The 72089-nt window shown below is 36.6% G+C and overlaps 4 protein-coding genes across 10 annotated transcripts in view; 1 reads left to right on the forward strand and 3 right to left on the reverse strand.

Annotated features, from left to right (window-relative positions):
* Positions 1 to 4242, reverse strand: part of eva1ab (eva-1 homolog A, regulator of programmed cell death b) — a 17223-nt gene extending 12981 nt beyond the window's left edge. Inside the window, exon 1 of one of the 2 annotated variants that reach the window (XM_081393939.1) lies at positions 3871 to 4242. The gene's annotated coding sequence lies outside the window, so the exon portion shown is untranslated. The remainder of the gene's footprint in view (positions 1 to 3870) is intronic. The other variant, XM_081393938.1, reaches the window with a different exon arrangement.
* An 8423-nt stretch (positions 4243 to 12665) lies between these two features.
* On the reverse strand, positions 12666 to 23542 carry gcfc2 (GC-rich sequence DNA-binding factor 2). Of its 5 annotated transcripts, none has more exons than XM_081394467.1 (18): positions 23185 to 23542; positions 23011 to 23103; positions 22754 to 22846; positions 21802 to 22032; positions 21620 to 21717; positions 21386 to 21519; positions 20582 to 20765; positions 19748 to 19871; positions 19517 to 19577; positions 19233 to 19315; positions 18721 to 18920; positions 16591 to 16735; positions 15510 to 15631; positions 15330 to 15406; positions 15143 to 15209; positions 13192 to 13338; positions 12971 to 13110; positions 12666 to 12876 (listed from the first exon to the last, which is right to left on the reverse strand). In XM_081394467.1, exons 1-18 carry the CDS (start codon positions 23441 to 23443, stop codon positions 12765 to 12767), a joined length of 2370 nt encoding a protein of 789 aa, XP_081250593.1. In that variant the 5' UTR covers positions 23444 to 23542; the 3' UTR covers positions 12666 to 12764. The 5 variants fall into 5 exon arrangements, with proteins under 5 accessions (XP_081250593.1, XP_081250591.1, XP_081250592.1 ...); XM_081394465.1 differs by having other exon boundaries at positions 21386 to 21489; positions 22754 to 22909; positions 23185 to 23541; XM_081394466.1 differs by having other exon boundaries at positions 21386 to 21486; positions 22754 to 22909; positions 23185 to 23512.
* A 1356-nt stretch (positions 23543 to 24898) lies between these two features.
* Positions 24899 to 35878, reverse strand: ywhaqb (tyrosine 3-monooxygenase/tryptophan 5-monooxygenase activation protein, theta polypeptide b). Its single transcript, XM_081347219.1, has 6 exons — positions 35740 to 35878; positions 34030 to 34421; positions 28228 to 28351; positions 27073 to 27236; positions 26888 to 26983; positions 24899 to 26299 (listed from the first exon to the last, which is right to left on the reverse strand). The coding sequence occupies exons 2-6, from the start codon at positions 34321 to 34323 to the stop codon at positions 26240 to 26242; spliced, it is 738 nt and encodes a 245-aa protein (XP_081203345.1). The 5' UTR covers positions 34324 to 34421; positions 35740 to 35878; the 3' UTR covers positions 24899 to 26239.
* Positions 35879 to 66933: 31055 nt separating this feature from the next.
* grhl1 (grainyhead-like transcription factor 1) overlaps positions 66934 to 72089 on the forward strand; it is a 20194-nt gene continuing 15038 nt past the window's right edge. The window contains exons 1-4 of one of the 2 annotated variants that reach the window (XM_081347477.1): positions 66934 to 67075; positions 69594 to 69780; positions 70942 to 71015; positions 71736 to 72078. In XM_081347477.1, the coding sequence (XP_081203603.1) occupies positions 67056 to 67075; positions 69594 to 69780; positions 70942 to 71015; positions 71736 to 72078 (624 nt within the window). In that variant the 5' untranslated portion in view covers positions 66934 to 67055. Of the gene's footprint in view, positions 67076 to 68161; positions 68278 to 69593; positions 69781 to 70941; positions 71016 to 71735; positions 72079 to 72089 lie in introns of those variants that run through there. The other variant, XM_081347476.1, reaches the window with a different exon arrangement.

A 72089-nucleotide genomic window follows, 5' to 3' on the forward strand; every position in this document is an offset into this window, starting at 1 on the left:
TCTGCAGTATAATAGTTTATTTGAGAAAGAAAGAGACCGTCTGTGTGGACAGATGCTAATTATTCCCATATTTATGCGAGATCAAGCTTCTAATGCAGATTAGAATTTATGACTGCCACAGAACTGTTAAAAGTATTTTGGGCTTATTATGCTGAACTTGTTCACCACACCAGCTCATGAAAGGCATATAAAGGTTTAGTTAATCCAAAAATTCTTTCATTTACTCACACTTATGTTGTTCCAAACCTGTAAACATTTCTTTCTTCCATGGAACATAGAACTATCAAATGGCTTCAGAAGACTTGTAATATATTTGCATATAAGCACCGCGTCATGTTGTGTTGTGTTAAAAACTGTCTGATGTCCACACTAGATGCATCACTTTATCATGCATTGAGTAGCTAACAGTAAATGGATGCTCCTTTCTATTTGTGAGGTATTCCCTGTGTTTGTGCCAATTCTGGCAACAGGACAAATTGATTTGGAATGTTTGCTGTAATGCATCCAGTGTTGTTGTTTTGTGGTGTACTAGTTATAGTCCCTTTGTGTCCTTTTTGAGATGCAGGGCAGTGGAATAAAAAAAAAAAAAAGCAAGGTCTCCATTGTTTTTTTTAAAGGAACCTCTTTTAAAGGGATAGTTCATCCAAAAATGAAAATTACCCCATGATTTATTCACCCTCAAGCCATTCTATCTGTACATGACTTTCTTCTTTCAGACTAATACAATCAGAATTATATTAAAAAAAGTTCCTGGCTCTTCCAAGCTTTATAATGGCAGTGAATGGAATATGAGATTTTGAAGCCCTAAAAAAGTGCATCCATCCACCATAAACGTACTCCACACGGCTACAGGGGGTTAATAAAGGCCTTCTGAAGCGAAGCGATGCTTTTGAGTAAGAAAAATATCCATATTTAACACTTCCGACAGACGGCCTTTATTAACCCCCCGGAGCAGTGTGGATTATTTGGAGTGTATGCACTTTTTTGGGCTTAAAATCTCATCCTCCATTCATTGCCATTATAAAGCTTGGAAGAGCCAGGACATTTTTTGATATATCTCAGATTGTGTTCGTCTAAAATATTAAAGTCACGTACACCTAGGATGGCTTGAAGATGAGTAAAACATGTGGTAATTTTCATTTTTTGAGTGAACTATCCCTTTAACATGACTCTACATTCTAAATATGACATGAGATGTGCAACTACATCCATCTAGAGTGTTTTGCATTAAAAAAAAACAATGGAAAAGCAGTGCAGTAGAATGCAAAAACTTGTTTTTAGTTTAAAAATGCAAGATGAAGGGCAGTGGAATTGAAAAAACTGCGAGGTTCAAAAAAAGTTCATGTTTACAATGCAAAAACGAATGCAAAACGTGTTCTGTGTGAATGGCCGCTTATTACCATTATAGAGTATGACTTTAAATTTGAAAATTGTAAATATTGCAGTTTTGTGGCAGGCTTGCTTTAAAATGACATAACCCTAAAACAGACAACACAACGGCCCATTGTTTTTAGTTTGTTTCCTTGCGTTTTTCTTTTTAACCATAGCCACTTGTTCTCTTTTTAATTGCTTAACTGCACCCCATTGGCAGTGCTGATATATGCTGAATCATGAAAGCATGTGATAGGCTGGCCGTAATGCTGCACAAAACACATATCTCATACAAAACATAGGCAAATCCCAGAGTATAATGGCACAGGGGCTCATAAAATACCACATGCTCCCTGCCAGGGTCCTGTGTATTTTTGAGCTTGATTCATACTGACAGAAGGCTTTTTTCCACTTTGTGGAATTACATTATAACAGTGCATTGTGACTTCAACCAGCCAAACCAACTGGGAAAATATTAAATTAAGTTTGGAGAACAACTGGAGAAAAAAAAACGAAGAAAAAAAAAAAAAACGTGAGGGAGCATAATGAACAACAGCAGGGTCATCAGATTTCAGGAAATATGTAAATACATGTGCTGATGATAAAATGTTATCATTAGTTATTGTATGCTTCCAATGAGTGGAAAAAAGCAACGAGAACATTCTTCTAAATATCTGCTTTTTGTGTTGTGTGTCCACAGGAGAAAGAAAACTCATACAGGTTTGGAACAACATGGCCATTCAGTTTGAAGTCTCTGGCCACTACACTTACTTCAACTAAGACCTGTTTGAATCCTGTGTGTTCAGCCTGTCTCACTGAACAATGCCGCCCTGTGTGTGTTCAGGGCCATCGGCCCCACCGTTACTGCTCTAGGAGCGGGAACCGGGACAGGAGCTGACACAAAGCAGCTGTCGAAGACCACTAGAGTTGCAGGAAGTCCTGCCAACATCTGGTCCTTCTATTAGAGACCTTCGAGAACCAGAGCAGGCGACAGCAGGCTCTAAAAGTGAGACAGACTCTAAAGGTGAGGGAAAGTATTGTTTCTAGTCATGAGGTCTATGGCCACAAGGATATCACACTCTAACAATTGGCTAGGTAGCTATTAGCTAATAGTTCAATTATGGTCTAGACATTGAGGTCTTTGTGTATTTGAGGGTGGACGTATAAAATAAGAGGTATGACTAAAGGGCACTTCCTCCTCACTCAGCACAGAGAAACTCCTGTTAATGATGCTATTAGATAAGAATATAATGCTAAGAAACCTGATTGAGGTATCTGGGGCCTGAAATTGTGCGTGCACTACTAAGTAACAAAAAGTGTTAACACTTTACAGCTGGGTTCAGTATGTCAAGTTTAGTTACTGCATTAGCTAACATGAAATTGCAATAACTTTACAGCATTTAATCTAGCTTAATGTTAATTTTTACATATACTAATAAATCCTTAACATTTGAAGTTGTGTAAATCAACATTGGTTAATATATTATGAACAATCATGAATTACAATGAACAATATTTTATTTGTATATTGACCTGGATTAATAAGAAATAAAAAAATTGTTTATTGTTAATGCATGATACCTAATGCATTAACTGATAACAAACCGAACCTTATTGTTAATCTTAAACTTGCTGCAAACAGCCATAATCAACATTTAGGTTTAGTTTCTGGGCTCAGCGGGTGTCTGGTTGTGCTTGAGGGATGATGTTGACCCTGTTTGGCCCTCCTGAGCAGAGAAAAGACATCAATCTAATGTGAAGTGTTAAAGGAAATCCTGCGAGGGTGCTGTTGTTCAAACAGAGTCCAGAACCCCTGCGAGTCATTCAACAGCTTTTATTTAACACAGAGAGCAAAGGTGTTCCCTTTTTTTTTTGGAAGGGGTGGATAAACTAGTTGCATAGTCATAGTCATTTCAATTGCAATGACGCGTCGTGTTATTATGTCTTCCTTAAAGTGAGCTCTGAACCACATTATGCAAACCTTCATAATTCATAGCTTTAGCAGAGTATATTAATTCAGCAGATAAAAGGATATAGATCATATCTGTATATATGGCCATAGACATGGGAAATATGACCTCAGTTTATATATCCATGTTACAGTTATAGTCAATAGTTGACATTTCACTTAAAACATTAAATAAAAACATTCAAGTAAAAGGGCAGTGAAACCTATAAATAAGCCCATATTACATTATCTGATATAATAAAATATATTATTTACTTTAATTGTAAAACATTATAAAATAGAAAATATTTTATATTTAATATCTTAAATATAATATTAATTGTAAAACTAAAAAAATAATAATTGAATATATTAAATAAGTATATGTATTATTTTTTATTATTAAATCAAATTATTAAATACTTAAATTATTATGAATTATTTAACTATTTAATAAGCATTAAATAAGTGTGACATTTAATTTAGTTTAAACAGTAACTGCCAAACCCACAATTGCAACATGATCATCATACAGTTCCACTCAAACTCACCCATTGTATTCAGTCCATGCACACATCTCCGCTGAAGCCGTAAAAGACTGTTTCATTTGAGTATTCCACTGTGCATAAGTGAGCTTTCTGTATAAATGAGAATCCATACAAGTCCAAAAGGTCTCAAAAAGTGGGAAGGTAAACTCTCCTGGAGAGTCTGTTTGCCTATTCAAAACAATTCAAAAACTTCACTGGTGGCAAAAGGTGGTCATAGCGCCGAGTGCAGATGCATACTAGAGCTGTGCTTCTCTTTATAACCCATGTCAGGAGGACGCTGTGCCCTAGAAGCTGGAATGTGACACGGAGAAGGCAGGAGGCAGAAATATTCACCACTGACAGACACAGACCAGTCAGAATGAAACTCTGGAGAGCAGTGAGTATGAAAGAAAGGGGAAGAGGGAGGTCTGGGAGACTGAGTGAGTGAGAGAGAGAGAGAGAGAGAGAAAGAGAGTGAGAGAGAGAGAGAGAGAGAGTCTGGAAAAGAAGGAGAAGGAGGGGGATGGTTGGACGACTAGTAGAGAACAGGACATGACATGGGAATTTCATTCAGCCTGTACTTGGAATTTGCCTGTTAACTTTTGCTGGGAATTCTGCTGCGAGGCTCTCTGGGGGGGGAAAAGCATTTTTGTACACGTGTGTGTGTGTGCACAGGAGTGAAATTCATAAAAAATGCATGTTCTTTAAAATGCATGACCATCAAACAGCCTTGACAAATAGTGGTCAGAGAATATATTTGGTAACGCAAGTCACTTAATAATGTATACATTTCTTTGCAATATATATGTAACAAAATATAATACAAAGTGCCCTTTATTTTAAAGACGGACAGCACACGCATACACTTCTGAAGCAAAACATTTTACAAAAACTGGTTTTAATAACAAACCAATAGATATACTTTTCAAAACTCGAAATATTCTGACATTTTCCGGTAGTCAGATGTTAGTGGATCATGTTCATAGGTAATGTGCTAAACTAAATATGTAGTTACCTGTAGGACATCTGTGTGAAAAGGAACAGTTTTCAACATTGATAATAATAAGAAATGTTTCTTGATGTTAGTATGATTTCTGAAGGATCATGTGACACTGAAGACTGGAGTAATGATGCTGAATATTCAGCTTTGCCATCACAGGAATGAATGACGTTTCAAAATATATAAAAAAACAACAAAAAAAAACAGTTATTTTAAATAGTAACAATATTTCATAATATTACTGTTTCTCCTGTATTTTTGATCAAATAAATGCAGCCTTGCTGAGCATAACAGACTTTAGAACCAGAAAAAAAGCAGTAAAAGGTGAAGTTAGTTCTAGCATGAAATATTGTTATGGAACGCAATGAAATTCATACATTTTAAGTGCGGCTTAATGCTTTTGGCTTGTATTTGACAAAAGATCCAAAAAACAACAACGAAAAAAAAAACCCAGGTTTAATGCGTTTAACCTTAGTTTGTCCATATAAACAACGAGCATTCCCATGACCTTTGTGCACACTCATTAAGCTGAGTTTCTGTGGCTTTTATAGACCATAAAAGCCTTAGATAGTCTTTGACCTGCCCACCCAATGTGGCCATCTTCCTCTAATCTGATAGGAACCACTATAGCTGTCTGTCTGTGACTGAGACCTGAGCTTTTGATCGCTCAGCCTGATCTTCTAACAACTCCATCATCACCATCCATGAAATGATCAAAGTTAGTTAAATGTGACCGGAAGGAACTGTGGTTAAAAATCAAGCAAATCGCTAACGAACAGTGTTTTAATATATGAAATCTGATCTAAATCAATGAAAAGATAAGGAATGGACTAAAAAGTGGGTTAGATTTGCTGCAGCTTACATTATTTTCATTCTAAACAATGAAGTGCCATATTAGTAGTTGCACAAATAGTCCATATTGCATGAGAGTGCATGATCAAAGAGTAGCCGAGCGTTGACATGCCTCATGTAACCTTACTAGATAATGGCTGGTAATAAAAGCTGTTTGAGCAGAGACAGCCCGCGATAAACAAACAGTGGAAAACAATGAGCTCTGTACATTTGCCGTCTTGTCTGTCTTCTATTTTCAATTCTCAAATGGCTGAAAAACACTGTCACTAACCAGATAAACGTAATGGGGCTGTCATGATTAAGAAAACCTCTTTTCCCAGGGAAGGTAATTAAGCATTTAATGGGCATGTTAATAGTTCACCAAAAGCACACGAGACCACATGAGCGAATACAAGCAGAGAGACAGAGCCGTGCTCTGCCAGATGAGATCCACAGATTCTGAAGGCACATTATGTAGCAGATTGCAGAGCTACTGAAGTCCAAACTCACTCATGGAGATGATTAGATTAGCGTGATTGTTCAAAAGCTTTACGTAACGTCGGAGCATCTCTGGGGAAAAAAATAATGAGGAAATCTTTTCCTGGCCAAAGATTACATCTACAGCAAAAACCATATTGATGATGCACACAAAGTGAACAACAATGCATTCAACTAAACTATGTATTAACAGGTACAACATTAAGGCCTGGTTTCACAGACAGGGCTTAGATTAAACCAGGATTAGGCTTAAGTTCAAATAGGACATTTAATAGCTGTTAAAGAAAAAAAGAAAAACTCTACCGGGGTGCATCTTGAGACAAAACAATCATATTAAGATACGTCAGTGCAAGTTGCTTACAGTTGAAACTTACCAGCTTTGCGATTCAAAATGTTACTGCTTTAATTTTGATAATCTGGATCCAGAACTTTTCAATGGATATAAGCATAAACCACATCCTTAACAACACCCCGTCCCTCATTTGTGTTCCTGTTGAACAGGCATAAGGGTCTGCTGAAACAGCACAATTCAGCATCAGCCTTTCAGCTGCCCCATGTGCTGGCCTTTACTGCCCTGCTGCCCAGAGTCAACACATTTCACACAGAGCCCCTGATGGGTCAGCACTGGAAAAATGACGGTATGAAACTATATCAAAAACATTGACACATCGCATACACTTTAGGACATTCAACAGTATTCAGTTCAAAGTGTGTGGATTATTTTAATTCTTCCGAGATTTTGTCTATTTGATGCAAAACAAACATAAATGATGTTACATTCTTATATTTCAAGTATAAAATACACTCTTGGGCAAAAAAACAAAAAAAAAGAGCCCAAAATGGCTATAATATGTAAGGGTTAATGCCCAACGAGGTGTCCATTGTCAGGTATTAATGGACGACGGCAAGGCGTGAACCGTCCGACACACAGCGAAGTTTGCTGCGACTTCGTTGCCTCCGCTGACGTCCATTAATACCTGACAATGGACACCTCGAAGGGCATTAACCCGCTTATACCATGGTCACTTGCCAAATAACACATTTTTAAAACAATAGTTTATATTTTAATTAGTTTTACAATCGAAATCTAAAGTTTTTACAAACAATAACTTGGTTTCCCTAGTTACGCCTGATGGTTTATTTAGCAACCAGAGATATTTATAGTCCGCTCGATTTATAGTCCGTATAGATGCTTTGACTGCCTGTTGCTATGGTTACTCACAGCTGATGTAGCCAGCGCATTTATTTATTAATTTCGAACAGTAAACAGTCAGTTTCACCAGAACTCCTTTACTAGGTGTCCTCTATCACTTTTTAATGGACACCCTGCACCCAATCAGAATTGAGTGTTCACCCAGACCATGGTATAATGATTTAAAAACTATTGTATTGCTTCCGCTAAAGAAAATAGTCCGTTCCGTCTCTACAGTTAGAATCCTACGTCCATAGCAACGCTCTGTTTTTCATGGCAACGGTGTGTTATACTTAGCAGCGGTCTGTTATCAAGAAATAACAGACCGCATTCTACATTAGAATTCCATCAAGCCATGTAATAAATATATATATATTATAGCCATTTTAGGCTCTTTTTTTCTTGCCCAAATTAATTTTGTCAAATTATTGATTAATTTGGTAGGTAGCCATGTAATAACCCTTCAGGCTGATTTGAGGTTGTATTCGCTGTAACAACCGCCTCGCTCTACATTATCCCTTACATATATAATATTATATTTATATAATATTATATAAACACAACTTTTATTTTAGAATCAATTAATCGATTTGACAGCAGTGGCACTAATTATTAATAATAACAAATATCAGTATTCAGTACCAATACTGATTAATAATAATAATAATCATAAATAAAATAATTATAATAATAAATTACAAAAAAATGCTGCTAACGGAGTACATGGAGATGATGCTATTCTGGTCTCCTGACAAGCTGTCTGAACAATGCCCACCCAAGCATTTATATGCCCTAGTTCCTACTTATCCTGCTGGCTATGTCTGCTTTCACATGAAATGTTTTGATAACGGTCGTCTTTTATGATATTACATTAGCTGAACATCTTAAAAAATAAATCTCTCACTTTTAGAGACCACAGAATAAATTCTTAATGAGGAATAAAAATGTGTAAGTGTACATGTATTTTATTGAAATGTATTTTATCACATTTTATTGAAATCTGTGAATACAAATAAAAGATGGATTAGCATCATTTACTTGAAATAAAACAATATATTTATATTTATATATATATAGCTAATCAAAACCAACAGATTAGAAATCAGAACATGGCCGCAGCATTAGACGTGGTTAAATCTAGAGTTACTTTAACAGTGCTTGACATTTGGAGTCCTGCTCTTGTTGCCTCCAGATAGTGTGTGTTAGCCTGGATTTGACAGTACAGTTAGAGTGCATTAGACCTGAGTGCCCTTAACTCTCTCGTGTCTAACAGCCTCCCTACGAGACACAATTAATCATGTCCTTTTGTGCCTGACACAAAAATATGGACTCCGTGAAGCTAGCAGACAAATATTACCTCAGTGTACAGTGGAGTTCAGAAGACACACTGAAGAGCTGGGATTCAGAATCTATTTTAAACCTGCAAATAAACAGAACGTTGAAGGGTTTTAAATATTGAAAACAAAAGAAGTGTTATGATGCTCTTTGGAACATAGTAAATGCTTTAATTAAACGGTTTACTCCTAATAAAAATGCTAAATCATTTTTATGTGTGTACTAAAATATCTTTGTTGATTCGTTTTACTCGTAAATGTCCTGTTTATTGTGACATGCTTATTGGATTCTTTGTGAGTCATCTTCAGAACTGACGCAAAAGGCTCTCGCTGTGTGCGTAGAAACTGTAGAAAGGGGGCTGACGATATAATTCTACCTTGTGACTCTTAAGATGGAGAAATCTGATAGGAAAGCAAAAGTTCAGGATGAGGCAAAATAAATGTATTCAGCAACTCCCATTCAAATGTTCGGCCTTTGTTTTCACAGAAGTTGAACGGTGTCTGTTTAAGTCATTTAGAAGGATTACCACCCCCTCCTGACCGAGACCGGAGAAATTGAATCCTCATCAAACTCTACCCCTGGGATAACCTCTGTAGGTATTTTGTGTAACCAAAAAGACATGAATGAATCAAGAAAGACACAACAAGGATTGAATGCCTCTGCCTGAGGGAAGGCAAAAGGAAAAGAATATTGTAGTTTTATGAGACCCCCATCTAACAGAATACTTAATTCAATCTGAGAATGCAAGCCAAATCCTTTGCCCCAAATCTGCTTTTCATGAGATTTTTAGACCATTTGACCATTTAGACTTGTACTTGTAGTGTATCCATAGTTGGCATATAACATTCATGCCACTGCAAATCCTGGATCAGAGCTTTTGCCAACCTAAACTTCAGAGAAAAGATCTTTGAGGCAAGTACAATTCAGGGCCATTTTAGGTGAGTTCATTTACAGAGAAACTTTAGATTCTACAAGATTTCTTGATGAGCAGTTTTCTTTTCTGTCTTCATGTACTTCCTATTGAGCATTGTAAATTCTTTAGAAAAAATAAAATAAAAAAAATTACTCATCCAAAACCTTTGAATGGTAGTGTGTATAATAACAAATAGCTTGCTATTGCTAGTTCAAGGAGTGTGGTTTTGGGGGGCGGGATATTTTCACTCTAGAGAGAATTTGATTGGACAAAATGAGCAGTGCAGGATGAGTCATCAATATATTTTTTAATGTGAACTAAAAGCTGCATAACTCAAAATGTGAAGTTGCAGTCTACAAGTATAGTTGATTTGATATCGGAGCATATAGTGAGATCTGAGACCATCAGATGAACTCCAGGGGCATCATTTATAAAATGTTGCGTATAAACCGCCATTTGACCTTACTATCATTTGCGTACTTTTGATTCAGAGAATGAATGTACGCACAGAAAACGTGCGTACAACTCTTCCTGATGTGAAATTTATAAATTACAAATGATCTTGAAATTGTGCGCAGCTGAATGTTGTCAGATCTCGGCTTTGTAAACGCCCCCTAATTAATATCATTAAGTCAAGTCAAGTCAAGTCAAGTTTATTTATATAGCGCTTTTCACAACACAGGTTGTATCAAAGCAGCTTCACAGTAATAAATTAGAACAATACATCAATGTTTGTTTCTAGTGGAACGTCTACGTTTGGTAATGCTGATCAATAGTATCGTTGATTGATTAATTCAATTAAATATCCCCAAATATCCCCAACTGAGCAAGCCAAAGGCAACAGTGGCAAGGAACCGAAAAACTCCATCAGGTGACCTAATGGAGAAAAAAAAACCTTGGGAGAACCCGGGCTCAGTCGGGGGCCAGTTCTCCTCTGGCGTTTATGAACTAGAGGTCGGATTTAACTGTAGGATTAAAAGTATTATATGAATGCCTGGCTGAAGAGATGCGTCTTTAATCTAGTTTTAAACTTTTATTTTATATTAAATTATATTAACATATAAAAGAGCACCAGTCAGCGTCTAAATGCTTTACTTGAGAACGGCGAGTGGAAATAATCGCTTTGATTTCCAAATACCTGCTTTACTCCGACTCTGCCACAAGGAAAAGTGCGTACGTCTGCTTAGATCCTGACGTGGCGTTAAACACTTTTCCACGTCAAAGACAATTTTTTATAAAAGTGAACGTTGGCATGGATATTAGTGTGTGCACACTCGAAGTTAAAATCTGTGCATACACGTTTTATAAATAAGGCCCCAGAATTTCAACTGATAAGGTTAAGATAGAAGACAACAAACAAAACCCCTGTCTATCTGTATAAAACAATTGAGATCTCATCTGTCATGTGGCTGGTGTATAGAGCTCACGTGATGTGAACCTCATACAGCATGATGACACACTTCCATTTATCTAGAACTCCTGATCATATTGATTCTGCAATATTAAATGTGAATCAGCACTTCAAAGATTTGAAATTAAAAACTTCTGATATATCGCATGACTCTGATCACTTTGAACAGACAACTCAGAGCACTATTAAATAAAACAAATTATTTTAGCCTTTTGTCACACACCAATTCCACTGTTTCCCAGGCCCATGGAACACATCCATCCTGACAGCAAAACCTGATTATAATGATATCCAGCCTGATTTGAAAATGTTACAAAGAGCATCTTGTGTTGTTACTGAATGCTTGGTTTTGTTGTACCTTTTGTTTATTTCCAGGGCTAAATGAAACTTTAAATTCCCAGATTTTCAGTGAGGATTTCTTATCCCTACTGTAGTTCTGTTCCTACATCTATTCCTCCTTTAGCAGTGCTTTCCTGCAAGGTTTTTAATCCTATTGTTAAGTTTGCAAAGCCCCACTTCAGGGGTCAAAGGATAGAACAGTAAATATTTCACAGCATAACAAATCCTCGGACAAAATACACTTTCTCAAGAGGCTTCTGGTTGACATAGCAACAATAATGAAACCATTTCACGAAATATCTCAACATAGAAGAATCAAAGAGAAATAGCTAAATTAAAACAAACCTCAACGCAATGACGGACTCGTCAAGAGAATGTTCTGTGACAAATGCTGAAGATCTCAATCACGACACATAAACGATTTAAGGGGCAGCTACGTTCTTGTCATGTGCGTCTACTTCAACTGGTCTGATAGAAAGGCATTCTGGAAATGCAAGTTGTCTCTGAGGATCCATTCAATAAAATGCCATTGTTTGGTTTAGCGGTAATGATGTCATCCTCATAAATCGAAACATGCACAGGGGAAAACAAGCCACAACAAAACAATAAACCTATTTATTGAGTCTCTTCAGTCTCTACTGAGACATAAAAAAAACCCCTATAAAATATAACCAGGCTTATATATTTTCTGGATGCTTGCCCTTGCAAAACTCGCAGCATCAATGCCAGTGTGTTATCAATTTGTTAAAAGTCGGTATGAAATGGAAGACGCTACCTCATCGTCTTCCATTTAGGGAGTGGCGATAGTCTTTTCTTCCCTATTGTGACCGAGTCAAACGGCTTCCCCAACAAGAAAAATGTAAAAATGATATAGCACCACTAATAATTACATCACTGAAACATGGATCTTTGTACAGATGCAAATAAAGTGGTGGAAAAAAAGGTTTGCAATTGGGGAAACATCAGTTGGATAGCTTCTCAGATTCAAACATCTGCAAGATTATTTTCTTGGAAGGCTGAGTTACTTCACAACAGGAAATCTTCTAAAAAGAATCATATTCATGGAACCTAAATCACCGTTCATGGTGACTCTGAATGGTACGTCTTTGACTAAGCCAGTAATGTTAGATCCAACACTACTTAAAGTCCAGGAAAAAGCTCTTTTGGGATATACATGTACAATGAGTATCATATATCATTTCATAAAAATATATTGTGGAATAGTAAAAACTAAAATATTTCAGTATTTTGACAGAAGTAAATGACAGTTCCAACCAAGGTAAGGAAAATCAAACCCATGTGGACCAAAATAAAACATTTTATTCACTATACATACACATATCAAACTGACTTTTCAAATTAAAAACATATAAAACCTTCTGCAGACACAAGATGGCTGCTACTGGAGAGCTTTTAACAGATCCTCACAATGATATTTTTCTGTTATTGTCCTAATACTGTCATGTGCCTTTATGTTCTTAAGGACAAACAGCACATCAGATAAAAGTGCTCTGGAAAAAAAAAGAAAAAGAAAAATAGAATTAGATCTATTATATAATATAAATAATAGACTGCAGTGCACACACACTACTGTACAATACATACCGCGTGTTGCTGGAGTCATTGTTGTCCCTGAATATCGCATGAGCGGTCTGAAGAAGATGTTTGCTGAAGTTCTGCAGCTGAGGAAGTGACGATCCAGCGTTCACATCAATAAACCATGAGTTTGGAAAAACATCTGCAATCTTTTTAGAAAGATAAAAGTTAGTTTTATAACTACCCTAGTAGTAACCATGAGATTAGATTGACACTGTAAATGTATGCACCTTTTTGCATTTCTGGATGGTGTGTTTCGGATCAGATATGTTAAGAATGGTTATCATCAAGTAACGGCCAAGAAGTTTATCCAACATTAGCTCTTTAAGAACATGTTCAGGAATCAAACCATCCCATAACGCCATGTTACCAAGCAACTGAAAAAAATAAAAATAAAAAAGATTTAATCTACAAACAAACAGCATGTCACAAAGAAACAATTTACTCTAAATATTAGTTTAATTAACATGAACAGATACTCTACCATTCAAAAGTTTGGGGTCAATAAGAAAAAAGAAAGAAAGAAATTAATATTCAGCAAGGACACATTCAAGATCAAAAGTGATGTATAGCAGTTTGCTCTAGTTTAGGGCTGCACGATTATTCGAAAAAATAAAAAAAATCACGATCTCGATTCAAACATAAATGCGATCTTTTTTCTTAATAATGGCGATTCACTTCCGTGTATTTCCCTGCATTCAGATCATGCTGCATTCACGCGTTATTGGCCACACTCACACAATAACAAAATATATGATAATAATAATAATATTCGTGTTCAGTGCTGTTCGCGAGTGTCACGAGTCACCACAGCAATCCACTAACCAATACGTTTCTGTAGTAAGTTGCAACCTACAGCTCCTGCACTGGATTCAAGCAGCTTGTTTAAGGTAATGGCGAAAACCATTTTAGAACAGCAGCGAAAATGTAAAAGTGGGCTATATAAACTTTAATATATCCTTTTATTGAAACGGGTGCTTTGCTGTCCTTTTACTTACACTTTTGCGCAGAGACAATTTTATGTCCTATACATAGGCTATGTGTCGTATTTTTGACAATCCGCGCATATTTCAGTTGACGATTATGTTTAAAGTTATTAATAACAAACATGAATGAGAAAGAAAAGAGCAGGATGTGCTTTATATTGAAAAGAAATATTAAAAGCGTGATAAGTCGCGAATGAGAACTGAATTATGCTGACAGGATGCTGTGCACGCGCTCCGAGCGAAACACGGACAAGCAGAGTAGTTTTTGTCTTCGGTTGTGCACCTAAACGGCCAAATACACACAGAAATATTTCAAAATGCCAAGTCGAGTATTCCCGTAAACACAGTAGATGTAAGTACTATGTACATGCTGTGCCAATTGGAGCAAAAAGCACAGGTTCTATTTAGTTATTTTTATGTATTATTGTATGTTAATGTTCTCTTATGTTCAACAACATAAAGCTTTAAAATTATTCACTTTAAGGGGTCTAAAATAAAGAAAAGAGACCATTTTTGTTACTCCTGCACTTTATTATACTGAATGTCCTTTGTTTTGTTTTTGTTTTGTTTTTTTGTACTTGAGCAATAAATTTTGGTTGAAAAAATGAGAATCGTGTAAGAGAATCGTGATCTCAATTCCCATGGAGAAAAATAGTGATTCACATTTTAGCAAGAATCGTGCAGCCCTACTCTAGTTTTCAAACTTTTAAGTATTGTTCTAACAGACATAACTATAAATACATTCAGTAAATACACTGAATTAGTTATACAGTTTTTAATTTAAATAGATCCTGTTCTTTTATCAAAGGATCCTTAAAAATGTCATATGTTTACATGCAGCTCAACTATTTTCAGCATTATTGACAATAAGAAATGTTTCTTGAGCACCAAATCATCATATTAGAATGATTTCTGAAGGAGTAATGTTGCTGAAAATCATCTTTGCCATAATAGAAATAAATTTCATTTTAAAATTGAAATAGAAAACAGTTATTTTAAATTGCAATATTTTTCACAATATTACTGTTTTGATGTATTTTTGATTTTAAAAAATGTCGGCTTGGTGAGCATAAGAGACTTCTTCCAAAAACATTTAAAAAAAATCTTACCTGCCCCAAACATTTGAACGGTAGTGTACATTAATGTACAGAAAGATATGAACAGTCACAACATGACCAGAAGTGAAATGTCACACCTTCACTGCTGACCAAAACTGTTTGTTCTGAAACTGGAACTGTGGTGACCTCTTATCCTCTAAAAACCTTACACAAAAACACAATGTCTTTCACACACAAACATAATGTAATCTTACAAAACACATCAACCTTTTAAATTATGATCAAATAAAATATTCAAAACAAATAAATCAAGATAAAACTTACTTTTTTGGGTACAGTGGGACAAAGACGTCATTATCAACTGAACTCCTTAACCTCTGAATAACTGCTTCAACAAAGGACTGCAGGATGAAATCACAGGTTCATTATACTTACTGACATTATATCCATAAAGTTACATTTGTTTTGATCCACACAGAGTTTTAATGCATCATAGGTCAATACCTTGACAGGTTTGCTTTGTTCACCATCAAATACAGAATAATCATCCTGTATTCTCTTGCACAGTGTTGTGAGGGTTTGAGACTGCTGCGTAGACAGAGGGTCCCAGACCAGCTCCACGAAACCTGCCCAAAACAACAAGCAACAGTTTAATTAATTAGATAATTAATTCTGATCTTCTGAACGAATCCTACAGTGAAAGCAAGACATTCTAATCTACTTAAAGTGCAACTTCATGTTTATTTGTCAGCAAGCCTGCCGTACGCAGGACTTTCATGAAAACTACAGATTATACTTTCGCATTTTTGTATCCCCGCCACGGACAGTCGGATAGACAGAGCATTATTAACAGAACAGTTAATCTAAGGGTAGGTTTATCATTAAAAAAAAAATGATATCATTCTATGTCTACTCTTTAAACAGCATTATAGTAAAAATGGAAAACTAAGGCAACAGCTTGCTTTCTTGTACGTAACAGCGTTTTGCTTTTACAACACTGTTCATGTAGTCATTTGAAATGTTGACTACAAAAATTTAGTTTTTTGTTTTTTCCAGATTTTCTGTTGCAGCATTCTCTTTGCAGCATTTAGCCACTGCTTACAACACTGGATCCTTCACTGGAAACCGAAAGTAACTCACTCCCGCTAAACGTTTACTCTTTGAATTCTTGACCCGGGAACAATACAAGATGACACCATGACTAAATGTTTGCTAAGAAGCGTTTCCTACTAAAGCAAGGTAGTATTTGATTCTGGTAAGCGCATCCATAGCAGACTAGTGGGACAACATGCCCAGTGCATTATGGGTGTTTAAGTTTTCCAATCTATATGGCAAAAATAAAGGCAACAGCCTTTTTTCTGATTTCTCTAGTCGGGTAGCAACGATTTAAATTTTTCCCAGCCTTTCTACTGTATTGGCAGCCAAGTTTTTGCCAGTGGTGAAGTACCCCTTTAATTGTAAATTACAACCAAAAGCGTGATATTAAAATATTCTCTGAAATATTCTGTTCCCAAACTCAATGTAAATTGTAGCAGACTGCTGGGCATTATAAAAATGTTGGCGTAAATATGTGCAAATGACTCACCTTGAACTTTAGAGAGGATCGTCTTCTCAATTATGGTGGGCAGTGTCGTCTTATCCATGTTCTCAGATTCCTCAAAACCCAGACCGTGACAGAATTTCTCAACAGCAGAATACCACGGCAATGCCTCAAAGTCATCACCTTCTGCCTACATTACAAAAATAAATAAATAAATAATTTAATATAATATAATATTATATATATATATATATATATGTTAGTAAATCCATTACGTATAACATGAGTGGCAAGACGTCGATGACAGACAGATATAAAAATAGTGAACATTTAAAGGTCATTAAAAGGAAACGGACTGATGCTGGTGCAATACCACCATCTGCTATATTGGATTGTCAGTGTGGTAGATTTCTTTTAAACGTACCTGACCTAAGTCTACCTCGGTCTCGTCTACAATCGACGTCCCCGAACGTCTACAGTTGACGTTAGTTTCTCTGGGTCCCCGAACGTCTACAGTCGAGGTTAGTTTCTCTGGGTCCCCGAACGTCTAAAGTCGACGTTAGTTTCTCTGGGTCCCCGAACGTCAAAGTCGACGTTAGTTTCTCTGGGTCCCCGAACGTCAAAGTCGACGTTAGTTTCTCTGGGTCCCCGAACGTCAAAGTCGACGTTAGTTTCTCTGGGTCCCCGAACGTCTAAAGTCGACGTTAGTTTCTCTGGGTCCCCGAACGTCTACAGTCGAGGTTAGTTTCTCTGGGTCCCCGAACGTCTACAGTCGACGTTAGTTTCTCTGGGTCCCCGAACGTCTACAGTCGACGTTAGTTTCTCTGGGTCCCCGAACGTCTACAGTCGACGTTAGTTTCTCTGGGTCCCCGAACGTCTACAGTCGAGGTTAGTTTCTCTGGGTCCCCGAACGTCTACAGTTGACGTTAGTTTCTCTGGGTCCCCGAACGTCTAAAGTCGACGTTAGTTTCTCTGGGTCCCCGAACGTCTAAAGTCGACGTTAGTTTCTCTGGGTCCCCGAACGTCTAAAGTCGACGTTAGTTTCTCTGGGTCCCCGAACGTCTACAGTTGACGTTAGTTTCTCTGGGTCCCCGAACGTCTACAGTCGACGTTAGTTTATCTGGGTCTCGTCTACAATCAACGTCCCCGTTCAATAATATTTATACTCTAGCGTGTCTCCTCATTGACATCGGCCGAGTCCCCTGACCATAATTTGCTGCGCAGCAATAATTGAGCATGGCGAAAATTACATGAGACATTACATAATTTCCCAACAATTTGATTGGTTCTTCATAGGCAAACCCTTCTGTTACTAGTTTCTTCTGTTACTCAAACTCTGTTTTCTTGATTACTTCATTGTTAGTCACAAGTTTTCAAACCTAGACATCTGTCCAGTTTAATTTCCCCTATTTGTTATTTATACACTCACACACTCAAAGTCACGAGTTTTAAACCAAAGGTTTTGGAAACATTTAAGATTCAAAAGCATATGAATGTTGTTCCTGCAAGAAAAATAAATGTTAGTTATGATTAATTAAAAAATCCATCACATCAGTTAGTTACTAGTGCTGGATTATTTACAATATTATTGTATATGTACAGTAGTATTAACACAATATCAGTACTTCTTTTTTTACTATCATGGTTATCGTCAATACCAGTATAATTGGTGACTCAGCTTTTAGTGTTGACACTGCACAGCACTGCAGTTCTAATTATCTGTAATGTAATTATGTTTGCTAACATAATAAACTAGTAATTTAGTGAAGAAATATGTAGGTTCTTTTGTAGAAAATATAGAACAAAATCAGTTTAAATTTTATTCAGTACAGTAATTTAATTTGTCTGACGCATAAGTTGCTGAATACACACCTTCAAATCTACAATGCAGTCTGAGAAATCTGGCTTTTAAAATAACTAAAGATACGCAGCAGACGTGTGTGATATGCGCTGTACTTAAGCTGTAAAAATGCAATATTTGTGATATTTGACAATAAGGTTACTTAATTACTACTCATAATTACTGTCAAATGCTGAGTTTGTCCTGATCCACAGATCCTTATGGATGGAAAACGGGGTGTTTCAGGTCCAAACACAGCACATTTTGGTCATTTCCAGCTGATTTGAATATAGTACAAAATAATCAGATGGAACATCCAAATAACCATAGATCACCTGAAGAGGATTCCAGCCAATGAGCTGGTGTCGGATCAGGGGTGCCAGGAGCTTAGGGAGGCACAGGCCAATGTAGGCATTACTGTAAGACTCTTGGAAGGAGACACGCCACTCATTAAATCTGGAAAGGATTTTCTTCACGTCCCAGAACTCTGTCTGAACATCTGCAAACACTTCCTGTGCCTTTTTCAGTAGATCATCTGAAATTGAATCCAAGTTATAGATGCTGTACATATTCCACATGGACTTTAAACAAGTGTTGGATGCAATGTTTGTATTCTCAAAGTATTTATAGGCTCTGACGCCACTGTTTAAAGTCAGCATGAAATGGATAGTCTTTACTCCTGTGTTGGGGGGAGTAGGTGGGGTGAATTAGCTATTTTGAAAAAAGATTACAAGTGCATGGATATATCATTTATAATAAATACTGCAATATAAAAAAATAATAATCCATTCTCATTTCATAGTGACTAAAAATTATTTTTTTTGTGCTTCAATAAAGCTTCTCCCACCTCTTTTACTTTGTAGCTCCGCCTCCTGCTCTACTGTTGGTTCCCAGTCACAAGGTACGCACCCAATGTCTTCATAGGACAAGCTTAGACATGAAAACACATAGAGAACAGAAAACCCAATGATAAATGACTTTGCCAACTGTAATTTAAAGATTATAAGCATCTCAGAAAGCCTCCAAAGGCTGTAATCTATAAAGACTCAAAATGTCAGGCTAAGTGTATCCAGTATTTACAGCAATAACATTCAGTAATGGTGAAAGTGCATACATTATAATCCATCTCACCTCTGCCGAGTTGGGCTAGAGCCTCCGGTTGCGTCACCATTGCTGTGTGAATCAGTGTTATCTACGAGACATCCACAATACACAATATTATATGAATGAATGTGCATTCAGTCCTGTGATTGATGGAAGTTATGATTATTATAATCATATGTGAGGGCATAAGATGTGAGGCCTCCTCTACAAAATAATTTTGCAATGAAACTAAAAGGCAGTACATAGTTGTAGTCTTACAGGTTAATTTTTGAATCTGTGAGGATTCCTCCAGTAGTGCTTCTCTTCTCTGACTCAACAGCGCCTCAGCCTGGTCAATATAGAGACTGTGCATGTCCAGCTCAACAGAGTTTATTAAAGCCATCTGAAAAATAAAACAATCTACTTAAAGGCTGTGACACACCAAGTCGTCGTCAAAGAACTAGAGGTGACGAAAGCCAATTGTGTTGTCGCCTTGCGTTGGCTGCGTCTGGGCCAAAAAGCTGTGCTTTTACACACCTCAAAGACTACAGCTGACTGCCAACTAGCATGTGCGTTCTTGCGCCTGTGTGTAAGAAAATAACTCTATATTTTAGCAGGTATTCGTCATTCAAAAAGGGAAACCGAAACTAGGATTGCAGCTATACAAACCATAAATAAAGCATTTGTTTACCACTTTGAATATCAATCATGCAGATCACTTTATTCATTCCAGGTGGCTCATGTTAATATGAAAATATTCATGTATTCAGGTAATGCTCAGGTAGGATGACGTAAAATTAGAACAGCTTTCTTTGACTTCTTTGCTTGCTTTCACCATTTTTGCTTTTATTCTCGTGCACACCCGCTCCCTAAACTAACCAGCCAATCAGAGTTCTCTCTCTCACCGACAGCCCTGACGCAGAGTCAATACGTTGAATTGGGCGAACTCCCGCCGACGTGAGCCCGACTACAACCGTCGTGTGGAACACACCGCAAAAACTAGCCCGACAGACGCTCATCAATGGCCCAACGTTGGCCGAACGTCGTCTAAATCGTATATAATTATTCTGTATTACCTGCATACTTCATTTAGTAAAGATTAACTTTGCCTACCTTCTCAGACAGGCATTCCAGTAGGTTCTGTGAGAACGCGTTCATGGTACGGTAGAATCGGAGCTGCTCATCTGCGGGGTGGTTTTCAAGGCTCTCTAAAGAGCTCTTGGCCATTTCCACGTCCAGCTGCATCCTCCTCAGCTCTGCCTCCCGTGCCCTGTGCACCTGTTTCAGCGAATCCAACCTGGAGTGAGATTTTTTTAAATATAAATTATATACACTGCCATTCAAGTTAGTAAGATTAGTATTATTATTTTTTTTTATGTTCTAGAGGCTGCATTTAATCAATTAAAAATACTGAAACAAATTAATATTGTGAAATTGTCTTACAATAAAAAAAAAACTTTTCTATTTAAAAATATTTTATAATGTAATTTATTCCTGTGATGGCAAAGCTGAATTTTCAGCATCATTCCTCCAGGCTTCAGTGTCACATGATACTTCAGAAATCATTCTAATATGCTGATTTGCTACTCAAGAAACATTTCTTAGTATAAATCAATGTTAAAAATAGTTGTACTGCTTAATTTCTTCTGGAAACCATGATACATTTTTTCCCCCTAAGATTTTACAAAAGCATTTATTTGAAATATAAATTTTTGCAACATTACAAATGTCTTTACTCTCACTTTTGATCAGTGCGTCCTTGCTCAAAAGTATTAATTTATTCTTCAAAAATAAATAAATCTTACTGACCCAAACAGTAGTGTATATATAGCCTAGTTAATATTCATATTTTGATTACATTTTATTTATTTAATATCCATTAAAATCATCCAAAACGAATGCATAACAGCAGCTTACTTTCCAATGATTCTCTTCTTAATGGCATCAATTCTGACTGGTGGTAGCGTTTCGGGGATGTCCATTTTCTTCTGTCGGGCTGGTCTAGGAGCCTGCCAATCCTTCTGAGAATACAAGGAAAGGTCCTTGAAACACTATGGAAGCAGTGTGTAATATAAAGCAAGTTAATGTTTAGTTAAATATTATCCGAAAAGGCTCATGGAGATTAAAATCTGTCACAGTGGTGAGTCTCACTTGGTGTCTTTTGACTCCTTTTCCAATCTGTTGCTCTTCCCACATCTGCTGGTCTTCCTCCTCCTGGCTATCAGAAAAACTCTCGTCACTATCACTTCCTACAGAACACAAACACAGAACATTCGATCTCTCTCCCAACTACTTTAGTGATTTAATATACACAAGTAACACAAGTTTCTCACCCATCTTCTCAGCCATTCGCTCTCTCACAGTCTTGGGTTTGGGTGCAAACTCAATTCTGCGCTCATGATCATCCAGATCATTGTCGCTGTCTTGTTCTTCAGTGCTCGGATCTTCCTCCTGTAGGCTTCCAGGAGTGTGGGGTGAATCCAGTGAGATGTAATCTTGCTGGGCTCTGGCATTTCTCCTTTTCTCTTTGGCAGCACGAATATTTCTAGCATCAGGAATGATGACTGCAGCAATTGACAAATAATGACATTAACAAATCGCACTTAAGTGTTAAAGCAATAGTTCATAAACAACATGATAGTGAGTAAACAATGACAGAATTTCGATCCATTGCTTCAAACCTCTGGTGGTCTTTGGTAATTTTAGACAGAACAATTTAATGTTTTAAAGTCCCCCTGTAGTCCAGTTGCAATAGTATCTTCTTCCCTATTGTAGGCTATATTCGATTGAAACGGCTTCTCAAACAAGAAGAAAAAAAAAAAAAAAAACGTAGGGGGGGGACTTGATTTTGTCGATCAGGAGTTGATTAAACAGTTGTGGTGTCATATGAGTGACAGGTTATCCCGGCCTCAAGCCAGTAAACGAAGAGAAGAGACTCATTTTTGATTTTAAATTTTGTATTTCAGTTGGATTTTGAATGGTATGAAACTTGGTGACTTTTCTGACACTTGCTATATAAACACAGTGGATTTTTCTTTAGACTAACTGACCCTAAAAAAAAGGCCACCATAGGAAGTAAATGGGGAAAATATTATTTCCAATTAATACCGTGTTTTATTTATACAGAAATAAATAGTGCCTAATTCAGAGGTACCATGAGGTCCCCTCAAAATACAAAATATTAATGAAATAATATGGCCTAGTACTTAAGTGTATTTAATCTGTTTTGTTCAGAGGGTTAATGGTTAACGTTACTTAGGCAAATGATTTAGTTGAAGACAGAACCTCTTTGTGGTTTTGAAGAACCAGATGAGCTTGACATGGTAGAAGAGCTTTCATCATCATCTTCATGATCATCATCACTGTCAGGAGGTATTTCTTCAACAGAAGAATCAGCAGCATCACTGTCAGATTGCAAACTGACATCCTTACTCTTCTTAACTGAAAACAGATGAAGTGTTATGGACCATAACATTCACTGTCAGATGAAAAGCATGTCTCTGCAGATCAAACTATGTAGTTTTTCAGTTACTGTAACTTACCTTGTAACGGTACAGGAGAATCCTCTTTATTCCGTGCCTGGAACACAACTTCTCTATTGACTGACCGTTTTACTTTAAAACTTCCCTCAATGGCTGTAAGAGTAAGGTTTCTTCGTTAAAACGAATCTATTAGCCATTAGAAGTGCATATGACTGGTTATAGTAAAATGCTTACCGTCTTTATCGTCAAAGAAGCTGAGCGTTTTGCTCTTCGACTGGTGTTTTATGTCTCTGGACTGGAGTCCAGTCTCCTCTTCATCACTGGAGTCACACTCGCGAGCCTTTGAACTCCCTCCTCGCGGCAAATCTGCTTTTGAATCTGCTTTCTCCGTTTCCTTTCCACCGTCAACACCGCCGAGCTTTTCATTCTCATCTTCATCACTGGATTCGTTTTTCCTTTGCCTGAAATTTCTGCGCGGCTTTTTATTAAACATTTTAAAAACAATCTAATGTGAACGTGAAATCAACGTTTTGTAGTGACGTATTTTGTACTTCCTGGTCGTGGTTTAAAAACATTACATAATAAAAGTCCTGCATCTGTGTAAAGAAAGGCATATTTAATTTGTTGTAAAAATTGGTAAATACATGCTAAATGTCTCCGAACTGAGTCTTGATTGTTTCTAATTGAAACAGAATTTTTAAAGGCTGTTTCCTTCAGCCTATAAGCTGAAGCTCTAGGAAGTATCACAGTACTATACTAGATAACTTTTTACTTTATATTTTGTTATTGTTTTAATATAGCCTAAGCCTCTGCTCAACTAAAACTGGGAATCCTATCTTTAATGTTTGCTGTCTTATTTGGGATTTAAAAAAAAAACTAATTACTAGTTACTTTTACAACCAACTGAGGGTGCTTTGGGTAATACTGTGAATTGCTGTATTAAAACCAACTAGTCTTTTCTATTTTTAGTTTGGTAGGTAGGTAGCTTTATTGATCCCACGTGAGAAATTTAAGTGTTTTAGCAGGACAACAGATTATAATATAAACCCAATAAAAATATATACCCTATAAAAATAAAAACCACATACTGTACACATGCAATACATTAACAAATTTAACCCACATTTAGAAATGAATCAAGTAGTTATATAAATTAAAAATATATATTATTGCATATTGTAATTATGCTAAGACCCTATAAAACAGTGCCAATAAACAGTAATTATTGCACATATTTGTTGAAGTATATATAAAAAAAACCAGTAAAATGTAATAAATTGCACTATTCCTTGAATTTACTGCATTAAGTACAGCTATGAGATGAGCAGAGACCTAGTTCAGAGGGTGATAGATGGATGAATTCACAACAGTAAGCATAAATGACCTCCTGTAACGGTCTCTGATGCATCAGGGCTGGATTAATCGATTGCTGAATGTACTTCTCATTCCAGCATGCATGTCATGGAGGGGGTGTGAGGTATTTTTTGTAATGGACAGCAGTTTGAACATTATTCTCCTCTCTGCAACAGCCTCAATAATATACAGATCCACTCCAACGACAAAGCCTGCCTTCTTAATAAGCTTATTCAGCATCTCCAGCTATAATCCCAGTGCCCCAGCACACTACAGTATAAAGCAGGGCACTAGCCTCGACACACATTGAAGGACCTGGATCTTCTCAAGAAGTAGAGTTGGCTCTGGCCCTTTCTGTAGATCTCGTGTGTTCTTTGTTCAGTCCAGTCTGTCATCTAGTGGAGGATTGAGCATCACACTGTTTGAAACCAACATACAAACCCAGAACAAGCAAAGCACGTGTAAATACACTTTTGACTCAAAACCTAATAATTATGGAGATACAGCCCAAGTAGTCCAATTCTCCATTATAACTCTCCAAAGTGAAGATTGTCCACTATTTAAGATGAAGCAAATGTAAAAAATAACAACACAGGACAGCAAATTGGTTTATAAAATGTAATTTTTAAGCATGTTACATAACATACATAGGGCATAAAACATTTTCACAAGGCTTTTGTGAGACTAAAATCCATGGGAAATTAAGAGAGAGAGAGAGAGAAAAATCACATACACAATAAAAAAAGACAAAAAGGAGAAACAAGGTAATAGTGGTCCAAACTATAATGACACTCTCTGGACAACCACACACCTGTGCACAATGCATTAAAAATTACTAAACAGAACTTTAATATTGGCAATATGGCATTGATTCCCATTCCAGTGTTCTGGACATACACAGGCAATGTTATTTGCCAACAACACAAATTCAACGCTAGCAGTCAGAAGAAAGATACTTGTTTCTGGTCTTCTATCGTTCTTAGCATGCGTTATGTGAAATAAATTTCTAGAGTGGGCCATTAATACGTGAATCAAACCATCAAGACCATATTACCACATTGTGCCACAGATCGTGTCAGAACTGGTCTGCATGCTAGTTGGGTACTGCTAAATACACAGTTTCACTTTTAACATAGCATTACTAAACAAATAAAATAAAATATGCCCTAAGTCATCTTACAAATGGTTTTAATTTCTATGGATGATTTTGATTTCCATAAAAAGCAAAGGGAACACTAAACAGGCCAAAATCAAGTGAAAAACTGTAAATATATATATATAATTAAACAGTTTATAAACTGAGGACCGTCAGATACTACATACCACGGCAGATGCTAATATTTCCAAGTAAAATCTGAAATGCACGCCATTTCAACAAACGTCTTTTTTTGTTTTTGTTAAATTTCCATATTGAACTATCTAAAGCGTGACTGACCACCGCTTTCAGTGGAAGTGCACAACCTGTGGTAGTGCTGAGGTGAAACAGGTAAGAGTGTTAAAGTACAAGATACAGTAGGTGTATATGACAACAGTTATCTAAATGCTTTTAATATCCCTGCAATTACTTTTTAGTCTCAGACTTAGCTGTGATGAAATGCATGTCCTTATTTTTAATTTACTCATTAATTTATTTTCCGTTAACTATTACTTTAAGATTATGTTTGTATAAAATGACACTAGTCATACTTTTCTACAGCAGAAACTGCACATTATGGAAGGCCAAGACAAACAAACTAAGGAACAGGGTTTCTCCCCAAATATCTTTCTTTTCTTGTCCAAAAGCTGCACTTGTGAAAAGACTAAATGATTTTGTTTTTTCATAAACAGCTCTTCATTAATCATGGGTTTGATCTTTACTGGAGGAATTCTGACATGGAGTGATAAAGGAAAGGAGATGTGTAAAAAGGTTGTTTTCTTTGCTGAAGAAGTGTGTAGATTAGTTCTCTCCTCCCTCGCCTCCTTCTCCCTCATCTGGTGCGTTGTCAGATGTCCATAACTGGTGGAAGAAAAAAAATTATATACCAGGGTCAGAACACAATCCATGTTATTTTAGAATTACTTATATACTACTATAGTTTATATTTACTTCTTGTTCATTTAACTGTGAAAAACCTCATGTAACGGCATGAAAAGCAGCCGATTGTAGTGCAAAACTTTCAAAAATTTAAATTCTGTCAATAATTACTCTCCCTCATGTCGTTCCAAACCTGTAAGGCTTTTGTTCATTTTTGGAGCACAAGTGAAGATCTTTTTGATGAAATCTGAGAGCTTTCTGTCCCTCAACTGACAGTCTATGCAACTACCATTTTGACGCTTCAAAGAGTTCATAAAGAGATTAATTAATCTATATGAATTGAGTGGTTTAGTAAAAAATGTCTGAAGAGACTCGATCGGTTTATATGCTTGTCAACAGAGGGATTTTTCTGATCTCTTGAATCCAATCTCTCTGTTTTTACATTTTATGGTATTTCTCTCTATCAAACCAAAAAAGCAATTTCAAAGCCTCTATACAACTGTTTGCGATGCCTCTACGCTCACTATCGAATCACCTGTGAGGAAATAAGATGGCTTTGCTGTTACTTACTGTGAGGTTGTCTCTCAGTAGCTGCATGATAAGAGTGCTGTCTTTGTAAGACTCTTCGTTCAGCGTATCAAGCTCTGCTATGGCCTCATCAAATGCCTAAATTTGTACAAAAACACATTGTTAAAGATGAAAAAATGTCCACGTCCGTAATGAATTTACAGCAAACATTATAATTTGAAACGTACCTGTTTAGCAAGGGCGCAGGCCTTCTCTGGAGAGTTAAGGATCTCGTAGAAAAAGACAGAAAAGTTTAGGGCCAGACCCAGACGAATGGGGTGTGTTGGCTGCATCTCTGTCTTGCTTATATCAAATGCTTTCTGGTAAGCATCCTGAGAGTTTTCTATGGTTGCTGTAAAAAAAAAAAAAAAAAAAAAAAAAAAAGTAAATGGTTAGTCATGTTGGGGACAATAATGTTAAAGTAGGGCTCAACAATAATATGAAGTTTCAGGCCAGTGCAGCTTTTACCAATTCTGAATGGCTTCAAAGTTATAAATCAGTATAAAATCTGTAATATTTTACATATTACGCATAACTGTGATTATTAATTCATGGAGTTACGTTAGCTGCATAAATTCTACCTTTTCAACTAACTAAAACAACATTGCTAATTTATTAAATACTACTACAAATATTGTAAATGTTTTATAAAATATTGTACTTGCACATAAAATACATTGCTAATATATGAAATACTACTGTAAATAAATGTGTGTGTGTGTGTGTGTGTGTGTGTGTGTGTGTGTGTGTGTGTGTGTGTGTGTGTGTGTGTGTGTGTGTGTGTGTGTGTGTGTGTGTGTGTGTGTGTGTATTAGGGCTGCTCGATTATGGAAAAAATCATAATCACGATTATTTTGGTCAGTACTGAAATCACGATTATGCAACACGATTATTTCACATGACTTTGGGAATGTGTTGCATTTATTAAAAAGACACGGTAACACTTTACAATAAGGTTAATTAGTTAACATTAGTTAATGTATTAACTAACTTATCCTACTCCTACAAATATACTGCTAAAAAAAATGAATTGTATATGTTTTTGTGGTGGGGTCAGTAAAAATGTTGGCAACAGTAAAACATCTTTACCGTTCAGGCCTACAAAGCTGCAAAAAGAAGCCTAAAACCAGGCCATCCAAAAAATACAAATATATGAAATTTAAAGAAAGTAAGAAAAAAAGGAAAGAAAATGAGCATTTGTATTGAGCGGATGACTCAAGACACGAGACAAACTTCCCCTTGTTTCGATGTTTCCAGTTGCGTCATACCAAGGAAAGTCCAGTCCTACATTTTATGCAAACATGTTTGTGAAACCTACAAAACTAGCAGCCATGCATTCTTACCTTTCTTGTCATCTCCTGAGGCAACTTCAGCAAGGTATCTGTAGTAGTCGCCCTTCATCTTCAGGTAGAAGACTTTGCTCTCAGGAGTTGTGGAATTCTCAATTAAATATTTATTCAGCAGCTCCTGTAGAAGAAGAGTAAATGAAAGAAATGAACTGGTGGAAAGGCATGAAAGCTTAACTAGAGACCATGTTTAGACACTTTCTTCATGTCATTTATTCTTGTCATTTCTCCAAGACCCAAATAAACGTCCACAAACCACCAAATACAGGCTAAGTATCAGCTCATCCTCCTGTTAGTGCCGTTACCACAGTTTTAAGGGATTTCACTCCAAACTTCATTTTAGTCCAGATTTAAACTTAATCTGAGTCTCAGAGGCTAGCCTTCTGCTGGATCTTCACATCCATCTAAGACCGCTTCAACAGTAATCTGTGTCAGTGAAAGCAACAGCTTTAAGGCACGGGTAAATACCAGATTAACCACCATACCAAGGATGAGACAGATTACCACAGAAAGGCCAACACAACATCATGAGGTATGACCCACTCCTTACCACGCTATGGTAAGATCAGGTCAGAAAATGCAACGAGAGCTTATTTTTCCTCTGCTTCCTCCTACACTTCTGTGCCTCACAGACACTGTTACAACACAGAAATCATTAGGAAACATATCAGCACACAGTGAACTGCTAGGAGGTTTGATTAAATTTAGGATAGTCCAGCATTTCATAGCTCTCTTAGTGATTAAAGGGAAAGTACACCCAACATTTTTAATTATGTTATTTAGCCATCATTTATTATTTAGCTCATGTCATGCCAAACCTGAATGACTTTCTTCTGTGGTAACAAGTAAACATGTTTTTGGACATACAATGAAAGTCCAGGGTTTTGGACCCCATTGACTCATAGTTTTTCATAACTTATTTAGTGTTCCACCGAAGAAAAAGTCATACAGGTGCAGAGCGACATGAGCAATTGACTTTTTTGGATGAACTATGCCTCTAACCAAAGGCATGCAAATAATTTTTTTGGGCTTTAAAGAGTACAAACTGCACCCTAAAATGTCAAAGCAGACAAAACCAAAAGCATAAGAAACATTCTCTGGCATGAGGGCCTGTTTCTTCATGCTTGCCTGAGGTGAAAGGCCTGCCAGAGCATTTTTTTTTTTCATTCTTCACACTTGTCAAGGACTCTCAGCACAGAGATGGCAGTCTTGATGACCAATCCAGAGAAACAAGGTCAGTGCTATACTAGAATCCTTTTTCTGACCTAAAATAACAGCATTTGAAAAGACTACAAACAGATGTACACAAAATAGCACAGAGTTGAGCATCCAAACTTAAAATCTAATTTTGAGACTTTGTGTTAGGCCTAATTTATGTGTATGGACTTACATTGGGTTAAAAATTTGGGCTTGTTTTCTTTTGGGGGGGGGGGGGGAAGAAAAAACATTAAAAACACTTTTATTCAGCAAGGACTAAATGAAATTGATTAAAAGACAGTAAAAACTTCTACACGGTTACAAAATATTTCAATGCTGTTTTTTTTTTTTTACTTTCCATTCATCAAAGATAAATGAAAAAAATGTATCACAGTTTCAACATGAGAAACAATGTTTCTCAAATCAACGTATTAGAATATTTCTGAAGGATCATGTGACACTTAAGACTGGAGTAATGCTGAAAATTCAGATCACAGCCATCACAGAAAGAAATTACATTTTTAAAATATATTCAAATATAAAATATTTAAAATTGTAATAATATTTCACATTACTGTTTTTACATGCAGCCTTTGTGAGCATAAAAGACTTGGGAAAAATCTTACTGACTCCAACTTTTGAACTGCAGTGTGTTTGAGCTAATAATATTAATATTTTTAGTGGTGATGTTGTAAAGGAGAGGAGTTTAGTGCCATCTTCTCTGTGAACATTTAGCATGCTGTGCTTTAGTGTGGAAACAGTAACTGCTGGACAGTCAAAACTCTTTCTGGAGAAGTTGTTTCTAAATCCATCCCAGCTAAAGTCAACGTGCTTCTTGTTACAAGTTCACCAGATTAAACAATACATTTCAGAATAATTACTGTCAGACTCCAAATATTTTTAGTTGTTGATCATGTACACACACAGGTGAACATCTTTTTAAACATTCCCCTAATGTTGTAACAAATATAAATCAATGATAAATGCTGGAAACACTTGGCACTTGTTCATTGAGCCTAGTTCTCCCTACTGTGAGTATGAGAGCTGGCAGCATGTGGCAGGCGGTCTGGACAGGTGGGGGTGTGGAACAACCTTGATCCCAGAGCAGATTCAACAGTGAGATGAGTCACAGACACACCCTTAGCCATCAAAGACAAGCTGGGAAATCAAACTCCAGTTCTCACTAAACCGTGCACAGAAACTGGCCATGACTCACTACACAAACACAGTTCACCACTCACAAGGATTTAGACTGGACTACAGAAAAACCACTGATAACAGCCCCACTGACTTACTAGAAGGAAACTACAGTGACCGGCTACTTTCGCTTTCTGGTGGAAGCACTATCTTCAATTTTTTTACAGATATTAAAAGTTAATATTTTCATGTTATAGCAGATAATTGATAAATGACTGATATTAAAGTAGGCATAAAATGGAAATTCACCCTATTTTATAAATGCATGTTATTGAGCTTATTGTGAAGGATTCATTCATTCATTTATATTTCTTTTTTTGTTTTCTGTCATTTTTAATCAAAAATCCAGCGAAACGACATCTCTCTGTGGATGGATGCTTGACTTCTCCAATCATTTAGTCTGCTTAAACCCCGCCCCTTTCTTACAATGAACTGCAAGCATTCAGATCTGCCGCCATCAAACCAACAACCAATGGATCGAACCAAATCCCTGCTTCTGCATTATTTCCTGACAATATGTTTCACTTAAATGTATCACAATACAGAGGAAAGGATCTGTCGCTACTTCAGTTTCATCGCAACTTTAGTATTCAATTATTATTTTCAAATAATTTATTTCTAATTTATTAAACATCAATTTAAATAAATATATATCGGCTTCAATTCAGCCATCGGCCACCCTGCTCTCTAAGATATCGACCACTAGTTGCTATGATAGTTATGATGTAAACGAAGGGCAAAGCTTTGCTTAGTCGTTAACTAACATAACAGTACTGATGTAGTTTACTTTAGCTTTTGTAAGCTCTTGCTTGTGTAAGACTGTTCACCGTCCCTTAGGAAAATTATCCATGATTTTGTGATTGATTAATGTTTGTATTACCATAGTTTTCCGACAAGTATGACTAAATGGTGGATAACATTGTATCTATAAGAAATTTACAGGAAAAAAACATACCACTCTGAAATGTCCTGTGAAATCTGTGCTTACAAAGTCCGTGCTTGAAATCCGTTCAACACGATTGTTAGTTTAAATGGTCAGGGTCTGAATCTGTCTCGAAATGGTTTGAAATTGATGCCATCATTAATTTTTAGATCAGATTAGAGCCAGCGGTTATAAAGAGGCGTGACAATTCCCGAACAGGCCCTAAGCGCTGCCAATCACAACACACTGGGCCAGCTAACCAATCACAGCACATTTCTTATTTCGGAAGGAGGGTCACCGAAAATGACGAGTTCAACCAGACTGCGGAGAGAGGAGCTGTAATAATGTAAAATATGTGAAAAATAATGAATTTTTTTAACAATCAAGCATGAAAAAACATTCTAGTAAACCGCAGAAACGAAATAAAGACTTCGTAAGAGGGCATAAATAGGACCCCTTTTAAAAAAATTAAAAACTACAAGTGAATTTAGCCATCACAACATTCAGTAAAGTAAGAAACATGGTTATTCAATGTTAGATTGGCCAAAACTTTCATTTAAATGCATTATTAAATTAGTGTTTTAAAAGTTTAAAGGTATAGCGGAGGATTTTTTACTTCCGGGTGGATCACCTATACTATTGGTCCTCCTAATTGTCAATCATTCTGGTGAATCAATCAAACTTTTCAAAAAGTGGAGAGGGCGGGTCTTATCTAAAATTCGGAAAGATTCTCCGCTATACCTTTAACTTTAAGAGAGCGTTAGATGAGTAAAAAGAGGAAATAAGCATGTACACATTAATAGCCAATAACGACCAATATTTATCTAATACCGATACATAAAATATATCAAATATAATTAAAATCCGCTAATTTGTCTATATCTTAAATTTTGTCAGGGTCTTCTTTATTAATACACCACTTTTTCTGATGCACAATAGCAGCCTCGTCCTACCATTTCAGCACAGGCTATGAGAAAATAAACCACAGCTTCCATTTTTAGAACAAACCTCCTTCAGGCAATGTTAAACATTGTATTTATTTAAAGAAACAAAGTGTCTGAGAGGATGAGGCTGAATTGTTCCACCAGTAGCACAAGCATTGAGAATGAGGAACTGCACAAATCACTATTACCCAACAGCAATTCAGACAGCGTTACTAAACTGCACCAGAACGCACCTTCACACACACACCCACCTCTGACCTTTGATCATCTCATCTCTCTGTGGATAAGGCAAAGACAAAGCCAAGCACATGATTTGACTTTATAAATAAACACTTCCCTCTGTGGGAAGTGTCTAACTGGAAACACTTCTCATTCACTTCATGCCAATTCCATAAAGAGAGGTTTGCTTTACAAAAAGGTATTAAATACAAACTGCACACCTTCTAATTGGACTTATCACTACATAAGCTAGATATAAAAATAATGAGACTGTGACTGTCCTTGTGCAAGACTGTGCATGCTCCCCTTAATATAGACACCCTCGTCTCCAGCGAGAGCCAAAACTGGGCTGCTGTTCCATCAGAAAAGAGGACATATTGCACATATGTGGTCTACAGAGGAACACATATTCTGATATGTACACGTAGCCTATGTCTATGGCTGAATCGCAGCAGTGCTAATATTCAGAACAACGGCACTTTGCTTGTGTGATTTATTCAGCAAATACCACTTAATGGTACAGATTCTATTCAAAGTTGTACATTATTTTGGTCTTTGGTGTGCTGTGCAATATATACTTAACATTGAAGATTAAAGTGAAACAATACTAAAAAAAAGTAAAAAAAAAAAAAAAATGGCAGCAATGGAATCTTTGTATTATGTGTATACTGATCTGAACTGCATGATTAAAGGGGATTTTTTTTGTGGTTTTTCTGATAATTCTGGTTCAAAATGTACTTGAAAAAAAAAAAAAATTCAGCTGTTATTTTGAAAAAAAAAAAAAACACTGCCAGGAGCCTTTGAAGGAGCCCTCTCATTTGTTGACAACAGGCATTTTAGAAGTACTTCTCATTACAAGTTTGGGAAGATTTTTGGCACATAAAGTTATAAAGTGACCCAAACTCAGAAGACATGTAGAGATTAGTTTGCATTAGGGGCAGGTTTTACAGTGACACTGGATCACGAGCTGCTTGTGTTTAAAATGCATATCACATAGCGCATATATTTAATTATTTAAACTACAAATTTGCAATATGATAATCGCACTGAGCCATATCGTGATTTATTTCGATTAATGCTTTGATGTTTTCTGTAGTTTTTTTTTTCTATATTTGTATTTTGCTGTCTGTACAGTCATTTGGTCTACAGCGTAGTTGTATGGGCTCTATAAATAAACTAAACCTGAGCCCTATTACAGACATTTGCATTCTTCATTGTGTGTAGGGTTTCCTTTCATACTGTTCATCCACTGATATCACAAATTATTTTATCTAAAAACGTTAGACTATGTTTTTGCATTGTATGGACGTGCATACTCACCAACACATCGTTGCAGATGTCTCGCAGTTCGGACTCCACTTTCTCCCGGTATTCCTTCACCATCTGCAGTTTCTTGTCGTTTCCTTCAGTCTTCTGCTCGATGCTGGAGATGACCCTCCAGGCAGACCTCCGGGCACCCACCACGTTCTTATAGGCGACGGATAGCAGGTTTCTCTCCTCGTTAGACAGCTCGGACCCAGCTTCAGTCACCAACTTCATACAGGCTGCCATATCGTCGTAGCGCTCGGCCTGCTCGGCCAGCTTCGCCTTCTGGATGAGCTCTGTTCTGTCCATCCTGCTGCTTTTCTTTAAGTCTGTGAGTGTTTCTAGGTCTATGGGACACTCGACTGATCAAAGGAGGGGAATGAACCGCTGCTTAATCCCTGGAGAGGCTGAGGGGGAAAGATAATGACAGTCACACTCCATATATTGATTAGAGAATCATTTATGTGAACGAATCATTCTGTTCACTGAAGTCTCTCCCCTTTGTAGTGTGCGAGGGCTTTGGCTGTAGCACAAGCAAATAGCATTTGAGTACAAGCGGTGTAGCATATCATCAACAAATACTCCCTTTACTGAACAAGTCCATGTTAGGAGATCTAAGGATGTCGAACAATGAACTCTTGTATTAAATTATCTGAATAACAGAATTGGTTGAGAGAATAGTTCAATTCCTCGTTCATACCACGTCAAAACACGCCATTTTTTTCGCCACCTACAGGCGAAACAATGAAAGAATCAGTGAACTGAATCTTTTTTGGTGAATGATTCAAAAAGATTCAACTCACTGAAATGAGCCAAAATCGCTACCAATGCTCTTCCGTGTGAATCTTACACTTTCATTCTCAACACACGGTCTAAAAACACGGATTTCAGCTGAGATTAATGGATGCGTCTTAAAAGTGAGCTGCCCACCAAAAAAGACAGCATTTCTGGGCGCGTTTCGACAGATGCTGTCTAGATAGGCAGCTCACTAGGTTTGGAGACAAGGGCAGGGTGTGTGTGTGTGTGTGCGGCTTAACACATCTGTGTCAGTGTGATCCATATAGCCCTGCCCTGTTCACTAAAATATCATACATATACCATACATATCTCCAAAGTGGAGCGGATTTAAAGTAACGTTACACAAAGTAGGACATCGCAGTTCAATATACCGATCACAATCATACCGAGTCAATATGAATCAATGAAATCCAGCCTGATTTCCGTAGCAATGAGGTTACTGCTCATTATACAAGGCGTTACTTGACAATTTCAGCCGTCAGATATGCATATTATATCAACATAAATTTTTATTTATACTACCAATAAATCTCTATGTCAATCATCTTCAGGCTGATGTAAATCAGCTAAAAAATTTTTTTTTTTTTTTAGAAAATCAATTGTAGCGATGTGACGACCCGCCTTCAACAGCGATGGGTCTCATCTTGTCCAATCCATGTTATATTTTTGGACAACAAATATTCAATCTGCGACTACAAGTATCGCACATCAAAAGGAAATAAATGTTTACTACATTGTAATAAGCAAATCAACATTTTTTTCCCCTGATCGATGTGGACGCAGTTTGGCAGCCCCTCCTGCCTCTCAACCGAGCAGCGCGGTTATACTGATTACGCCGTCTATTGCAGCAATATAAATTATATTTAAGAATCTAAGCTTGTATAATAAATAAACATAACACCTTAAATCTATTAGATGGCATCTCACCTCTCGATCAACGGTTGACTCCAACGGATTGATAGCCTTTGAGCTCGGATGGTTAGGGAAAAAATGTAGTAGAGAAAGACAATCGAAAGTGTTACCGTAGGACGTCGCTAATCCCGCCTGTCAACCAATCAGATGCCGCGCTTCCCCACTAGAACGAGTTATTCTTCAAATGATCATCCAATAGCAGCTTAGCGCGGGGAATGGAGGCGGGCCGACGCGAATGAGTTCGGTTGACCCGTAGACTCTGACTTGTAGCCACGGGGTTTCCTCCAATTAGAGCAAGGGGGATGACGTCACTATTGCTATGGTGATCCCCCCTCCTCCTACTCATCCCCAGCATCACCATCAGCATCATGATTGGGAACTGGATGCATCAACAGCAGATCTAGCCTACCTACTGAGACCCAAATACCATCTCTCTAATTAATCAGATTGGAAAGATAATTGCTTTGCTTCTTCTAAGGGCTAGTTGAGTGTATACAAGGTGTGTTTGGGGGTTTGCAAACATGTACAGCATTCAGCTCTATGATAAGAAAAGATGCTGAAATTCCAGCACAGATTTAAAGAGAATGATATTTCTGAACACAATAATAATACACAAGCACATATAGCATGTAGAAATAAACAATAAGGTACGAGAGGCCAAGTACACATTGAGAACACAGGCATGGCTAAATAAGGACATCATTACAAGGTCATAATTGCAACACATTTAACTATGGCTTTAATCACAATACAGCAAGGCATGGAGTGATTTTTTGCTTTTATAAAACCGGTGGGCTACTTCATATTTAAAAAAAATTAAGGACGCAATGTTTTATTAAAATGGTGGAAAATTCATTAAGTGGCATCCTTCCACAGTCCTTAACACAATGTTGCTATGCAACAAAAAATAACTGTCTGCTATGGGTAATAAACAGATATTTCATCTGTTACAATATTATTATGAACACGTATTTCAAAATTTGGGGGGCAGTATTTTTTTTATGTTTTTGAAAGAAAATACTATAAAAACAGTGATATTGTGAAATTTAGTTCCCACTTGGCAATAAGCATTCTAATTTTGTTGAAGCATGTTTTATTCTCCACAGTCAGTTTCCTGTGAGGTAACAAGAGACAGTGTAAAAGGGTAGGGCTGAATGTATGACAAATTCTAACATAGCTTTGTCTGAACAGGTTAAAGTAGTCATCCATTTAAGCACTCAATAATCCACATAAGTGACTGTAGGCTAGTTAGTATGCTTCTTTTTTTGCCGAAATTATGAAAGAATTGACGAAAGCCAATTCAAGTACAATCAAAACTTAAATTAAACAGGTAATTTATCAGATATTTAAAACATAGGAATTTTAGATGTTCTTAGACAACTCACGCCTTACTTGGCTTTAAAGTATCTCAGAATCTCACAACCTGCAGGGGCGAAGACCAGGCTCAGCTCAAAGAGGAGAAAGCTTGTTTAATCTAAGTTGAATGGTGATGTGTTAAACTCCAGCAGGTCATGTCATGCAGAATCCTAATGTGAAAAATGGGCTATTAATGTTTGTTTGAATATTATTTCAAGGACTATATGTATATATATGAAGAGTTCAGGTGCAAAAGCCTCTAAGTGCCATCTGAAAATTTCTTCTAGAATGATAATTTTTATCAAGCTCACATATTTAAGTTCAGTAATTTCACTTAAATGACAATTCATAAGTAATTTTCATTGCCATTTAAGTGAAATTACTGAACTTAAATATACGAGCTTGATAAAAAAAATATCATTCTAGAAGAAAATTTCAGATGGCACTTAGAGGCTTTTGCATCTGAACTCTTCGTATATACATTAAACCGTCAACTCATTGTTACCAGAAACTGAAATTTGTATACAAGTGAAATCTGCTGTGATAGTGGATCAAGTTGCAGCATTGAGCAGTCTGTAGGGATGGTGCTGTCACTGTGGCTCACAGGTCACACCGCCTGAGGGGAATCAATATGTGGCGTCAGAGTTCTGTCAGAGAGGAACAAAGACATTCGCCAACATATAACAAAGTCCTGAAAATGGCTGTAAACAGAAAGCTAATAAGAGAGCAGACAGACAACAAGATTTTCTGATGGTGGTTGAGGACTGTCCTGCCCGCAGAAGGTCTGTTCAGTTAAATAGACTGGCTTTCAATGTAGCCTGTGGTCTTAGAGAGCCATATACAGTACAGTAGCAACTACATGGAGGTGTTAAAAGAGCTGTTTCACATGAAGCGAACAATCCGCCCACCCATAAGCAAAAACACCAAGCTGCAAGTAAAAGCTCAAACAAATGGTCAGTGTTGCGCTTCTTTACCCTGTCCAAATTTCCTCCAACCCAGTTAAACAACACCGTTTACATTTTCACAGTCTACGTTTCACACAGTAACAACACGATCAGTTTAACAAGCAGGCACTGGTTCAACACATTCATCCATCTTTACTTAAATTAGATTCTGTTCTAATTACCATATGAAAAATACAATAACCTTGTCTCAGTGGATACATCAAAGCCCTTGCTGAAAGTGCTCAAACCTGAAGAACTGATTATCTTATTGCTTTCCCACTGTAAATGAGGAGACTGGGGGGATGTAGCAGTTACGTAGGTGGGTGGGCTCGGGGAGTTGTGTAGGCAATCTGATTGAATGAGACGAGGGTGTATTTCGTACTCTGCATGGCTGTGTGTGAGTGTGTAGGAGTGAGGGGGGTGTAATTGGCCCTTGGCACTCTAATTTTCTGTCCTTTCACCATTGTTATCATTGTCAGTGAGAATGTAGCGTTGGATCTACTACTACATTAACACAGCAACAAAGAGATCCTTTCTTTTCTTTTTCTTGTATCATTTGTTAATGCTAAAACCAATTCAAATTGAGTCTATTTACTTTGCATTTGACTTTTCTTCCTTTAATTGTGCACAGTTCAAATGTATACTCTTTTATTTATTTGCTTATTTCCTTATAAATAGCTTCTTCTCTTAATATTTGATCAAAATGTAACAATTTTCCTTGTTTTAAATGACTTTCCTTTTTGTATGACATCACAAATCCCTCCTAATTTCTAACTCCTTCTCTCCTACTAACTGGCTCAACTCTATAAGGAACACCCACTTTTTACAATCCATTTCCCAGTAGGGGAAAAAAAAGACCTGTCCTACATTTTTTCTCTCAGATTATTCTATTGCACTTAGGAAAATGTCACTTTACGACACTTCACGTTGATTTTAAAACAGTGATACAGCAATAACAATACAGTTACAACAACAATACAGTAACACTTTACAATAAGGTTCTGTAACATTAGTTAATGCACTAGGTATCTTGAAATAACACTGAGAAATAATTTTACAGCAAGTTAATAATATTGGTTAAAGTCAATTTCTACATTTTTTGTGTAAATGTTAATTGTTAGTGTGATATACCTATGCATTAAAGTTTAATTGAATTTTTACCTCTACCACTCATGGCGGATAACACTTATGGGCTTTTAATGACACAGCAGACAGGCAGAACAAATAAAAATTAAATTAAATTCTGACATCGGTGCTACATGAGAGAAAACAGAGAAAAAGATCTGTGGCTTCAACTCTTTTGGGCAAAAGGGTTGCCCAAAAGGGTCTTCTCTCACCACCCCTTTGGTAATCTGTCCATGAGCGAAACAAAAATGTGGAATATTGGGGCAGTGGCTAACAAACAAACGGGGATAAGTATCTGGGTGCAGGTAACACAGAGAAAGAATAGACATTGTTCATTTACATATAGGGGTGAATAAATTCAGTTTGATTGCACTTTTCCCCATTCATCTCAATAGCAAAAAGTGTCCCAATCAACCTTAATTCACCCCTACTACCAACATTGTAACAATGCAAAGCTGGCTGAAAATCAGCTAATTATCCTTTAATTGCTAATTACATTTAAACATTATGTGTGTTGCTATATGCAAAAAAAAAAAAAAAAGTATTTCACTGCATTGCACTTGCATTCTTGAAATATATGAGCCCTGCTCTATAAATAATTCACACACTAAGTGCAGAATGCTCAAAGGACCTTAACCACACAATCACATGTGTAAATGCATGTGTGTGTCAGTCGGGTGTGTGTTTGCATGCTCTGTCTTAAGCTTAGTCTTACAGTAATGGTTCCTTTGCATTTAAGTCATTCTGACCCTGTCTTTCATTTCCTGTGATTCTGCACTGCACACTATACGAACTGCACGCACTGACAGACAAGACACAGTAGGTTGATGAAGTTAGGGTTAGGGTTAGGGTTAGTTAGGGTTAGGGTTAGGGTTAGGGTTAGGGTAAGTTATACTACGAAATTCAAAAAATGAATACCGTTTTGACTCTCTTAAAGGGATACTCCACTCTAAAATGAAAATTCTGTCATCATTTACTCACCCTCATGTTGTTTCAAACCTGTATGAATTTCTTTCTTCTGCTGAACAGAAAGTAAGATATTTAGAAGAATGTCAGTAACCAGACAGTTTTTGGTACCATTGACTTCCATAGTAGGAAAAAAATATACTATGGAAGTCAATGGTACCAAAAACTGTCTGTTTACTGACATTCTTTTAAATATCTTCCTTTCTGTTCAGCAGAAGAAAGAAATTCATACAGGTTTGAAACAACATGAGGGTGAGTATCCCTTTAATGTGTCGTGACAGATCGCTGTATCGCCTCAGCTCAAGTAGCACGTGAAATTATCATCTTTACTGATAGTTACAGCACCAAATAAACACGAATGAACATAAGAGGGTATGTTGAAAGAACCAGTACCTTACAACATAATGAAATGTATTGCTCAATCAGTGTTTCAACCATGGATAAAACAGCTTGTAAACCTCAGAAAAGTCATTCAATGTCCATAAACTACAGTTAAAAATATGCACTATATTAGGTCTATTCATTATATCTTTTACTCTAATACCATTAAAAAGGTTTACAGCCTTATATGTAATTGTATACAAGATATGTACGAGTTTGCAACTTTAGTTGAGAAAAAATTAGCATGTAGCCTACTGTAATAATCAATTGATATGGAATAAGCTTATGAATCAAATTATGAAATATGTGTCAATACCACCCCCGCCCACGGCCTAATTCTCATTTCAAGCTGAACTCAGTTGGTAGCCCTGATCCTATATATCCATTGATAGCAAATCTCTTTCTCAGCCTTGCACAAGGTTTTAGTGAAAGTTGGTGTTTTGGTGTTTAAGGTGTGATATTAGCGTCAGTGGTATTTTTGCCTTGTTCAAACCTGTCTAGCTGAGTCACAACCAAGGGCTTTTCAGTATAGTATCTTATTTATCATGGATATATTTTTTGCACTGTTTCCATGGATGTGTATCACCGCTACATATGAAGTGATAGGTGGATGGAGAGATGAGAAGGACATGAGAAATAGACTAAAGAGAAACATGCAAGCACAATCAGAGCAGATGCTTTTCTTTTCTTTTAAATCTCCCTTTGTAAAGGGGCAAAATATTGTTCTTTTTAATCAAATTCCCCATGGGGGTTTCCCCACTGTGATTCAGGATAAAGAGAGAACATGGTCATGCCCGAATTAAGATTATTGTGTCTCTAAACAATTTAATTAACACAGCTGTTGTAAGCAAAGCAAAGCAAGTTCTTGTTTCCAAGCTGTAGACAGACATGGTTAGGAGGACGTATAGATAACTTGTGTGAGGCAATAATCTCTGCTCTCTGTGCAGTGTGGAGGTGGAGAGCTGTTATGTAAGAAGTGGGTGTCCTCCTACTAGCTGCTGCAGATTTCACTGCACAACTCTCGTGTGTGGGACGAAGTGCTTTTGTCCCTTTTCACTTTCTCTCTTCCTCCTTAGCCTTCCCACCTCCTTTATTATACTTACTTTCTTCCAAACTCTCGTGCCAAAGTTCACGACTGAATTACGTAAAGTACACACACGTGTACGTACTGTGCGTATGTCTTCCTGGGAGGAAACACTGTTGTAGTGCTGTGTCAGCAACAATGCTAAGCAACTGCAGGACAAGATACTTCATGGTTTCATAGCAACCCGTTTAATCTGAGAACATAAATACTAAATATAGAACACTTTACTTTTTTTTTTTTTGTTTGCTACACAGTGATTAATTGCAAACCCTCAAATGGAAAAAAAAAAACATAGTAAACAATTTTTTCTTTACATTTTATGTTAATGCCAGGCTGTTGCTATGTGGTTGCTAATTTTTTCCTGCATGGTGTTCTGAGTGGTTTTAGAGTGTTGCTGTGTGGTTTCTAGGGTCATCTGTTGAAAGTTGTGTAAAATAAACTTGAAGCCTATTAAACTTGTGTCCAATCATTGCTGAATAACAATAGTGACCTACTTCATGCGGGGGAATGCAGGGCACTGACTGTAGTGAAGGAGTGGCACATTTAGGGTGTGTCCTCTGGCGGGGAGCCACTGGCTGAGGTGCCGTTGACTCAAGAGAACTCGGAGCGCAAGAGAGGGCACACCCGCCTATTAAATTCACATTAAAATGATTCAGTGATGGCTTCAGTGAGGGTGAACAGTATAGCAAGGTAACAGGTGTGGCTGTAAAATCATGAATTTACACTCCAGGGCCGTAGTGTATCTGGGGGTATCTGTGTGTTTGTGTCCCCCTTGGTTGAAATCCCGTACCGAAGGGGGCGTAGGGGGTTGGTTTCGGGGTATGTAATGGGTGGGGGTCCCCCTCTGTTGAAATTGCATTCCGGGGAGGGGCTGAGGGGGGTGTTTGTGTTTGTGTCCCTCTCGGTTGAAATCGCGTTCTGGGGGGTGCAGGGGTTGTGGGATGGTGTTTGTCCCCCTCAGATGAAAGTAGTGAAAGCCCTGTTACATTCCATTATGTTTTTTTAATCCCCCTGTCTCCACACACTGGTCAATAATGCGATACCTTGTCATGAGCTTTCTCTGACTTTATTTTGTGGGAGTATTTTAATTTATTAAATCGTGTGACTTTTATCTGCCAATCGTGTATGTATTCTTCTTTGGTTATTTTCCCTATTTCTTTTCCTTTTGAGTGTCTGAACTGAATTGTTGAATTAAGTTGATGTTTTTCCACTAAATATTGCATGGGGTCACTCTCTGTGTGTCCTGCCCTGTATCTGAGAGCACACTGATGGTAACACTTTGTCAGCGCGTCTGATTGATGGAACCAGAACTTCACGGCTCTCTTCTGCATTTCAGATAGGAGAGGGAATCTGCCTAATTCTGCCCGACAACCCAGACTTGGAGCATTTCTGTGAGTTCCCAGGATGTTCTTGCAGAACTCAAGGTGGAAAATTTCAACAGGGGTTTTGTTCCAGGATTCATAATTTAATTTATATTTAATTTAAATATAACTTTATCAGTCTGATCTTTTATTGCAGTGTCAAATTTTCCAGAAGCTGAGATTGTCAGACCCAAATAATTATAACAGGTGACATGATTGAGAATTGTTCCCCCAAATGTATATTTCTTGTCAGTAAGGCGAGTTTTTTTTTTTTTTTTTGAAAGATCATTATTTAGGACTTCTCCATATTTATTGGTAAGGCCCAGTCGTTGCTGAACTGTTCTAGAAGGGAGAGGCTTTGATGCAGTCCTTCTTCATGAGGAGACAGCAGCAGAAGATCATCAGCATACAGGAGGCTTTTGGGTTTCTCTGTCCTCAAGGGTCAGACCAGGACAAGAGAACTTCAGGACTTTTCTCTCTCTCTCTCTCTCTCTCTTTCTCGCTCTTGCTCTCTCTCTCTCTCTCTCTCTTTCTCGCTCTTGCTCTCTCTCTCTCTCTCTCTCTCTCTCCGCAAGACAAATGTAATTACAGTTCTGCTGAGTCACTTTGTTTTGCCTCCAGATGAGTATCTGAAAGATCACTGAGGTCACGCAGGGAAAGTTGAATTAGGCTAAGCTTTGAATTTATATGTGTATTTTACTATTTATTTTTTGGCAAACAAAAGCTTTACAGTATTATTCATGGCACTTAAGGACAGAGGCGAATGAAGGTTATTTTGAATTTGAGTTTTATTCTTGGACCTCAGAGGTTTCAGTTCTTGTCTTTGATGCTGATTGTAATCACTGATCTCCATGACAAACCTCATCAAAAGGAAAGTATTGCTGCCTATTAATATAAAAAATACACCTTAAAGGCAATTTGTGTTTGTTTCAATTTGGCTATTTTTCGTTTAGTTGAAGCACTTAGCTAACTGAGTAAACTAAAACTATAAAATTAAATAAAACAAAAACTATTTTATTTGGAATAGAGAAAAGCAAACCAAAAGTAAACCTCTTGATGTGGTTTAAGTATTACACTGACACTGAACCCTTCCATGATGCATGTTGAATCGCACGGCCGGATTTTGCAAAGTTAGATGCGTTCCTTGGTCAACATATTTTGTTGATCCTGGAACAACATTCCTGTCCGTAAATTTATTCCTATATCCCTAGCCCTAAACCCTACCCATAACGTATCCCTAAAATTAGAGGGAAATGATAGCTGAATAGACGGATGTAGAAGCTTAACCCTGGTTGTAAGCCTAAACTTAACATAAACTGTAAACTTCAAATCTGATTGGTTGATTGGAATGTTGTCAACAAAGATGTTGATCCAGGAACATGTTGCACTTAGTGAAATCAGGTTCTGCTGTTGGCTCATCCTGTAGTGTTGCCTTTTTATTTATTGTTCAATTAGTTCTGTCATTTGATTGAATCCTACATTTAGCCAGAGCTGAGTTCATATTTAAAAATGAGAGAATAAGAAATTACTATATGGCCAGCTCAGAGTCCTTTTTCTCACTATAATCTCACTCTTTGAAGGCCTGCGCACCTCTCTGCATTTCTCCCTCTGCTTTTCTTGTTATGCGCATAACACCACCCTCGTGGTTACTATAGCAATCCTCCAGGACAGCCTTTCTCAAAGTGGGTGCCGCGGCACACTGGGGTGCCCCCTGACTGTGTCAGGGGTGCCGCCAAAAAATTACGTAGGCAAAAAAAAAAAAAAAAAAAAAAAAAAAAAAATCTGACATTTCATATATAAATATATTGGAATTTACATAAATACATTCTTCTTCGTTTAACCCTTTCGCACGTACGATCAGTCTAGGCTGGTCCCTGGAGCACCGGTGTGATTAGAACGGTCAGAGCATGCATGACGTGATCATCTGCTAAATTCAAATGTGCTTTCGCGCGTTGGCTGGCGCTGAGCCAGAGACAGGCGCGCTCAGCTGTCATATATCACAACTTTTCAGTGTTTTCATCCACATAATGTTTGTTTTAGGTTTCAGACATAATTACTAAAAAACAATACATTTAGAGTTTGTAAAATACACACTGATGTCAAAGGAAGAGGCAATAATAATAATTTATATTATAATTTATTTTATTCATATCAGATACACATTGTGTAAGTAACTTTAAAATTTACTCTATTCTTCTCCCAGTTCACCTGCCACTTACTTTTATGTATTTCGGGAGAAGTGGATGAATTCACTTGTTGTAAATCCAACAGATCCGATTCTCTGAACTGCGTCTGCGGCACAAACTAACATGGCGGCGCCCATCGCGCATACAGCTCAACTAACGCGATCGTTATAATGGTGTTCAAAAAACAAAACACTTCCACTTGCATATATTTGACAATCGGAATATCAGATATTTCATGCCATATCTAACAAATTTGTGAATATTTTGAATAAAAAAGTAAAAATGACATAAAAGCAGATCACAATTCATTCATCTCTGTTGTTGCTGCGGTGTGTCACGAGACAAGCAATGACGCGTCACCATGGAAACCATAAAGTGACACATTCTAAATAACGGTCCCCTTGAAAAACTCACGCTGGGGGGGTCAGCCAGAATATATTAAATTTATGTGTGAAAGGGTTAAACATATTATGAACGGATTAATAAAATTGTCAATTAATTTTTATATATATATATCTATATATATATATCTCTCTCTCTCTCTCTCTCTCTCTCTCTCTCTCTCTCTCTCTCTCTCTCTCTCTCTCTCTCTATATATATATATATATATATATAATTTGCATTTGCATTTGGGTTATGCAGTGTTTTTAAATTATATTTTACACTGGGGTGCCTTGACATTTTATGCATTTTTGAAGGTGCCCTGACTGAAAAAAGTTTGAGAAAGGCTGCTCCAGGACAACCTACACTTCCTTTTGTTGTGACATGTAGAGATTTAATGCACAGGACAAAACCAACAGGACCATGTTTGTTTATTGCATTGTTATGGAAAATTAAAGCAAAAATGCTCCAGGATATGCTTTGCACATTGACACCCTCCTAAAGAAAGTTGCTTTTGGTCTCAGGACAAGTTTCTCTCAGCTAAACTTAAGTGAAGTCCTTGCAGATGGTTTCTGTAAAAGGTAACGTAATGTGTCATATCAGAGGTGATACAATAGAAGAGGTTTGAGGGGGCCTGCAAAGAAAAAAACAACAAGAGCATATTTGCATATTCATACTCTCAAATGCTCTGTGATATAAAGCACACTTTATAAAGGTCCATCTCATTTGGACGTTGCTGTTGTCATGGGGATTTGGTTTAATAAACAGCATGGTTCAAGAAGACGTTACTTATGTCTTTCCATGAATCACTGTTGAGTTCACTTGTTCCACACACACATATAAATACACAGAGTGAATAATTTGTGACTATGCCTCTCTCTGACAGCAGAGGTTACACACATATAAATGTGTGTCTGTTACAAATCCCCACAAAAAATAAAAAACACTATTCAAGGTTTGAAATGTTGAATGAGCAGATTCTTCATTTTCATTCATCTATTTGTAATGCAGCGAATGAGACGATTTCCACAAAAATGAAATGCACTGATGGCTGCTGTATCTGTCAGTTTAATAACAGAGTAGCCTATTAAAAATCTAATTGTTTAAGCTGAAATCAGTTAGACATTATGTGGTAAGAATACATTTGACAGCAATATATTGAATATATGATAGTGATGGCTATCATTGATTTCAAATTACATTTCTCCGCAGTATGTTATAACATATTGCATAATGTTAAATTGCTGCTTCAATCTCTGTTTGAGATTTGTGACATCATACTCGGTGTAATTAAGTTACACACTGTGACTACAAAAATGCAAGACAGTAATGCATTTCAAACAGCAAATGCTCTGTTATTAACACGATTCTCTTGTCTCCATGGTTACCAATATGCTGGGGCCGAATGTGGGCCGAAACTAATAACAAGTCCGCTGAGAAAATCAGTGAGGAAAAATGTGAAAACTGTTTCTGTAAATGTAGTGTGTGTGTGTATGGGTGTCTGGATGAAAAAGGTGAATGGAATAAATGTCCTTATCTGATGGGTCTCAACCAAAAAACATTTGCGCATTTGTTCTCTGGAAAAGAGGGAAGAATAATGCATAATGCAAATAATCAAATACAACTAACTATATAATTGTGATAGTTAGAATAGCCTTTTAACTTTTGAAATATTTTTTCAGTGATTTTTGATGCCAAGCATCCCTAAATATGATGAATCCGCATGTGGGACCCCTTTTCTAAAATATTAAATGCTGCATTTTATTATACTAAAAGACCCATTAGGTGAGAAAATAATTTTCATGTTTTTCATGCCGAGCCACTTCCCTGTACATATAAGGGTATATAAGATGGTGGCACGCATCTACTCATTCAGGTTCATGCTGAGGAGCCGAGACAGAGGTCCCAGCCATTCAGCCAAGCACCGATGGTGCAAGGACCCTTTTGGAATTGCTCTGTTCATTATTTATAAACTGTTTTCCTCTTGGGGACCAAAAAATGGCCCCTCAAGGACAAGGATTTCAGATACAGCCATCTTTTAAGGGACATTTTGTCCTAACGTAGGGTATACCGGAACCACACACACACGCACACTGTAGAGAGTAGATGCTGGTTACCTTCTGCTTCGATAACAGGACATTTAGAGAAATTGCCCACAATCTACAATAATATATATATATATATATATATATATATATATATATGCATACAGTAACAGACAATAGCTGCTCTTTGGGAGAAGAGCCGTAGGTCGCTTTTGTGAATAGGTGCATGACACACATGTAAGCAGTTGCACATGAAAGATAAAAGGCCATGCAGAGAAAACCTATAGAGCAGAAGAGACCAAATTAGATACTTTTTATCATAACATATTTGGGTGTTTCTACAACTACGGGCACTTTAAAGTCCCAGTAGTGAAATTTTAGATTTATGTTAAAATTTGTCATTTGATGCTTCATAAATATAAACGTAGTGTCAATACACACCTTGACATAAAAAATAATGCATAAATAATATGAATGTAAAATTATGAAGCATTTATAGGTCCAGACACCATTTTTGCTCATGTCCCTCATTCTTTTACAATATGACATTATTTTAAATGAATTAGTTTTATATACATATGACTTTACACCATCTTATAGTTATTTTTTTTTGTTTACTGATTGTTTATATGTTTTTTTTTTCATCTAAATAAACATGTCCCACACTTTTGAGTCCTTACCGCAACACTGAAAAAGACTCTTAATGACATTTCTTCAAAGCCAAACAAATCTATTTTCTATGGAAACAGAAATTAGCATGTGAGCACATGTCTGACAGATTGGTCCCACCTCCATTAGGTCACTCACAAGATCCAGAAAAAATAAGATAAAGATCATCTTTTCTTCTTAAGTATTTATTGTGCATCCTTACCATTCAGCTTAGTTGTGTATTTTGAATTACATTTCCGCAGCACGTCTTTACCGCAGCATTATTAGGTGTTGCGGTAAAGACTTTGTGTTGCGGTAGAGACAAATTCAAGGTTTACTATATTACATTGATCAGCCACAACATTTAAACCACTGATAGGTGTGGTGAATATAATGTATTACATCAGTACAGTGGCACCTGTCAAGAGGATATATTAGGCAGAAACTGAACAGTCAATTCTTGAATTTCATGAGTTGGAAGCAGAGAAAAGAGTAAGTGAAAAGATCTGAGTGACTTTTACAAGGGCCAAATGGTGATGGCAAGACAACTGCATCAGAGCATCTCCAAAACAGCAGGTCTTGTGGGGTGTTTACGGTCTCTAGTGGTTAGTACCTACCAAAAGAGGTGCAAGGAAGGACAACCGGTGACCAAGACTCACACATGCTCATGGGGAGCAAAGGCTCGCCTACCTGGTCCGATCACACAAAAGAGCTACTGTAGCTCAAAAAATTGCTGAAAAACGTAATGCTGCCCATGATAGAAAGGTGTCTGAACAGAGTGCATAGCAGTTTGCTTAGCAGCAGACAGTACAAAGTGCCTATGATGACCCCAGTCCACCACCGAAAGTGCCTACAATGGGCATGTGAGTGTCAGAACTGGACCAACCAACCAAGAGACAGCAGCAGGATGCACTATCGGAAGAAGGCAGGCCGGTGGAGGGAGTGTGATGCTCAGGGCAATGTTGGGAAACTTTGGGCCTGGCATTCATGTGGTTGTTACTTTGACACGCATCACCTACCTAAGATTGTTGCAGACCGTGGCAATGGTGTTCACCCTGATTGCAGTGGCCTGTTTCAGCAGGATAATGCACCCTGCCACAATGCAAAAATTGTTCAGGAAGGGTTTGAAGGACACGACAAAGAGTTCTAGGCGTTGCCTTGGCTTCAAAATTCCCCATATCTCAATCCGATTGAGCATCTATGGGATGTGCTTGATGAACAAATCTGATCCATGGAGGCACCACCTCACAACCTGATACCACAGGACACATACAGAAGTCTTGTGGAGTCCTTGCCTTGACATATCAGAGCTGTATAGGCAGCATGAGGGGAAACTACATGATATTAGGGAGGTGGTTTTAATGCTGTGGCTGATCAGTGTATATTGCAAATATTAAATCTATTGCAAACTAAATATAAACATGTCATTTTTGCAACCCTTGATGATACCAGATTAGCCTACAATAAGATGACAGAAGAGGGGTACTGAGAAAAGACCCAGACAGATATGAAGAGTTATGGAAAAAGAGCATTACAAAAAAAAAAAAGTTGAGGATAAACAAAAGAAGCCATAGGACAAAACAAAATACTGAAGGCCTCAAATTAAGTTTGTTGTTACAATATAAATTCATACATGTAATAGTATTTGAAACAAGAAAATAATTTTCTCCCAGTCTTTTCTGCAATACCTCTACTATCTTTGACAAAATACCTTCTGGTTTTATCTGTTACTGTTTTTCTCTACAGTAACCTATTGTTTAAGGTTACATTATTATGTGCCATTAAGATTGTGTCCTTACGATACAAACTGTCATTACCGCAGCAATGATTTATTTTAATTATTAATCAGATTTTTGTTTGCAAAAATTATTTTAACACTTCAGTAGAGATGATTTACACATTAAAATGATAATATTTGTCATAAAAAGAAAAATGTTTTATCTTTGGCATGTATGAAAGCAATTGATATCTAAGGTTAACATCAACATTTTCCACGGCATAAAGAAAATCATAAGCCCCCTAATTTTAAATTACTTTTTAATATTAGTTTTTACAAAAATGAACAAATCTTGAAAGTAACTATGTAAATGTATACATTTTTATAGAAATTAAAAAAAGAAAAGTGTTTAAATTTAAGGTTATTGTAATGTTGCGGTAAGGACATTTTGTAAAAAGAAGAGATGAAAACCATAAAAAATAAAATATGTTCCAGATTAAAATCTTAACGACTGCACTCAATTTTGTGTACATATTTTTTGTATTATAGACTGTGATGGTTAAAATTGAAATTCATAGGGTTTTATTTTGTTTAATTTGGGAGAGTCAAAAGTGCCCGTAGTTGCAGAAACACCCCTTCATAGGTAGCTTGCAATCTGCTCATCAATTCTGTTTTTATATTGTCATGTGCCTTCAAAACATACAAAATCATTGTAAGTAAAGGAGAGGTGGGAGTAAGAGTTTATCAAACCACACATCTACAGCCTCAGCACTCAGTGATTTCCATAAACACTGGATGAAGGGGATCATTTGAATAAAACATAGCTGTGAGTAAAGAGGAACAACTGTCATTAGACAAGACTGATGTCGTGTTAGTGTTGTATAGTCAAAACATTGCATCAATCATTTACGTTTTTTGTGATCATCAATAAACAATTTCTGAAGCTAAAATTCATCCATAAACGCCGACCGACTAAGAATGTGAACATAGGCTATTTATAATCTGTGATGTAATTTATATTTTAAAGAAGAAGTAAAACTATATTTGAATTGTTCTAACTGTTGGTATAGATATTTTAGTGCATAAAAAAATTGTCATGAAAGCAGTTCCGTGTATAGTGATGACGTTCAAATACAGCAGGAATAGGTCAATGCTGCTCCCTTGTGGTCATGAGTTAAAATTACTCCTTGCTTAATAAACCTGATACTTTTGTTTTCAGAAGCATATGTTCCAACAGTAATGCATTAAAAAAAATGTACGATGAGAATGTACATAATAAGAACAAGTGTAACAACCGAAATGTACATATATATATTCCCAGAAGTAGTTTGTTATATCTATTTCCTCTGAGTATTTTACAGATCTTTGTGGAAGCTGGAATCACAACTGGCACCAACCAACAATCTTCCCCATGCGGTAGTTTGCTCACATAGCAGCTGAAAGTCTTGGACATGTATGCATGCTTTATATATTACCTATAAGTTTTATCCACTATCCAATATTTATGGAAGCTTGTTTCCGCTACAGAATAAAACATTTTAAAAGACAATCGCGACTTTTTAGTTTACATCTCGCAATTCTGACCTTATTTCTCAGAATTGCGAGATATAAAGTCAGAATTGCGTGAAAACATTCGCAATTGCGTGTTATAAAGTCAGAATTCCGAGATATAAAGTCAGAATTGCGTGTTATAAAGTCAGAATTCTGACTTTTTTTCTCGCAATTGCGACTTTATATCACGCAATTCTAACACGCAATTGCGACTTTACATCTCGCAATTCTGAGAAAAGATGTCAGAATTGAGAGATATAAACTCGCAATTGCGAGATAGGCCTATAAAGTCCAATTCTAAGGGAAAAAAATAGACTTTTTTTTTTTACCACAGAATAGTTTATCTCACAATTCTGACTTTATAACACGCAATTGCGACTTTATATCGTGCAATTCTGACTTTATATCTCACAATTGCGACTTTATTTCTCAGAATTGCGACTTTATATCTCGCAATTGCGACTATTTCTCAGAATTGCGAATTTATTTCTCACAATTCTGACTTCATATCTCGCAATTCTGAGAAAAAAAGTCACAATTCTAACTTGATATATCGCAATTGTGAGAAAAAAAAGTCAGAATTGTGAGATAAAAAGTCGCAATTATTATTATTTATTGTGGCGGAAACAAGCTTCCATAAAAACTGGATAATGAGCAGGAGAATGAAGTTGCCACTCATTTCAATCATATGTTGTAACAAGCACACTAAATTCTAAAATGTTTTGTTGCAGATTTAATATACTGATAAATGAAAATAAATGCTCTTTATACCAAAATGCCTCATTCCATTTATAGGTGAAAAAAAAATAAAAAAAGCTCAGTTATGATCATAAATGCAAACAGGTTGTTGCAGCAATCTGACAGTTGAAGAAACAATCCAGCTTTCTAGTGAAGTGCATTGATTTAGATCTTGAGGAGCATGGGATGGGCAGTAAGACTAGTTTAGAGGTTAACACAGGGCAGGTCAGACTGGTTTTCTTTAAGAAACAGTACATTCACATCCACAGGTGCTGAGATTAACCCAGCAATGACAAGACACGGCCAACAACTTTCTCTTAAAAAAGTCCTTTTTTAAGTGGACAATACGCATGCACCCTCTAAAACGCACACACACACACACACACACGTCATATTTGTAAAGATTATACCATTAATAGAATATATGATATGTCATATAATCAAGACATTTCAGTGTTTAGTCTAAAAATGTGTGCTTTAATGTCTCTTAAAACCACCCATAAAATTCCATAGCGCTAAAACACAAACAAGTTTTTGTTGTCAGTGTCAAAAGAGATTTTCACCAAACCACATTGCCAATCTAAAGCAACTTAGACGTGATAATTGAAATGTACGGCAAAGAGTTTGAGTCTAAATCTGTCAAATTTAAATGGCCAATTGGCTTTTAACGCAACTGAATACACATTTGCCTTTCAGATCAATATGGATTTACAGCATTTGATTTGAATGATAGTGTCTGTGGGTGGTGTTAATCATTGGATTACTCTTGCCTTGCAGTAATACCCTGAACACTGCCTTTTCCCCTTTGTCTAAAAGATCTGGCTACGGTTCAACTGAAACTGGAATGTTTTTCACGGGGAGTCGTCTTGCCCTGAGTTTGTCTGACACTGTGAAATCCTCTTCAATTCCACAATCTCTCACTTCACTCACTCAGTGAACATCAGCTGATCTTCTACTCTGGCAGCTGTTTTGAGCAAATGATCCGTGTTTGGGTTAAAAACTCTCTAAGAACAAATACAGGTTTAGTCCAGAATCCAGCAGGAATTGCCAGTAACTTTGAGTCAGAGTGCAGTTTCTCATGTTTTGATTGATGACACACTTGCGAGGCTTATTAGTTGTGCCAAACCCCTGGATAATTACTTAAAGTGTGTCATTTCAATAAAGCATGAGGAAAAATTAGATGATGAGGTGGTTTATAGTTCATATGGTGACTCACAAAGCATTTCTTAGCATCTATAGGTCATTTCAAGAAAAGCTTAAATTAGGTTATTTCCAAGAAGATCAGTCTAAAACAAACATGCAGATTTCTGTGTAAAACGGTCATATTTGTAAGTAAATTGTCCTAAATGAAGTATTTAATTTTTTTTTTTTTTATAATGTAAACTAGAATTTATATAATGACTAAGGCCCATTGTTTAAAAAAAAATATGGGAGTGTTACGGAAACAGATTTCCCAGTAGTTTGCTGTAATTTTTGTGTTTTATCGAATAAGCCAAGACATCATAGTTCCAATCTACAACTGACACTTCCAACCCACACAATCCCCCACTTGAGATGGTTCACACAAAATCTTTTGAAAGCAAATGTGGTTTTGTTTTTGGATTAACAAGTATCATGTGGCAGATGCTATCATGATCAGATCAAATCTAAATTTTATTGTGGATGGAAAATGGTATAAGGAACAGGAACATGTGGTGTTTCATCAAAACTGAGCCACTTTTCAGGATAAAAGGGAAAACAATGATGTCAAATCTAGAAATAACTAGATTTATTAATAAGAGGAAAAGTCTTATTGTGCCTTTTGAATGTCAGAATCGGATTGTCTTCATTTTGCCAGCAGTTAACCGGACAGACTGGACTGATGAAACCTGCGACGATTACCCTATTAAAGCATGAATTTGATGTAAACAGTAGACATATATAATGATGTGCCCTATTAAAGCATATTCAAACCTATAACATTTAAACCTACAACATTTATATCTCCCAATTTGGACCTTATAGCTTGCAAATGCGGGGTTATATCGCAATTCTGAAGAAAAAAGGGAGAATCTTGAGTTTATATCTTAGATCTCGAGTTTATATCACAAGATCACGTGTCCAACAGGTAAATTTCACCACATTAACTATCAACATGATCTATGATTTTAAGCAGTATTTTATTAAGTTATTTTAAATTGTAATAATATAAAATAAAAAATAAAAAAATTAAACTGTTAAAATGGTATTATATATAACAAAGATATCTATATATATTTTTTTAAAATAAGGCGAAATTGTCCAAATACTTTTTGGGGTCAGTTTAAGAAGAAAAAAAATCAGATTTTTTACTCTTTTCATTTCGAAGTTGCAAAGTACAGTGGATAAATTATTGTATTAAAATAATTTATACTATTACTAGTACTACTAATAATAATCATGATGATTTAATGTTTTGTTTTGACATGTTTTTATTTTTTTAGCTTTTATTCTCATTTTTTGATAGGCCGTAAATTATTTTTCGGCCACTGCCCTTTTATTATAATGATAAATGAGCGGTTAGCAGCTTTCTGCAAAGCTTTGTATAAGAACGTGTTTTCTTTCATTCCTCATTGACAGACCTTCACACTGCGACACTAACACGGGTGACAGAGCATTGTAATGGGAGACAGATGTGTGTGCAGGGCTGTTCGTGGTTCTGAGACTGAGGTGACTGTAATAATTTCAGTGTAAATACTTTGGCTTGGACTCAAGTGAAACCTACCTGTTCCTACCTGCCCAAGTGCTTGACTGCAGCAGAGAGTGAATGTTACCTCCATCACACAAACATACTGTATATCTGACTGACTGTCTGTCTGCGTAGGCCTATCTGTGCACCAAACTGACCGTTTTTCTTCCTGTTTGTTTTTCTTTCCATCTGTCTTTCACAACTGCCTGAGTATTTAACTCATTCTGCACTCTCGCTCACAGTATTCTGGAATAGAAAAGTTGATTTAATTCCTTTCTTTTATTTGCATTGTAGTCTACAGAACCGAATACTAAATAACCTGAAAATGTCGGACAGAATGTTGAAGTGCTTTCTTATACGATCCACTTAGAAATCTGAAATCTCTGTATATCTGAAAACTTGACAGTGCTGTAAAAGAAGCCTAACCGGGTATGGCGGAGAAGCATGTTTAACCTCTGTAGTTTGAGGTTGTTCTACAGGTCCTAATCTCTGTTCTTCACAATGTAAACCGCCCTTAATAACGGCCACATTCACAACGCGTTTCACTCTAATGAAGGTTTAAACGCTGTTGTTTCAAGTGGAAAGCTCTGGGTGTGACATACACATGTGTTAACTTGCTCTTTTAAAAGTTCTTCTCGTATCAAGCTCCTGTCCCTGTATCTTTGAGCATCAGGTGTCATCTTGTGAAAATCTTTGTGGTGTCAAAAGCAGTAGCGTGTCGTAAAGAAGGAAAGAGAAATGCTACTTGATGATCTGAGATCATTTCATAGCATGGCTCATGAAATTTTCTCTTCTCATTTTGCACTCATGTCATCTGTTATTGCTGGAGTTTTTCTGTGTTTTGCCATGGACCAAGTGCAGTTTTGTGTGTGCATGCTACTGTGACTAGGTGTGTGTGTGTGTGTGTGTGTGTGTGTGTGTGTGTGTGTCACGCTTCCGTCTTATAACCTGAAAACAAAGGTGAGAGGTATTATTCATCCATGCAACATTCTGTGAAACTTTGCAATAGTATTAGTACAAGTAGTAGTGTATGTAAATGAACAATGCATACTCGTTTTCTGTGGTACCTGGACCTAAAGATTCACATTTATTTGTCAGCAAAAGTGCAAAACTTCTTTCAGAGTTGTGCGACAGTCAATCACTGTTTGCGGATACCATATAAATGAATGAGAAGTGAAGTAAACTAAATCTGTCTCGCGATTGACCGAGGCTTCTCTTATAAAACAGCTTTTTTTTTTTTTGCGCTGTAAAATCTAAAAAAAAATCATTCCAAAATTAATGTTTAAGAGTCTTTATGTACATTTGGTTATTTACATAACTGACATTTATCTAAGCAGTGTTGACAACAGTGAATTTTACTGCACATATACATCACTCAGATGTCTATTTCATGTTGTGATGTGCTCTACTGCAATACTTATCGAAGATTTTTTTAAGTGTCTTTAAGATATGGTTTAGAATGTGTGTAAATCCACTTTGGAGACAAAAGTGTGCTTACTGGAGCTCCCTGTTATCTACATAATAAAACGTGTTTTTACAACAAAATCACAAATATACTATACTATCTAGCTAGCTTCTTTACACCTTCAACAATTCAACAGTTTACTCTACAGTAATTCAACAAATCCGATTTTAACACAAGGAACTGTGTTTTTGGTTTCTAATAGGCCTACTCACATTTGAAAACACCCGCCGCGTCGCTGTTCTCCGCCATGTTGAATATTTATGACGTATCCATTCCCGTGAAAGTATCCATCGATGAATGTAGAAAGCAGCCGTTACAATTTTTATTTTTTTATTTTTTTTGCTAACCTTGCAGGCTTGCCTTCAAGTGGCTTTGTCCAGGCCAGGGCTTTCATGAAAACTACAGATTCTGTTTCCGCATTTTGTATCCCCGCCCACGGACAGTTGGATCGACAGAGGGTTATTAACAGAACAGTAAAGTTAGGTTTCTCACTGAAAATTGTATTGTAGGCTACTAGGCCTATGTCTGCTCTTTAAACAGCATTATGGTAAAAATGGAACAATATGGAAACAGCTTTACCTGTATGTGACGCCGTTTTGCAGACGTTTTTCTTTCTTTCTTTTTTTTTTAACATTCTCTTTATTAAGTTTACTACATTGGAACAAAGAAAAATTCCAACAAAATTCACTTTGCAGATACAGTGCAATAATATTCTTCCATATGTAAACAAATTAAATTTGACACAAATCATGATATGGGGGGAATAGCAGGGTGTTTGACCTAGGTTTTCCCCCTCCATTTGGCCTAAAACAGTCATCCAGTTTGAAATGTTGATTATTCCGATTTTTCCATCATGGTGTTCTTTCCATATGTTTGATTTATTGCAGTCTTTAGTTTTACTGTCTACAACACGTTGGATCCTTCACTGGATACCTAAAGTAAGTATACTAAGGCAAGGTGGTTGTTATGAATTTGCACTTGTAGTGTACTTCAAATATTAACTGTATCTTTAAAAAACTGTACATGAAGATAATATTATATTAATAAAATATAAATATTAATAAAATGCCACTCAACTGTACTTAAATAGAGTACACTTCCATATATTTCTTAACACAGTTACGTTTAAAAAGATACTTTTAAACAGTGCACTTTTTAATCATTATGTTACGCATTATTATGTGTTATACTATGGGGTTGTTGAATGCTTGAGTCTGATTGGCTGATGAACGTTCTAAGGTGTGCAGTTATTTCCATTGAAACACATGGCTAAAGTAGTACCAGGCAAGTCTTGACTGCATTACCTGCCCATATCACTTTGCCAAATTATTTATTTAAAAATTCCTCACAGCCTACAACAGCAAAAGAACTAAAAGTCACAATGACACCAAGGAAATAAATATAGTAGGCTAAATAGTAGGATAAAACCGACAAATGATTTCCATGGTTTTGTTTTTTTTTTGCCACAAAATTAAGGAAAGCCCATTCTCTCTTTCTCCCGCTCTTTCTCTCTCACTCTAACACATATACAGTATGGACACACTCAGACAGAAACATGTTGTCAGCATTGCTCGGACGATTTTATCAGCAAAATAGTTTAACAGCTTAAAAGTTACATGAAATTTCTTATAGAACGCACAGACTCAGTTAATAAACTTAATCTCTCTCTCTCTCTCTCTTTAATTACGGCATTAATATATCAATGGCTCAAGCCTCTTTTACTAGCATTAAAATTACGTTTTGTAATTAGCAACCAATGCTCACCTTTTACTCACCTTTGATCACCAAAATTACATATACAAATCATGCCTTAAAATAGCTTGAATGTAACTCTACATCCTTGCCTCATTTATACGCAGTTCTATGAATATGTAAATTAGCCCCGTCTCCATTCACTCACACCAGCTCAGAGATCCACTTGCTGGCAATCACACGTTGACATGATTGGTTACAAGGTAGTTTGTGACGTCAGAAACACCAGCGATTTCAAATTGCATTTTTGAGACTGTCTTTGGTTCACTGCAGTTTTAAAGAGAAAATACTCCACAATGTTGTCGACTTATGCATTTATACATGGTTTGTCTTAAAGCATTTTAAAAACACCACATAGACAAATTAACAACATTAAAAGCTTGATTTTCACCACAGGGGTGAAAGTTCAGCACTTAATATAAATGTAAACTATAATACATTTTCATTTAATGGAAATTAACATGTAACTCAGTGTCCTAAAACATTTTCTTTTTCACAAGTGGTAACAGCATCCTCGATCTAAATTGAAATAAAAATAAAAGATTTTTCCGAGGCTTCGTTTGAGTGCTGGAACTAAATGGAATGCAGACAGTTTTGTTCATCAGCATTCCTGTTCGGTTCATGTTGAAGCAACCAGTAAACATCAAACCTAAGTGACCCCGCATATTTACTATGATCACTCATGACATGCATTCAAAAGTTTTCAACATCAAATCAAACTTTCCTCATCAAATTCTTCCAAGATCAAATGATGTTCAATTCAATCAATTTCTGCACTCCCACCGCATTAAAACAATTGTCTCATTTGTGTCATATTTATCCTAATGATTTTTTTTTTCATGAGACAAAGTTAATATTTCAACTGAGAACTATTGCGTCTTCAGAGACAATAAACAATATGCAAAATATATGTACATATTAAATACAGTTTTAAAACAAACTACACAACCCACGAGTCTGACTTCTGTTTGCTTTAGTAATTTGTTTTGCCACTCAGCAATTACCTTGGTAAGAAAAAATAAAAGACAGTGGTCATGCAGTTTACGGTTTCCCTATTTTGTGAGGCTGTGGGTTTCTGCTTATCAAATGTACCTGATGTCATTTTTTTTTTCAGAATGGGCGTGCTGAAGCATTGCTCTGTGCTTCAAGCATGTTTCAACCTGCATATTTCAACTGCTAGAGTAAACACAAGGAAAGAAAATGATAAGTGAGTGAAACTGGTGTGGGAAAAGGGTCAGTTTTTCAGTCTTGACAGTTGCAAGCTCAAGCCAATCAGGCGTCTTGCAACATCTTCACAATGGAACACATCCCACCATCTATTGTTGCACAAATGAGCTCTTTTACCAAACCTAAATGGGCAAAAAAAAAAAAAATGGATATAAACATGAGTCAACATTTACTGTCAGCCTGTTGTGACATGTAACTGAAGTTGCCTATATGGAAATGATAGGCCTATTGGTCATTATTTGGATTTCTAAATGGCCTACTTCAGGAAAACAAAGAAGTTTGAGCTGTTTAGGCTACAGGTAGAATGTCCAGCTTTAACAACTGGTCAGTGATGTGATCTGTTAACTAATCATTCAAAAATAAATTAAAATACAAATCCATCGAAGACACGGAACGCACATAGGCCTACTTGAGAGAATTGAGATGTGTTGCGATCTTGTTGCTCAGCGACTGTCCAAGCCTAGCGGCTAATTCAAAACCGCTAACGTTACAGCATAAAATCACAAACGAATGTTGCCTAATACCTATGCTTAATTGTCAATGTTAAGATTATTTTTAATATGACAATAAAAATACTGCAGGTTTTCTTAAGGTTATCACTTTATTGAATTTAAGCATAACAAACGGACAAATATTTACTTCCACGAGCAGTCACGTATTTGCGAGCTTGCAGCGGAATCTCTTAAAGGGTTAGTTCACCCAAAAATGAAAATTATGTAATTACTGACTCACCCTCATGTCGTTCCAAGCCCGTAAGACCTCCGTTCATCTTCGGAACACAGTTTAAGATATTTTAGATTTAGTCCGAGAGCTTTCTGTTCCTCCATTGAAAGTCAATGGACGGCATACTGTCCATGTCCAGAAAGGCAATACAGACATCATCAAAGTAGTCCATGTGACATCAGTGGCTCAATCTTAAGTTTATCAAGCGGCGAGAATACTTTTTGTGCGCAAAAAGTAAACAAAAATAACGACTTTATTCCACTATTCATTTCCTTCTCTCTGGGCCTCGAGTGAGTTCACGTAGTGTTTTTGCGCAGCGCGTCTGTGTTGTACGTCATACGCATCACACATGACCAGCGTTGGCCAATAGTGAGCCTACGTGTGACGTACAACACAGACGCGCTACGCAAAAACACTATGTGAAATAGCTCGAGGCCCAGAGAGAAGGAAATGAATAGTGGAATAAAGTCGTTATTTTTGTTTACTTTTTGCGCACAAAAAGTATTCTCGTCGCTTTATAAACTTAAGATTGAGCCACTGATGTCACATGGACTACTTTGATGATGTCTGTATTGCCTTTCTGGACATGGACAGTATGCCGTCCATTGACTTTCAATGGAGGAACAGAAAGCTCTCAGACTAAATCTAAAATATCTTAAACTGTGTTCCGAAGATGAACGGAGGTCTTACGGGCTTGGAACGACATGAGGGTGAGTCAGTAATTACATAATTTTCATTTTTGGGTGAACTAACCCTTTAAGTGAGAACATGAAGTTCGCAGTGTCTTAGTTCTGGGATTTCTAACGGTTCGATTCTCACAAGTCTGCAGTCGATCCAGGTAACGTTAGGCTACTTTCATGTGCTATCAAATTGATTAATAGTGATCAATCACATCTAACATACAATTTTTAATGTGTATAGCCTATATATATATATTTAGGTCTATATAGCCTATATAAATTTATTTATTTATAGGTCTATATATATATATTTATTTATAGGTCTATATATATATAACGATGTCAATTGAACTGAGGCTAGCAATATATTCTTGAGTCGAGCAATTTTTAAATCCGCAAAAATAAAGCAGCCAGTCTGCTGATGTCCCAAAACTCGACCTTTCTGCTGACCTCAAGGCAGAAATGAAAGGACTGGGATAGAGGTGGGTTCATCATACGGGCCCACGCTACCCTCACCCTCTCGCTGTGTTTGCACTGTAAGCACAAAAGACACCTTGATAACATCTTCCTAATAGTTTCTCCAAAACACCAGAGCTTATCCCAGCAACCTTCACCGCCGGTCTGTTTATTGGGAAAACGCAAAAAGCAGTTAGTTGTTTGGGTATGTCAATTTCAGCACATCGTGGAGATCCTTCAGTATTTCTATTTTATTTACTTAACATTCCACTTTTGTCTCGAGGCAGTAACTGGTCAAATGGCAATGAAGAGGAGAGCAGCCGTTACTGTGAGCAAATAGGATGTGGCTTGGATGTAATGGAGATCAGTACTACTTTATTGGTACCTGGATGAGAAACACTAGACTCTAGATACATGCAGTCAGGATGAGTCCTGGCAAGTCTAAAAGGTGGTCTGCATTTGCATCTTATTACCCTCACATCCTGGTGCTCTTTATTGAGACTTGTGACTGAAGCAAGCAAATAACTGTCAAGAGGAGTTAGGAGACAGAACACAAACAGAAAGGAATCACGCACCACATCCTGGGGGAACTGCAAATAGACTCAAGCAAATTCATGATCTTCCTTCTAAGAAATATGTTAATCAATATAATTTAAATGCATAATTTGAAGGTATACATACCGTATTATATTTAAAAATATTTATGTAAATGTTTTAGATTTTGTTTCATCCCACTTCTCAAGAATATGATATTATTTTTCAAGCACTTCAACATTCTGCATGATATTTACTGTCCTCATTTTCACTTGTGACCAAAATCTTGAGGGATACATAAGCTTGTGCTGAAGTTTACATACTCTGTTTGTCACATAGGCCTATGCAAATTAAATCTTATTCAAGCAGGTTTAATTCTGTTCTATTCCAGCGATGGCTATAGAGGCTGCTGTTACTGTACTTCCTTGTTGATGCTTTCAATATAATATAGTTTCTTCCATATACAGTATTCATTTAGTTCAGATTAAGTTTACACAAGGAATATATGACAAAAAAATGGTTTGATACTATCACATATAAATAAATACTACAAATATACAGATCTATTTGAAACAACATAAAAAAATAATTGTTTAAAAAAAACCTGGTTGACTATAATTTTGCTCCAGGCTTTTAAGGATTTTCTTTGAATGCATAGTTTTGTAGGGTGTTCTTCAATGGGTGTTGGTTCAGTTGTTTTGCAATGAGCAAGTCAATAAATTGTTATTAAGTTAGTTTCATGTCTACAATCACGTCTCCTTCTTGAGTTCAAACAAGATTTTAGGACATTAGGCATTGCTCTTAATGAAAGAACTGCCAAGTACAGCAGTGACCCTAATCTCTATTTTTATAAAATACAAATACTATCTATCTATCTATCTATCTATCTATCTATCTATCTATCTATCTATCTATCTATCTATCTATCTATCTATCTATCTATCTATCTATCTATCTATCTATCTATCTATCTATCTATCTATCTATCTATCTATCTATCTATCTATCTATCTATCTATCTATCTATATATATATATATATATGTATTAAAAGCAAATTATAAATGCATTTTATTGTGTCTACAAACATTATTACCACCCTAATGCAAATGGTAATTAATTGCGATTATATTTCTATATTATTATAATTTTACATTGAATCTACAAATTAATGTAGAACCAACATAAGGATGTTAAAACAATCTTCACATAAACTATAAATTGAATATAGATTAAGTCATATTAAAGCTATGAAAGTTATTCAGTCAAGACAGCCACTTTTGCATAGTTTGTGCTTGCTGTTTAAAAATCATTTGAAACGTAGCGAACTGGCAGCTTTCAGTGATGAAATGATTTATCTTTAACTCTGTCATGGAAAATATGTATTAAAAAGGTATTGATGTCTGTGTGAGCAGGGTGCGCTGAGGTATGACAGCAGGTAGGACATCCTATAATTTAGTGGTTTAGTCCAAAATTTCTAAAGAGACTCGATCACTTTATATTATGAACATATTTAATTTAGTCTTTTATTCACATATAAACACTGATCAGCGAACATAAACAAAAGCTCAACCTTGCTCGACGTGCAAGAACAAACCTCATTGGTTCTTGCAGAGGCTCAAACATGCTGCGCAACATTAGGCCTAGTCATAGGACTGTCACTTTACGTTCGAAAATCGATTGCACAATCGATCGGACACAAGTTTCGAAAACGAAAATAGGGAATCGATTTTAACGGCCTTCTCTCGGAGCGCGTCCAGCTCACGATACACCCGCAGCGAACGCGTGTGTGTCACACAGCAACTGCAGGCTCTGACAAACACACATAACAGCAAATTATACTTTCTAACTATCTCTTTTTACTACAAAAATGTGAATTCTACCGGTATTCAGACAGTCTCATGCATACAGATACAGATTCGGGCTACGAAATTTGTTTGACATTTCTAATCGTAAACAGCCATGTTGAAACCTGCAGTAATGTTTTTCATTGATGTTATGGCAGTCCACTCTGCTTATTGTTTTTCGAGAATGTTTCACTCCTTTGTCATTGTGCACGAAACTTCACGCCAATAAATCATCAGAAATATTGCTAACTTGTGCGCGTCTCAAGCGCCCTCTTTAAGGCCTCATTATACTTCTGCGTCGGACCTACGCCGGAGCCTATACGCCATAGGCAACGTGTTGGTTTTAATTTATACTTCTGCGTCGTTGTCCGCGTTGACGCGCACCTAGGGAGCATGTGAAACCCCGAGGGAGGGGTTCTGGCAGACCAATCACCGCGCTTGTGTCCGCGTAGAATTGATGCGTTGTTACATTTTTGGAGAGGTGCACGTCAGGGTATGCCGTAGGGTACGCGCGCTAAACACAGCCTACGACGTAGCTACGGCGGCAGTTCGATGCAGAAGTATAAATAGGCCTTTACGTTGTCCTAATGCCTGTTAGTTGTCCGTAGATTTGCCTATATTTGGCGTTGGAAACGTCTTTAGACATGGAAAACCGATTTTACAATCGATTCAAGGAACATTTCATTTCATGATTCAATGTCTCAAAAATCGAACAGGATTTTTTCAAAAAAATTACAGCCCTAATTAGTCATTAGCGTAACATGTGAAATTGGTTCTCGCACGTCAAGCAAACTTGAGCTTCCGTTTACCATAACTGATGTGTGAGTTGCTGAATATTTATATGTGAATAAAAGACTAAATTCAATCTGTTCGTCATATAAAGCAACTGTCTCTTCAGAAAATTTGGAAAAGTGTCAAAGTGGTAGTTGCATATAGCTGTCATGGAGGGACAGAAAGCTCTCATATTTCATGAAAAAGATCTTTATTTGTGTTCCGAAGATTTTTATGGGTTTTGGAACGACATGAGTGTAATTAATGACAGAATTTTCATTTTTGGGTACACTACCCTTTTAAGACCTGACGCACATCCAATTTTCTCACAACTCTTTACGTTAATTTAAGACTTTTTAACTCATTTAAGAGTTTGGCTATGAAGATACTGACCCAAAATGGGCATTTTGACAGTTTTTTTGTGTTTTTGTCCGGAAGAGATATCAATGCGGTACTGGCTATTTTTCTATTTTTTCTTATCACGCTCGAATGGTATAAAATCACTTGCAAGTTTATACAGTATCTCACAATTCTAATTTCTAGAAATTCTGATTTTATTTCCCGCAATTGCTAGTTTATATCTCTTAATTCTGAGAGAAAAAATATCAGAATTGTGAGATAAAAAGCACTTATCTCTTTTTTTTTTTTTTTTTTCATTTTTATTCCATGGCAGTAACAAGTTTCCATAAACACTAGCCACAGGATGACAGGGAGAAAAAAATGAATTCTGCGTTAATGACATTAAATATTTTAATTTATGTACTGTATATATAAAATATATTATTATGTTATAATATATAATAATACAATATATTATATTAATAAGTTATAAGCAGCACTAACTGAATTAGGTTTGACAGTTGTCAGCAACCATTTGAACGACCATTCCACTTGCATACACTAATAAGTTCCTGCTGTCAGCACACATTCAAGGCCATGACAGCAAATATAAACAGTGTGTTCAAGCAGGAGTCTCAGCATTAGGGTAAATAAACATTGCAGCAGGACTGTGTGTTGGTGGATGAGCAGAAGTGTGTTGGTGGATGTGTTTATGGAAGGGGGAGTATAAACTAAAAACTGAATGATAGCATCTCTAAAGCCTTCTCTCACTAAGGAGAGTTGCTGTTTATTTTCTTATCCTTGTTACTTTTTAGGAATTATCTCCACTTAACTGTCTAAACTCACTTAGTCTGTAGCGAGAACGACTCTCTACACTGGTAATGGGGATATTAATTAGCCTATCCTTTAGAGTGAAAGCTGTCCCAGAAACTGACAGAGAAATGAGTTTCATGAAGTTGGGTGATTTGCATATTTTAAAAAAATGCAAATGTCTTGAAATTTAGCAACAGCAAGCAATTATACATCTCCCTTCTGCTTTTGTAGCCTATTAAACTCAAATTACATGCAAATACATACAAATCAGTGTTTAGATCATAAACAAACAGATTAATCAGAAGATTACTGCTTGGTGTATTTCTTTAAGGCAACTTTAGGGTTAAAATCAATATAATTTTTCTCTTGAACATTTACATAATTAGCATGGAACCTTATTATTCTATATAATTCTATATTATTAAAGTAATTGACCAGCTTTGATAAATATATTTGCATTAAACCCTTTTTTTTCCCCTCCAGTTAAAGAGCTCTAATCTTCAGTTTTGGGTTGGTGTGGGTGTTAGCAGTTTGAATTGGGCTGATCCTAATATGCTAAATGAACACAGCGGACTTAGTGTTGTATTGGCAACACCTAATATTGTTATGCACACAAATCACAGGAAACTAAAGGCACATGAATAGAAATGCTCTCGACCTGCTGCATAAGATTTACAACATGAAAACTAATTTTACTGCAAAGTAACATATCAGTTGTTTAAATGTGTCTGTTACTCTCACTCTCAACAGTGTAGACCTACAATTTAAGTGAAATTCTAATTACATTTGAGTAAAACAGAGATTTTTGTTAGACTATTTTTGCTTATCTTTGGAAACATACTTCATCAACAACTTTAACTATAGTTTTGAGGTTTTTCACCAAACTCAGTCTGTTTTTAGCATGCAGTAAGACAAAACAGCAGTTTTCATGATTTCTGTGACACTGAATTTTCGTTTTTTTAATACAAATTCTGTCATTATACAGGAGTCTTAGCCATACTGATGGTTTAAAATCGCTCACTTGTACATAAAAGTAATCTACAATTGTATTAAATGTAAAGAAGTATCATTTATGTTAAATTTAAATCAGACATGTTTGCAAAATGTTAAAATTGTATGTAAATTTACAGCTAAATTTAGCCCGGAACTATTTTAAGATCATTCTGGAATTAGTTTTTATTTAAAGATTTTGTTGTTATGTGGTGCTAAAATAAAAAAAATAAAAAATATATATCACACTGCACCGTTAATTTCATCAGATTATTTTAGGTTAAACAGGCAGGACCATAAGCAATGAGTATTGTTGAATATTAAGCTCCTCCTCACAGGTGTAATCCAATCCAGTGCCCTGTCACAGGTAAAACCGGCCCCGATTTCTCAGTATATCCAAAAAAGCGAGAAAAGCCAACAAAACCCGTTCTCATACAGGCAATTCTAACGCAGCCCTCATCCTATTCTGAAAGCGTTGTTCCATACAAGAAGAAGAAGGATCGGATTTACAGTACCAACTAGAAAGTCCAGTTCGACCATAAGAGATGTCACAGGATCATGACAAGTAAGTTCACCTCTGTAGGTCCATAGTTTACCGAGGGATGATCAACAGAAAAGGATCTTATGATTGAAATATTACTCACTATTTACTTGCTTTATTTGCTGGAACTGACAAAGATTAGCTTCTCTAGTCTGACTCGTCTCAGTAATTCTGGAAAATATGTGGCTTACCACGAGGAGTCTGTCTGACAGCCGAGAGCCGATTCCACTACACAGTTGTGCGGTTTGGGCTCTTCAGTTCACCTGTCATGTTCAGACCTGCTCCGGTACAGGTGTATGCACCTGCCGCGGGAGTTACGAGCACAGCTCTCTGTTTGACAGATTTGCGTGTTATTTGTGTATTGATATTCCTTGTTTGGAGTGAAATTGCATCGAGTCTAAATGGGAAATTTGTGGAAGCTTGTAAGAATTTATTAAAAGGCTGCTTATGTAAATACAGCTGGAACCAACATCTGTGTTTTTGGGAAGGTAATAATTGGTGATACATGTCGCTGAAATTGTTAGGTTTTTAGGTAATGTTGTATTTGCAGTACGTGTATGATCATTTTTTATAATAATGTTATGGATTGTATTATTTTATGATTGATCAAGTAAAATTTTGTCAAATTTTGTTTTGTAAGAAGAGTTGATTGAAACAGCCTGCTCTCTAGGCGTTGGTAATTTCTTAGGAACAGTGTTTAAGCCTGTTGTAAAGCATGCAAATCTAAACAGGCGAACTTTTAGGAAAAGTTATTTTTTTTAATTCTCAGAATTGGTTCAACTGTTCTAAAGAACATCAAACACCAAAGTATATACCCCAAATATTTGCCCATTGGTGAGGTTTTCCACATGCAAACAGAACTTTGTTGACGACCATAACCATAGTGTAAGAAATGTGAGACCTTGTATCTGTGAATCCTGAAGGGAAAACTCTCCTTGGTTAGTGTTTGGAGTTTGGCGGATGTAAACACATCATTAGTAATTTTGCGCTTGGTCACCTCTTTTGTTTTAGAAGTGGGATTGCGTGTCCACAAGGTTTATTGTCCCAGGATAACGGATCTATCAGGTTGCAAAACTAAAATCAAACAAGGAGAAAGAATGGTACAATTAGTTATCAAATTACCCATAATCCGTTTGCGTTAAACAATTCTGGATGCAAAGTTTTGTCATAGCAACTTTAAATGGATTCATTCTATTATCAAAGGCTACTACAGTGTTGTGTGACAGGTAAGCCAAGATCTAACCATCATCAAGTTGAAGCCATTTCTAAATAAAATCGAAAAGGCATGTTCTAAGTTTATACTCTAAAACTTGATCCACTCGAAAAAATGTATGTGCTTAAATACGGTAGATTTAATAAAAAAAAGTCACATTTATTTGATGGCAGAGTTCCCCACCTTAACCTCACCCTTCTCCCCCACCCAAGTTGAGAAAGAAATTATACTTTTGCCTTTATTTTATTGTCAGATATTTCAACACATAAATATGAGCAATATCACACTGGCCGTGCGATAACGTGATATTGCATTTAAACAACAGTTTGACGGCACAAGTGTGAAAAAAAACAAAAATAAGGAAAGAAAAAAAACAACGAAGTGTCTTTAAAAAATCTATTTTGTGATAAACTACTTCCTTCCGCCATGGATTCAAATCTCAAACTGACAGTTTAACAGTGGAGCCCAAGCCTCGGTTACTAAATCTAAAACGTCACTTTAGAACAAGCAATAAAGGAACGCTTCGTTTTAACAGTTAAGGAGATTCACCGTGACATCTGGAACAAGTAATTGATTAATAAGAGCAAAGATTGCTTGTTTGATATACTCAAAATGAATTATACCTCATTTAAACACTGTCTACATAAGAGCCAGTGGCAAATTCCCAAAGGACTGGCTGAGATAAAACTGTTCTCGGCGGGTACTTGAGCGATAAACGGCCGCTGACGGCCTGGATCTCTGAAAACGTCGAAGCACATTTTTAAATCGGCAAATACATTCTCGCCTAAAAAACTCTTAAAACTACATTCCGTGACAAACAACAGTAGTGTTTGTAAAATTATGTTGGGTTTGCAGGTCTGCCATGACACTCGCTATGAGAAATTCAATCTCTGTGAACCACCTTTGTTTAAAAAATATATGATGGTACTCATGAGAATGACCCAATGATGACGAAAAAGGCCATAACCGGTTTTTCTTAATGAACTTTGTCACAGTCAGTGAAAAGTCACCAGATCTCCTTTTGACACTTACTTGCTGTCTTACTGGAAGAGCCAGTGAAACATGTTGTCAAACGGGAAGCTGCGGTCTGTGCAGAGATTTGTTGTTTGGCGCAGTTTTTGTCACAGATCCCGAGATAAAGACGGCCTTTCACAACAACCTGCTCTTCTGTTAACTTAACACCAGCAATATCGCCAAAACATCTTCAGATTGTTGAAGCTCATCGTCCATCTTTTTGTTCCTTTCAACTGTTTTGATTGTTTCTCTGCCCGGAGATTCATTTATCTTTTAGTGTTGTACTGATGGCTCTTTCTGATCTGTTCCTCACAGTAAGCGGCCTGTGCTCGTGGTACCGAATGAGACGGCTTACAACCAGCGCCGGCCTTACACAAGTGAGGATGAGGCCTGGAAGTCGTTCCTGGAGAACCCTCTCACAGCCGCCACCAAGGCCATGATGAGCATTAATGGAGATGAGGACAGTGCCGCAGCTCTGGGTTTGCTATACGACTACTACAAGGTAAAAGAAGAAGAAGAAGAAGAGAAGATTAAGACCAATGATAGTAATAATAATAAAGCAATTGGTTTTCTAAAAGCCAAAGTACTACTAGCAAAATAAGCACTAAATATGAACAAAATAAAATTCAACCAATGAACACAATAAAATATCAGATTAAATAAGCAAACAAAAATACAAAGAATGATTTTATATTACATTAATTTTAATTAATAAATTATTACCAGTAGCACTTTATTTTACAGTGTCCCTGTAACACATCTTGCATTAACATTGTAGTAACAGTAAATGATCATAATTACAAGCAACTAAACCAAACCCTCACAAACTATAATACTATAATAGTACTATAATTACACTGTAACAAGGGCACCTTAAAATAAAGTGTAACCTTATTAATTATTTAAAAATTAGTTTTTATTAATACAGTCAAACCAAAATGTATTCATACACCTTCAACATTTCTCACATTATCACAGTTTATTCGCTGTAGTTGATAAAATGGTAATAAAATATGACAAGAACTCAGAGTTATCAAATCAGTTGATATTTCACTGGTTTTGGCCATCCGTCTGTTAGACTGTCTCACAAATGAATTAAGTTGAATAGCTGTCAGCTGTTCACAAGTTCACAATTAGATAATACCAATTTAGGTCAACCAATAACCAAGCAATGCTTAATTTTGTTTAGACTGTGTTGTAATAAATTCGCATTATCAATTAAAGAAAAAACACTTAAGCAAAACATGGTTAGGTCAAAGTATGTTTAACTGGTCTCATTGTATGAAGAATTTTGGGTATAATGTCACAGTCTACTTTATTTTGCTATCCTCACTTACATAAATTAACTATCCTGCACCCACTAGTAAAAAAATATCACAAATTATATCTGGTATCCTTGGTTTGACTGTATCTTAAAACAGACCAATGGAAACATCATATAATTATTATTTTACAGAAGGAAGTTAGGAGGAACTTAAAAAAAACTAACCTTATTTAATGTTTATATCAGTATGATTATTATTTGAGTTCTACTTAACTAAGGATGAATTTAATGACATCTGACATCTAAGTCTGTTAAATATGTTCACTGACAGACATAATGGGTAAAGCTGATGCTATTGGATGTGGTCAGACTAACATAGAGTTTGTTTACTTTCCCCAGGTGCCACGGGAAAAGAGAACAATATCCCAGCAAAAGACTGACGTCCTGGGCTCTGATGTGGATCCCAACAAAAGGTGAAGCTCTCATCAAAGATGCAATAATGAATGCCATTTTTCCCACACTGAGAAGACGAGACCCTTCTTTTTATTATTCTCTTTTAGGAATGCAATTACAGTCAATAATAATATTTTAAGAAAATAGTCGACAACCGTTTATACGATTGATTTGTTTGGTCTGTTTGCCGAGCACGCAGAAGCCAAGTCGGTGACTTTATAGTAGCAAAAACGTGCACAAGCTAATCTGTTCCTATATGTGCACTTTATATTAAAAGCTTCAAATATCATGCGCATAGAGTGTCAGTGTGCATTTCTTCCCTATTTTGATGTAAATCTGAAACGATTTCTCGAACAAGACTAAATGTAGGACAATGGACTTGATTTTGTCCATTGAAAACTGACTGGATCGTTGGAGGGTTGTGGTTTGCTAGTGCTGTGATCATTTATAATAATTCCTACAATATTCCCAACAAAAAAAAAAGAAGAAAGAAAGATTAGTCTGTGTTGATTTCATGGTGACTTTAATAAGCTTGTGATAGTTTCTCCCCAGCACAGATACATTATTATCTATATTCTGTATTTTAATCTTGTTTAAAACCTGGAAAATGTTTACATTTCGCAAAAAAAAGAGAGAAAAGTAATTGTTAAACTTTAAACTAAGGCATGTGCATGTGCTTGTAGGTCGTTGAAATGTTAAAAAAACAAACATTTAGATTTTGTTATTTACATTCTCAACAGGAACATGATGGCCCCTCTCCAAGAGACGTCAATGCCGTCGGAGAACAGACTTCAGCTTCTGAAAGGAGTACCCGTAAATATCGTTCTTCCAGGGAACCAACAGGACAAGAGAGGCCTTTTCCCCTCACCTGACACTACGGTGACGGTGTCCATTGCGGCTGTGCCGAACTACTCAGTGAAGACCGAGGGTTCATCCCACGGTTTCTCCGTCACAGTCCCCAACCCCCACTGCTCAGAACCAGACAGTCACACGGTGGGATTTGACCGTCAGCTCCCCCACAACCAGTTCAGCCCGAACACACAGCCACGCACCCCAGACTCGACCTTCCCAGAGAACTCTGATGTGAGTTCACA

The sequence above is a fragment of the Scardinius erythrophthalmus genome, assembly GCF_964197995.2.
Source record: "Scardinius erythrophthalmus genome assembly, chromosome: 19".
Lineage (NCBI taxonomy): Eukaryota > Metazoa > Chordata > Actinopteri > Cypriniformes > Leuciscidae > Scardinius > Scardinius erythrophthalmus.

Coding starts and splice junctions, on each gene's coding strand:
- gcfc2 (XM_081394464.1), bottom strand. CDS start 23,443: ATGTTTAATAAAAAGCCGCGCAGAAATTTCAGGCAAAGGAAAAACGAA. Junction 15,632..16,590: donor GATCCTCTCTAAAGTTCAAG/GTGAGTCATTTG, acceptor TGTTTTGGGCAG/GTTTCGTGGAGCTGGTCTGG. Junction 15,407..15,509: donor AACAAAGCAAACCTGTCAAG/GTATTGACCTAT, acceptor TTCATCCTGCAG/TCCTTTGTTGAAGCAGTTAT.
- ywhaqb (XM_081347219.1), bottom strand. CDS start 34,323: ATGGACAGAACAGAGCTCATCCAGAAGGCGAAGCTGGCCGAGCAGGCC. Junction 28,352..34,029: donor ACATCTGCAACGATGTGTTG/GTGAGTATGCAC, acceptor CTTCTTCTACAG/GAGCTGCTGAATAAATATTT. Junction 26,984..27,072: donor CCTGCGCCCTTGCTAAACAG/GTACGTTTCAAA, acceptor GTACAAATTTAG/GCATTTGATGAGGCCATAGC.